Source organism: Alligator mississippiensis, chromosome 7 (genome assembly GCF_030867095.1).
Source record: "Alligator mississippiensis isolate rAllMis1 chromosome 7, rAllMis1, whole genome shotgun sequence".
Classification (NCBI taxonomy): Eukaryota; Metazoa; Chordata; order Crocodylia; family Alligatoridae; genus Alligator; species Alligator mississippiensis.
The window spans coordinates 5219011-5285611 of record NC_081830.1 but is presented as its reverse complement, the minus strand read 5'-3'; the positions used below and the strand labels follow the sequence as shown (position 1 = coordinate 5285611).

The following is a 66601-nucleotide window of genomic DNA, read 5'->3' as shown; positions in this document are numbered from 1 at the left end:
GGTCTGTCTTCTTCTGCTCTTGTCTGTGCTGCTCCCAGCACTGTGCCCTGCAGCCTGTGGCTCTGGAGCTCCCCCAGCACAGCAGGCCATGAAGGCTGTGTGACACACCATCGTTTCATTTTGAAGGATTAATGTTTCATTTTGTCATTTCATTTCATTTCAAAGCAATGTCTCGTTTTACCACATTGCCCATAGGCTATCATAGGGAATCATGAACATGCCTAAACATTTTCAGATCTTGCCTGATTCAGATGCATGATGCAGGGGTGGTAGCCCCTTCTGAGGGCATGAAGCCTGCCAAGTTTAAAGGACATAGGTGCAGAAGTTTCTTGGAAAGTGCAGCTCGAAGTATTGAAAGCAGCCTTCTGTCATCTGGCAAGCCGATCTCGGGGGCTTGCACCCCCGGAGGGCTGCGCCGGACTCCTCCCAGGGGTGCGGGCCCCGGATCTGCGCTGGATGACAGAAGGCTGCCACTGCTGCCTAGGAGCGGCACAGAGCGCAGCCTGCTCCCAGCACCGGGCAGGACAGATGGTGCCGCTGGCCCCAGGCAGCAGCAGCCTCCTGCCATCCAGGCATAGATTTGGGGGCCCGCACACCTGGGAGGAGTCTCGCACAACCTCACAGCCGTCTCAGGGCTGTGGGGCCCTGGATCGGTGCCGGATGACAGGAGGCTGCTGCTGCCAGCTCGGACTGGCGCTGGGTGAAGCCTGCATCCAGCACGGCTCCATGGAGCTCAGCCCAGTGGTGGGAGGTGGAGTGCAGGGCCAGGGCTGTGCTCTGCCTCCTACGCCGAGGCTGATCTCCCAGCCATGTGAACTCCTGAGCCGTGTCTCTAGTCCTATAACAGCACGGCAGGCTGGTGGCAGCCTGAGTCCTGGGTGCCAGGCTGGGCAGGACACATAGGTTCAATTCTCATACTAGTGGTCACTTCTGAGCTATCCCTGGATTGAATCCCTGGCTAGTTAAAGTGATCTAACAGGCCTGATGTGTCCGACCCAGCAGGGAGAGCACGAGGCTGGCAGCTGCTGCCTCTGCTGCTCACACAGCCAGGTCAGTCCTGCAGGGCTGGTTTTTGTGCAGGCTCGCATGCATTTTCATTCACTGTGTGTCTCTGGCACAGTAATACTGGGCCGTGTCTGCAGGCTGGACCCCGGTCAGGCGCAGGTAAACTTGGCTGCTGGAGGTGTCTCTGGTGATGGTGAGGCGGCTTTGGAGAGCGCTGTTATAGTTAGTGCTTCCACCACTCCAGATAACTCCTACCCACTGCAGCCCTTCTCCTGCTGCCTGCCGAACCCAGTGCACACCATAGCTAGTGAGAGAGAATCCAGACACGGCGCAGGTCAGGCTGAGGGTCTCTCCGGGCTTCACCACCCCTGGGCCAGACTCCTTCAGTGTGATCTGGGACAGGACTCCTAATGGAAAAACAAATAGGGAATTAGCTAATGGATCCTCTCCCTCTGCATCTTCCTCCCCCTGCCCCACATCCCAGCAGACACTTACCCAGGGGGGCTGCTAGCAAGATTAACAAAGCCAGTGCTGGTGTCATGGTGCTTCTGACTAATGCCCGGTGTCCCCAAGGGAAAGGAGGTGGCAGGTCTGAGGAGACACTGAAGCACCCAGAGCCAGGGCTGGTGCTTAATGAGGACACGTCCAGGTGTCAAGCAGGAAATTGGGTCGCACAATTTGCATGTGCTTGTTTTATAAGGGCCTTGCTGTAGATCTCTTTGAACACAATGTAAATCTGTCTATTTACTATTGGCTTTTTGAATGCCAAGGGGTTTAGGAACGTGGAGAAGCTGATCGAGACCTAGAGGCATTATGGAAAGTGTGCATGAGCCAGGAGTTGTCGAAGTGAATCCTTTCTAGCTCGGGACCTTCCCTTCTGTCCCAGGGAACAAACCCTTCCCTGCTTTTGTCTTATGATGGTCTCAGGGAGGGACGTGTCCATGCTGTTTTATGTTACAATCAATAGACTGAGCCCCAGGATCTCGGGGAGGGGGAGGGGAGGGAAACGGGGGTCTTGCTTTATTCCGAAGGTGACTTTTCTGGGCTAGAAGTCTCAATTTACTCCATAGGAGCAGAGGGAGTGATACCCCCAGAACAGATATTTGCTATACAGGTGTTTGAGTGAGGGAAAAGGATCTCAGGGGGTGACCCTTAATTCGATCACATTGGCTTATTGTCTACAAAACAGTTATCATGGTGATAAGCATTTAATTTTGACCTGGTAAAATTATGGAGACAGATAGACCATGCTGTGTGTAAGGTGCTGCGCCCAATGTGTGAGGGACAGGCCCCGGGTCTGAGTCCCAGCTGCCTCCCTCTGCAGCAACCAAGGGGCTTATTTAGGGGCTGACTTCCCTTGTGACTTGCTCAATGATTCCCAATTCTGTCCTGTGGCCCAGCAGGACCAGCTGGTTTCTGGGCACAGGCAGTGCCCAGCGATTCTCAGCAAATAGCGACATTTCTTCCTGCAGGGCAGTTTCCCCAGTTTGGCCCTTTTTGCTTCTTGTCCCTATCAATTGTTTCCCCTCACAGGGATATTTGCCACTGCTATCTAGTCTGAACCCACTTCCCCTTCTTGTGCAGCCCCTGCCCTGCTCTGTGTCACTGTGCATCTGGCACAGTAATACGTGGCGGTGTCTGCGGCTGTCAGGGAGCGCAGGTTCAGGGAGAACTGGTTCTTGGAGGTGTCTCTGGAGATGGAGATGCGGCTCTGCATGGATGGGCTGTAGCCGGTGCTACCACGGTAGCTAATATACCCCGTGGACTCTAACTCTGGTTGAGGCTTCCGTATCCAGTGCCACCATGTGTTGCTTGTAGCGATAGCTTGTCCAGAGACAGTGCAGGTCAGGGTGAGGGTCTCTCCAGGCGTCACCACCCCTGGGCCAGACTGGAGCAGCTGTACCTGGGACCAAGCACCTGGGAACAGGGGGAAACATTAGCATGAAATCTGCTGTGACTCATCTTGTATGTTGGTGTGAGGGCACCTGAATCCCTGGCTCTTCAGCAACTAGCTATCAGGATGGGCTGTGGGGAATAGCCCCACTGAGGCACTGACCTAGGGTGAGGAGGAAGAGGAAGGAAAGAAACAGGAATCGTGATGCCATCGTGTGCTGACAGGGACAATTCCTCCTCAGCATCCCAGTTCCCTGTGCTGGGCTGGTGTCAGAGCTCTGCAGATTTTAGCAAGGGAGCTGGGCTAGGATTTGCATCAGTGCTGCCCTCAGTGCCTGGAGCCCTGCCCAGGGCTTCCCAGGAGACCTGTGCCTCCGAGCTGGACTCTGGCTTGAACCCTGCACACCACGCAGGGCCATGCAGGCTCAGGGGAGTGCAGTGACCAGAGAGATGTCTCCTGGAAGCATATTTCATATTTTGGCAACCCTCACTGTAAAGAGGGTTTTTTTTCTCATGCCCAGTCTAAATTTGCTCTCCTTCAGCTTGTGGCCATTGTTTCTAGTTACCCCGATGGGGCCTGGTAAACATCGTATCCCCTATTTCCTACTCTCCTCCCCCGCACCCCGGATGAGTTGATAGATGGCCAGAAGACCACCTCTCAGCCTTCTCTTGTGGAGGCGGAAGAGATTCAGGTCCAATGTTCTCTGTAAGGTGTAGTGATCTGTAGGTGCGCCGCTTTGGTCCTCGAGCGCGTCACTTCAGTCCTTGAGCACGCTGCTTCGGTCCGTGAGCACGCTGCTTCGGTCCTGCCTCCCCCTTTTGGCAAGTGTGGGGGGGAAGGGGAGAAGGGGGGACCAACTTATCAACTGCAGTTGATTAGTTATCTTATCAACTGTAAGATAAGCAGGATTCTGGTCTCAGTTTTTTTCACGCTGATTTGAGTTCTCAAATGCCATACACCCTGGTGTTAAACCTGCAGAAATTAACAACTGATCCTGCTGCTACTATGCTCACCCAATTATTTAAAAACCTTGAAATATGCACTCTTGGCAATTCTGCAAAACTGAATCATTTGGGAGAAAAGAGTCTTGAGACACTGGCACCAGTTTCTCATTCTTCAGTGTCTTGATGACAAATATGCATATGAGTCTAATATGAAAATGTCATCAAACACTGAATAAAATTATATATCCTTGTAAAGAAAGAACCTGACTTTTTTTCCATTTTAAATTAAATCTATACAGTAAATTTTCATGGTGTGGACTGATGCGGTCACATAGCTGCATTGACAGAACAGTCTGTTGCCACAAACCCATCTGTATGCAGAAGGATATAGTCCGAAGCAGCTCATAAGCAGCCAGCATGTGGCTCCCAATCTTTGCATGGGGCAAGGGTGGGCAGGAGCTGCGCTCTGCCTGCTCCCTGCCTCCGTGCCTCACTGCAGCCTTTGAAAGCAGCATGGCACCATGTGCATCCCACTGATGGGCTGGCCAGGCAGCAAAGAGGCATATGGCGTTGGGACTCAGGGTGAAGCTCGCCCAAAGGGGCAGGCTCTGCCCTGAGGCGCTTTGGGGAGTCGTGAGGTCTTCTGATTGTGGGGCTGTGTTGTCAGGTGCCCTGGGAGATGTGGGGATGCGGAGCAGGGCAGGAGGAGGGGCTGGACGGGAGTGGAGGAGACAGGGTGGACAGGGCAGGAGATGGCCAAGATGGATCTCAACACAGCACTGCAACTGGTGTGAAATCCAGAGAGAAGACTGATGAAGACAGATGTTTCCAGGCCCCTGCCCTGTCCTTTCTCCTGCTGCAAATCATGTACTGTCATCACCACCTGCTGGAACAGGCTGGGAAATGGCCCTGGCAGGTTTTTGCCTGTGCTCAGAGGGGCTTTCTCTTGCTCTGTACCAAGCACAGTAATACGGGGCTGGGTCGGTGGGGTTCAGGCTGCTCATCTGCAGGCACAGCAGGTTCTGGGCATTGACTTTGGAGATGGTGAATCTCCCTTTCACTTCTGGCATGTATCCAGTACTATTTGAATTCCCATTGATTCCCCCAACCCACTGAAGCCCCTTCACAGGGGCTGCCAGGTCCAAGTCATCCAAGTGTCCCTGAAGGTGAACTCACAGGCTTTGCAGGAGAGGCACACAGAATCTCCACACTTTTTCGTGACCCCCACAGACTCCAGAAGCTGGATCTGGGATAGGACGCTTGCAACGAAAGAAACAATGACATCCTGCTGGCAGCCGGTGACACTGAGACGCACGGGGCTGCAGGTTCTCAAGCCGGGAGCGGCCACAGCAGGTGGGGGCCCTCAGACTTTTAGCAACACAGGTTCTGCTCCATATAGACAGGGTGTAAACTCATCTGTGAAGTGGTTTGTGCTCCTCTGGGTCCCATTGGATTAGCCAGAGACTGACTCTCTCTGTTAGTGGTGCAGATGCTCCCTGGAGACGTGGGCTCCAGCCCTTCCTCCTGCCCCTTTACCCAAATTTAAACATCTTCAATCAGAGAGATTCCCACCCCCTAATACCCCAGAGCCAGGTTGGGTCCCTAAGGCAAGAGGGATTGTTTCTCATGGTCTGATGTGCGGATCTGAGACTGCAGCCTGTTGTAGTGATGCTGTTCACCACAGTCTGTCCCCTACGCCTTCAGCCCTGGCCTGTTCCTGGCAGGGGGTGGCAGAGCTGCTGCATCTCTTGCCCACCCCCGCACCCCCCCGGGCTCCCAGGGGACTGAGGCTGGATCATAGTCAGGGGCTTTGCAGGGAGTTTGGCTCTGAGCTGAAGGGGGCTCCGGGCAGACCCTGCATGAGCAGCTGGAGCCTTGTGTCCCAAGGATGATGGTGCCCTTGCTCCTCTGCTGCCTGAATCCAGATCCCCTCTGCACCCTGGCCTTGGCCCTTAGACCATTAAACCTGCATCCTAGCTGTTTATCTGCACCTACGCATTTCAAAGTTTCTTAACGTGATATATTTGTTGTGAGCTCTTACACGTCTTGTCTCAATTCCATTGACCTTTTCCTTGGATCTACTTCTATCCCATAGCAGGCTTGCAGTGTGGCTAAGGTTGTGATGGTCCAAGAAATGTATGTACAGCAGATATCTGGTGATAGTTTATATGGACCAAGTGTGTATTTCAGAGAGTTTTTGGACAAACTCACAGGCCCAAGGTCCTTCATAATGTCTGGGGAGGAATGAAGTGCAGCCAGAGGTAAGTAGCAAGAAGAGCAAGGATTTGTGATCAGTTCTGTTTGCTGAGGGCGTTTTGTGGATTCTCTTTGAGCAGAAGTCAAGCCTGGAGACTTGTTGCTGGGAAGGTTCAGGGGAAGTATGAGGCAAGGATTCGGTGGTGGTTGTTGTTGCTGTTGTTGTTGTTGTAAGATGTTGTATTGCAACCAAAATCACACTTGGGAAACGATTTACACACGGTTTCTAGCCCAAAGGGCCATTTCTCTGTTCTGGGCATGTTTCTCTCCCAGTTTCATTCCCTCTGAGCACAGGTGGTGAGTGTTGCTGCTGGGTGGGAGAATGGATGACAGCTACATGGAATGGGAAAGGGGATTTCTTTCCACTTTCTAGTTGGTCACTGCAATGTGTTGAGTCTGATTCCCAACTCGTCTCTGGTGGCATTTTCTTGGTGGGCACAGGCTGGTGTTGGGGATGTGGTGGGTCTCTTGTGCTCTTCTCAGTGCAGCTGTAGTGTCGAGGGAGGAGCTCTGGGGGCCAGCTGTACCCCAAAGCAGCTGCCTTTGTGTGCCTGGGCTGGTGGCTTTTGCTGCAGCCCTGAGATCAGAGCACAGTGGGTGTGTGTTGGGGCTGTCCCGGGCTCTGTTCACAGTATGGAGGAAGTTACTGTAAGTGTGCAGTGCTCTGTCTTCTGTGTGTGCAAGGTCCTGGGTGCCATCTCTGGGAGACTCCCCCCTCCCAGCCCTTCCCCACATGGGTTGAACTAATAGGGGCTGACCTCATGGAAATCACCCAGGAGGGTTTATGGGCAGTGCAGAGCGGCAAGCAGGGCTCTGGGGGTTGGGGCCTGGACTGGGCTCAGCTCCTGCACTTGGTTGCTGCTGAGCAGGGAGCCAGTACGGGGCAGGAGGCAGGGTGGGCCCAAGGGAGCAGGGCTGAGCCTACTTCCCCCTTGGTTGCAGCCCCTACCCTTCTCTGTGCCACCATGTCTCTCCTGGCACAGTGATAATGTGGTGTCTGCAGCTGTCAGGGAGCAGCCCTGGGCTGCACTCAATGAGCTGGATTTCAGAAAACACTCATATAGAAAGGGACAGAGAGAGGGGATCATTACCCCTTGTGCCAAGCCACCTGTTTGGCTTCCTGGCCTAAGTGGTGATGTGTTGAGCCTGAGAAGAGCTCTTATTTGAGAGCATGCCCAGTTAAGATGAGAAGATGTTGGAAGAGAGTGCCTAGCACAAAGGTGTGCCATGTGCAGAGCCCTGGCACGCAGGGCGCACTGCCACATAAAGACTTTTGTTGATTGACCCTTAGCACGTGAGTGCGTGATAGCATGCCTGGGTGTGAGTGGTACGTGTGTGGTCTGGCTGGCGGGTTTCATGGTTTGCTGGTTGGTTTTGTTGATTGATACCTGTGAGAGAGAGAGAGAGACTGATAGAAACATGGGGAATGAACTAGGTGGAAGTGGCTTTCTGGTGTATTGGTGCGCTGGTGTGGGTGATGGTTATGCGGTGTTGTGCCTTGGGCTGTGCCGTGGGGGTTGGATGAGGCAAGCACACCCTTGACAGCGAGGCTGCCATAGAGCTAGCATTCATCCCCAATGACCTCGAATCCTGAGACTCCCAGTAAGATTGCTTAGGGTGGGCTCCCCAGTTTCTCTCTGCAGGGGTGCATAGCACTTAAGTAGCTGCCCTCCGCCCTCTGGGGTAAGTACCACCCACCCATCACTTGTTCCTTTCTCCTCCCTTCTTTCAAGCAGAATATAAGCTGCCATCAGCTCATCCCTTTCAGTGTGGTATGCGTTCCCTGTGTTGGAACGGCAGAGATCCAGAGTTGAATAAGGATGGTGATTGATATGCCTGTGGTCACTTGGAACCAGACTATTGTCAGCTGTTAATTGGAGAGTGCTAATCAAGTCCAGGACCAACATCAGGACTACAGAGCTGTGTCCCTAGTCCTGTAACAGCGCAGCAGTCTGCTGGCCAATGCCTGAGTCCTGGGTGCCAGCCTAGGGAGTCTTTGGCTTGTATTCCTGCCAGAAGGACAGGCAGAGCAGGGGCACAATGCAGCAGAACTCCTCCTAAATACCAGATTCTGACCGATTGGTCACTTTTGAGCCTCCTTGCCTGGATTTAATCCCTGGCTGGTTCAAGTGATCTAAACGGCCTGATGTGTCCGACCCAGCAGGCAGCAGAGCACGGAGCTGGCAGCTGCTGCCTCTGCTGCTCACACAGGCAGGCAGGTGCTGCAGGCTGGTTTTTGTGCAGGCTCTCATGCATTTTCATTCACTGTGTTCCTGGCACAGTAATACCAGGCCGTGTCTGCAGGTTGGACCCCGGTCAGACGCAGGTAAACTTGGCTGCTGGACGTGTCTCTTATGATGGTGAGGCGGCTTTGGAGAGCGCTGTTATAGTAGCTGCTTCCACCACCCCAGATAACTCCAACCCACTCCAGCCCTTTCCCTGCTGCCTGCCGAACCCAGCTCACATCACTGCTAGTGAGAGAGACTCCAGACACGGTGCAGGTCAGGCTGAGGGTCTCTCCGGGCTTCACCACCCCAGGGCCAGACTCCTTCAGTGTGACCTGGGCCAGGACACCTAACGGAGAAAAATACATCATTAGCAAATGAACAAACTTCTAACCGTCTCTCTCTCATCCTGCCGCTGCTTCCCCCTGTCCCACAGGACAGGAGGCGCTTACCCAGTGGAGCTGCCAGAAGGATGAGCAAAGCCAGTGCTGCTGTCATGGTCATTGTGGCTGATGCCCGGTGTCCCCAGCAGACAGGAGGCGGCAGCTCTGGGGAGACACTGAGGTGCACAGAGCCAGGGCTGGTGTTTAAGGAGGAACCTTGCATGCGTTAAGCAGGAAATTGGGGAACAACATTTGCATGTGCTTCTTTTATAAGGGCCTTTCACAGATCACACAGATTTAGCTGTTGACTACAGGGGTTTTGAGCGCCATGGAGAAACCTGGAAATGGGGAGTCGGGTTTTGTTACTGAACCAGACAAATTGTACAGTAAACCAGGAGCCTGGGGGAACAAATAAAGATCTAGAGGAGTTCCAGATTGTGTCTATGCCTGGATTTTATCAAGGCAAAACCTCCTATGGTCTGGGACTTCCCCTCTCTGCCAAGGAAATATCCCCGTGTCCTGCCAGGGAAAAATCTCCGAGGGAAAAGTCAAGTTTCTCAGTGAAGGATAGATCCATACTACTCCAATGTACAATGAGAGAACCGAGCCCCAGCAGCTTGGAGATGCATTACTTTATTGAGAGGGTCCCTGACCTTTGGTAGAAGCGACAACTTGTTTCATAGCAGCTGAGGGAGTGATACCATTAGAAAAGAGAAACCTAATGAAACTGGATTTTTTTTTATTTCAGCCGGAGGGATCCCAGGTTGTGAGGGTTAAATGCTGTGAATTTGCTTCGTGTCTGGGAAACTGGCTATCATTACAACAGGGCAAATCAGGGAAACGAGAAAAAAAACAGAGCGTAAAAATCCTCCCTTTCCTAAGAGGACAGTTGGTCCTTCATAATTGCTTTGTGCTTATCTCTGTCCATGCACATGAGCTGGGTGTCTCTGCCCTCTGGTTCCTATGTGGGCAGGGGAATACTGCTTGCATGGATCTGGTGTGTCCGACTGCATCACAGGATGTGGATGTGCATTTGTCTGGTCTCTGGGATAGGAGACGGACCAGATTCACCGGACATCCTACCATGCACAGATGCTGAGCTGGAGGAGGGCACCAAACCCTGGGTGCTTAAGTATTTTGGCTCTTGTCAAAAACCTGAGTGGCCCAGGGTGGTTAACCCCTTGAAGTTTAGTCCTACACAGCTGCATGAAGCCCCAGTCCCTGGGTGTCTGTAGGCCTACTGGAGTAGTCCAGGCTTCCCCAGGACCTTTCCCCTCTACCTGCAGGGTATGGGTCATGGCCCAGCTGCCCTTGAGTGCTGCATGCTGGGGAGAGCCCAGGGCTGGGGAGCCCCATCCTGCCCTGTGTGTGTACAAGCCACAGGAGACTGGGGCTGGGTCCAGTCCTATCAGCATCCTCTTGTTGTGCTGGGGTCTCCTGCAGCTCCTCCCAGAAGTCCCTGGGTTGGTCTCTGCAGGTATGCTCAGGACTGGCCCTGCTGCTGCATGGCATGGAGATATGGCCCATGGGCTTGGTCATGTCAGAGCAGGAGGCAGTGAGTTTTCAGGGTGGGGGGTCATGGGTTACCCCCAAGTAGCCATGTCCCTCCCTGGCCCCAGGACCTGCTTAGGGCAGACTGGACATGACCCCTGAGGAGAGGCAGCTGTCTCATCACCCTTTTGTGTTAGAAGCCGGGGCTGCACAAGGATGCCAGACACCCCCCGGCATCCCCCACCATGGACCGCAAGGGTCTGGGAGGGCCTGGCTTTGCCTGCCTCAGTGTCTCCAGCTCTACTCTGTTTCTTGTGGGACCATGGGTTGCATAGCAGGACAGACTCCTCTGTATGGACCAAGGTGACAACCCTGGATCTTCTGACTACTCTGTGCCCCCTTGCTTCCTGCTGTGGCTTGCTCCTGACTCCTGGATCCATCCCCCTGCAGCACCAAGCCCTGACTGCCCACAGCCCCACTGGGTCCTTTATGCTCTGGGCCAGGATAGGGCTGTTCTCTGCTTGCTCCCCATGAAGGGAGGGGGCACGCAGCTGAGGCACAGGGCTCTGTCCCCGGCAGCGGCTGCAGCTGTGCACAGGCTGCATTACCCAGGATTGGCTGAGCGGCAGAGGTGGCGGAGGGAACTGGGAGCCTGGTGCCCAGGCCTGCATGGTGGGTTTTGCAGGACAGAGTCACTGAGACTGCCTGGAGCACCCACTTCAAGCATGGCCAGTGTCTTCTCTAGCATCCTGTCCTCCCCGGTCACACTTGGCCCCAGCTGTTGGGATGTGGGACTGTCCTGGTCTGACTACAAGCACCCACCAGCCAAAGGCTGCAGCCCAGCACTGCCCCTCCCTGGGCCACAGCTTGGGGGTGTTTCCCAGGGTGTGAGTGCTGCGCCTGCCTGGGGACGGTGCAAGCAGGCCTGGCCCTGGCTGTGTGAGGTGCTGGGCAGTTCCCCAGAGCTGGCGTCTTCCGGCTGGCTCCATCTGAGCCGGCTGCTGCAAGGAGCTGGGTGGGTGCTCTGGCCAGGTCCCTGCTGCCCAGATGGGCAGGGACCGGGTGCTCTGTGTTTCCCACTGTGCATTATTTTTTGTGCCCATGGAAGGGGCTGGAGCCCAGAGGGAGAAATGTGCCTGGGCTGGGTGTCCAGCTCCGCTTCAGCTGTTTGTTCAGGCTGTGGCTGCTTCTCGCTGCTGGCCGTGAGCTGACAAGAGATTTGTTTAGAAGTTTTTGTATTGGGCACAGCAGGCTTCTGATCACTGTGGGCTTCACACCGTGATACCGGGCCCTGTCCTCAGCTCTCAGATTGTTTTTCTGCAGGTACAAGGTGTTGCTGGAGTCATCTCTGGAGATGTTCAATCGCCCCTTCACCACAGAACTGCTGTACTGGTGAGGTTACTGGTAGCAGCATTTATACTTGTGACCCATTTCAGCCCCTTCCCAGGAGCCTGGCAAGCCCAGATCACAAAGAAGTTGCTGAAGGTGGACCCAGAGACTTTACAGGAGAGGCACAGAGACTCTCCAGGCTTCCTCTTGTCCCCTTCAGACTCCAGCAGCTGCACCTGGGACTGGACACCTGGGAAGAAAAGAGCATGATTCAAGATCCTTTTCATGGCAGCCTGTGCAAAAGCCCACAGAGCCAAGGGGCCACTCGCTGCCGATCAGAGCTCAACCGAGCAGCGTGCTGGGCCTGTGGGAAATCAGCCCATGTGGGGCCGTGCCTCCACTCTGATCCCATGGGCCCCGGATCGTAAGAAGCGGCGTTGGGGGTGGCGGGTAGCAGGTAACTGGACGTGGAGCTGCTGCACTGCGCAGCTTGGCACCACCGCTGCTTCATCCAGCTCCGCGGGGGCCCCCAAAGTGCACGGCCTGGGACGGTCACCCGAATTGACTTGCCCCCCGACCAGGGACAGACCTACTGCCTATTTCCATTAGGCTTTGTATCTGGTGAGTATTGCATGTTGCTTCCTGGGTCTGTACACAGAACTGTAGGAGGTTTCATAGATTTCATACATTTCATAGACATTAGGGTTGGAAGGGTCCTCAGAAAATCATTGGGTCCAGCCCCCTGGCCCAGGGGAAGGAAGTCACCTATGAGCAAAGTTTCCCAGCTAGATAAGCATCCGAACATTTCTTAAAAGGGTCCAGGGTAGGTGCTTGCCTGTGGGTGAAGTCTGTTTCAAGCTCTCGGATGGTAAAGACATGTTTTCTGATGTCTAGCCTAAAATGCTCTTCCAGGAGTTTGTGACGGTTAGACCTTGTCTTCCCTTGGGGTGCCCTGGTGAACAGATGGTCTCCAGCTTCCTGACGCAAAACCCCTTATGTATTTACAAGCAATTTGCTTGTCAAGAATGACAGGAGCGGAGGCTGCAGGCAGAGAGGGAGGCCTGCATCTGGCCTCCTCCCCCCTCCTCCTTGCCTCAATCCAGGGTCGCTCCTCGCCTCCACTCTGCCACTTCGGGCTGGGGCGGAGGCTGTTCTCCCCCCTCCCACCTGCCAATTTCAGTGGGGGTTGGGGCCTTTCCCCCCCTCCACTTCAGTCTGGGGTCGGAGCCTGTGGCAGAAAGCCACCTTTATTTTACTCCCCAAAAAACTGCTCTGTGACCATTTTGATTAGTCTGGGCCCAGCAGAGAGAGGACACACACCTTTACCCTATCTCTTTAGGTAACCTGAGCTGGATACACTCCTGAGGGAGGGGGAAACCTGCTCCCTCTGCCTACGTGACTGGCATCACATACCTGGGTGAGGGGCTTCCTTCCTGGTGGGCTAGAGTCTGCCCGGCAACTAGTGATGTATTTCAAATTGGTTGGCTGACAGCCAACAGGTGCTGGCCTCCATTGGACCAGGTGAATGAGGTCACAAGGGCTATATAATTTAAGGACTACCCAGGAGGAGTGGGTCAGCAGCCATGAGGGATACTGAGGAACAAAGAAGAGCTGGACCATCTGAAACTGGCTCTCTCTCTCAAAACTCATGATCAAGGAACCGCCTGCCTCCAGAGGGATTCTCCAAAAGCCTCTGGATGATACTTGTGAGTAAGCTACCTGAGATCCAACTAGATATATAGCTCACAGTAACACAGATGTGAGATCAAAGGCTCCCCCAGCCATAGGAGTTTGCTCTATGGGATTTCTCTGATATTGCTCTACTCTGGACCCTTTTCTAACCCTACCCTCTGCAACCTATAAAGTTCTCCTTTGTGTCTGGTGTAGGAGACTTATTGAGGGGTGGGTTTAATTATGCCTAGGAGGCTCCTTGGGTCTGCGGTCTAGGGGAGACTATCCTTTTTGGCGCCCAGCTTGAGAAAGTGCCGCAAATTCTTGTATTGGGTCGAGTACCCATAGGACTATTAGGCCTGTGTTTCCCCAAGGACACAGGCCCTAGACAGTCCCTTCTCAGGGTGGTGGCAGCACACGTTACCCCCGGGCTCAGCAGTGGGGCTTGAGAGGGGGTCTGCCAGGGCTTAGGTGTCCCTGGGGAGACGCATGGTGTCTGGAAGGTGGGCAGGCATAGTGAGGTGGGAGGCTCAATGCAGGAGCTCCCCCCTACTGGTCCACCACAGAGCTGGACCTGCACTTATGGCAGTGGTTGCAGCAGTGGTCACAGCTGCAATGGTGGTCGTAGCGAGACAGAGCCACCGGTCACACCCCTCCCCTTCCTGCTCTCCTCCCCTCCCCTCTTCCCCACTGCCTCCCTCTCCCCGCTGGCTGTTGTTTGAGGTGGAGGGTGCTCCACCCCTGGAGAGCTGATAGAGTTGATAAGTTGCTAGACTGGACCCCAGGGACCAAGAGTGTAGTCTATAGCGGTGCCCTAGCCTGCCAGTCTGATCTCAGGCCGGTCATAGAGTTCATAGATTTCTAGGCTCAGAAGGAATCTGGTAGATCATCCCGTCTGACCCCCTGCTCCAGGCAGGAAAGAGCGCTGGGGTTAAGTAACCCCAGCCAGATGCCTGTCTTGTCTTTTCTTTAACACATCCAAGGTAGGGGAAAGCACCACCTCCCTTGGAAGCCCATCCCATATTTTGGCAACCTTTACCATAAATAATTTCTTCCTTATGTCCAATCTAAATCTATTCTCCTTCTGTCTGTGGCCATTGTTTCTGGTAACTCCAAGGGGCGCCCTGGTAAACAGAGTGTCTTCTATGCCTTGCTGACCCCGCTTGATGAGTTTGTAGGCAGATGCAAGATTACCTCTCATCCTTCTCTTGCAGAGGTTGAAGAGTTTGTCTTCATAGGGTCTTACCTGCAGGCTCTCAATCATACAAGTAACCCTCCGCTGAACCCTCTCAAGGGTATCTACATCTCTCTTGAAAGTCAGCACCTGAAACTGCATGCAGTACTCTATCTCTGTGACACTAATGTCACATAGAGGAGAATTATCACTTCCCTAGAGCTGCTCGTGATGCACCTACTGATGCAAGAAAGAGTGCGTTTAGCTTTGCTTATCACCACATCACACTGGTGGCTCACGTTCATTTTTGCATCAACCAGAACTCCGAGATCTCTTTCTACTGTTGTGGTGCTGAGAATGGGACCCCCCCGTCAATAAGTGTGTTGGAGAGTTCCCAGGTGCAGCACCTTGCATTTATCCTTGTTAAATTGCATCCTGTTCTGATCCACCCACTTCCCCAGTTCATGCTATAATCAGTAAATGTGTAGCCTGAGGCTTTACAGCTCAGCTTCACTGACTCCCCAGGCTTCCTAACCTCCGGTCTGGACTGTGTCAGCTGGATCTGGGAACTGGCTCCTGAAGAGAAAGGAGAATGGAAGAAATGTAGTCAGGTTCATTACTACCTTTTTTAAAAAAACCCTTTCCTAGTTCTGTCTAGGTCTGCCCTTTGTTTCCCCACACAGAAATATTTCAACTACTCGTATCTATTAACTGTTTTATTCCCACTGCCACCCCATCAGTATGGATAAACTGATATCCTTATTCCCCTTCAAAAAAAAAAATCAAGCCTCACAGACTCAGCCTCAGATTCTCATCTTTGCTAAGGGATATGAAATCGGAGCCCTCACAGACCCTGACAGTGGCATTGCCGAGTCTCCAGGGTGGGAATGAAACTCCAATAGTCCTGCATCCCTGTCTGGAGCCTAGACACTTATTCCCTCCTCTCCTCATGGTCCTGTGCTAACCAGGTGCCTGCCTCTTCTGCACTCACCTGAGCAAACTGCCAGGAAGAGGAGCACGCCCAAGCCTTCCATGCTACTTTGCATCAAAGCCCGTGGGGGCTGCCAGATCCAGAAGTGTCTGTGCTGCTGGCTGCTTTCCCATGTGGGTCAGTCTCTCCTTTATTAGGGGAGTTCCTCTGCCTCATTTGCATGTGATCACTACTAAAGCATTTAAATGATGCTCCTCGGTACTGGCATTATCCCATAAATGTCTCAAGCCCCATGGGGTGCAGACAGGATGGCTGTAGCAGTGGCTGGTTCAAGACAGCACAGGAGTCAGGTGACTTTATTGGGAGAGGAGTGTGAGTCAGGGTAGCCAAATATTGTGTGCAGGTGTCTAGTACTAGGGCATGAGAAGGTAAAAACTCAGGGATATGAATGTAGAAGTGAGGGCATAAAATCTAGCACTCAGGACATGAAAATACTTTTCACAGGCAAGCTGTGCAGGGGACACTGGAGTTATCTTCACCTGTTGCAGCCTCCTTGGCTGGTTACTGATGCTCACACCTAGATGCTAATTGCTGATGGCTGCCGCTGCCCTTCTATTGTTCCTCTTGGATGTGGTAATTGTTGTGGCCTCTTCCCTGTGTTTCCTGGTAGAGCACAAGCAATGGAGTGATTTCTGGCCTGCAGATCCTCAAGGGTCTTGTGTAACAAAAGGGCTTTTGGTGGGGAATGGATGCCCACATGAAATGGTCTAGCAGATCTGTGTTCATACAGTGTCTGTTGCTAGCTCTAGGCTCAAGGCTGCTGGTTTGTGGATGCCGCCCCTGCAGCAGAAGGGACACATGCAGCTGGGGTTTTCGATATACACTGAACAGACCCATTCACATGTTTCTGCATAGTAACAGCAGGCCTTGCCCACGGGGCTTCGTCTGCTGAAACAGGAGTTTGCCCATAGACACCTAGAATTGCCCTTCCCTTGAATCTTGAAGCAACAGAAGTGTGGGACGCTCTTGCCTCTTTCCATGCCCATAGGTTGTATTAGGTTTGATTCAGCAAGAAGGACGGGACCAGGTTCCCAATTGCTTTCAGGACTGAAGAGAAAATAAGTGTCCTGCCTGTGGCTGTCACAGATAGAGAGTCATCCAGGGCTTCATGGGGATGGGGAAAAGGAGAGACAGAGGTTAGATGTGTCTGTAAGAGGATGGAGTCATGCTCTACTTCAAGCGTTATCTGTGTTTCCAGTGAGTCCGTCTCTTCTAGCTACCCTTCAACATCTTCATGTTACTTTAATAACAGATTTAGTTTTCATAGTGAAGGCTGTGGGGCCTGCACTGCTGTCTTTAGCTCTGTTCCCAGATGCTCTGTTAATGTCTACAAGAGTTCTGTATATTTTAGGGAATCACCTGTGCATTTATCCCTGTGTTGCTGAGAACAGGACTTGGCTATGGAGAGCAATCCTTTTCATCCTCTTTGGAGAGCTCAGATGGCTGGGGAGGAGAGGAGGAGTGGGGGGTCGGGGCACGCACGTCTGTGTCTGACCACTATTGTTTTGTTGTGTACCTGAGGTTTTATGTTAAGGAAGCAGGGAGTTTGAGGACAGGCCTCCCAAGTGGCCAGGGGCAGAAACATTACAAGACAGAAGCAGACTGCAGAGATCACTGTGAGCAATCAGAGGAAACTTTTCTTAAGAGGTGCCTCTGTCCTTGTGTCTGCTGAAGGGCCCCAGACCAGCAGGTGGATTCTGGCTGCAGTTTGGGGTACAAGCTCTGCCCTGGCTTCCTCTTCCCTGTGCCCCGGGGCATTATGCTGCCCCCTGCTCCACCTTCCAGGGGTTTGGATTAGCCACCGAGATGCTGAGAGGTCGAACGTGCCCATCACAAGGCTGTGATCTTTTTGTCTTCATTGCCCTGTTGGTTGATACTATCCCTCCCATCCCAGTTTGATTCTGTGCAAGGAGAATTTCTTTGGCAGAATCCGGTCCCCTTCCTGCCCTGGTCAGGATGCCCCTGTCCCAGCCCTGGCTGCCCCTGCCCTGCCCTGCCCTGCCCTGCCCTGCCCTGCCCTGCCCTGCACTGGGGGTCCCCAGCCTTTCTGGCATTTCCAAGCACTTGAAGCTGCAGCAAACCCCTATGTCCATCATAGGCTGGGGCAGAGCCTCCATAGAGGGCCAAGGGCAGCTCCTGGGACATGGGGCCAGACCGAGTCAGCGCTCTGAGGGCCTGGCCCCAGATGTGCACAGAGATCATGCTGAGGGGGAGGAGCTGGCAGGGCCAGGTGCTCTAACAGGCTCCATCCCTGCAGTGCGGGTATTTGTACAGGGTCCCCATGGCAGTGTGTCACTGTGCTCCAGCACAGTAGTAGGTGCCGCTGTCTCTGGCTTCCAGGCCTGTCAGCTCCAAATACACCTCGCTTTTGGACGTGTCCCTGGAGATGGTCAGGCGGGACTTCATGGAGTCCTGGTAGCGCTTGTCATCATCCCCGTAGATGATGCATAGCCACTCCAGGCCTTTCCCTGGGGGCTGTCGGATCCAGATCAAAGAACTCCCATATTCAGTGAGGGAGAATCCAGACACGGCACAAGTGAGTCTCAAGGTCCCTGCAGGCTTTTCCTGGGCCGCAGTGGCCTGGAGCAGCTGAACCTGGGAGCAGACCCCTGCAGAGAGCACAGAGACGAGCTGTCAGGGAGGTGGCAGAGGTTGGGGGCAGGCAGTCCTGGGGAGACTCTGCAGACAGGGACTTACCTGGTGCACCGGCCAAGAGCAGGAGGGACAGGAGCAAAAGGCCCATGTTTCCTGTGGGCCAGAAAGTTGGCACAGGCCGAGATGAAACGGGTCACAGGGGCTGGGACTGGCCAGATATTGCCCAGAACGAGGGGAACGCTCTGCTCTTAAATGAAACGTGGAGGATCATTTGCATACCTGGCCCCAGGGCCTTATACCCAATGCAAAACCCTGCAAAAACGTCCAAAGAGTTAGATCCACAGTTATCTCAGAGGGAAGGGACACTTTGCTCTGAGCTCTGACATCCCTTGAACCCTGACCTGGAGCAGTCTGGATCAGCTCTGTCCCCTCACTGGTCCCCTTTGAGACGAGACCTATTTGTGGGGCCTGTCATTCATCAGCAAGAACCAAGGATAGTCTCTCAGGTGCTGCAACTGGTGTGAGCTCTCACAGCCCTCGTCTCCTTGCCAGTGTCCCTGGTGCTTGTATCTGCTGCTCTTTCAGAGGCCCCAAACCAGCAGCCGGGTTCTGGTTGTAACCCCAGGACAGGGGACATCTTCCCTCTTCTGCCTCCCTCGAAAACTTATCTCCACCTGGGGGCTGGATCCTTCCTAGAGGGGTCAGAGGACAGGCTGAAATGAGGCCCAGATAGTGTGCGCACGTGCGTGCGTGCGCGCGCATGTAAGTACGGAGAGGGAGTTCGCTCATTCATGCAATGGCTCCTGCTGAGTGCTGCAGTTTGTAGAGGAAGGGGAAGAGGGATGAAGCCTTCTTCCCTTCCCCTCCTTGAGCAGCCCCAGGGCTCTGTGTCCTGTCAGCTCCTGCAGCACATGACTTTCAAGGCCCCAGCCTGTCTTCCTGAAAACTGCTCCTTGCCCCGCGCTGTATCACTGTGTGTATCCAGCACAGACAGGACTTGGTGCTGGAGGACTGCAGACAAATGGTGATCCACAGCGAGCAAGACTTGGGTTTGCATAGAGGGAGTATGCCTGGGCTTCGCTTTGGGGCTGGGGCAGATGGGGAAGTGTGCTCATGTGTGTGCATGTGTGTGCCCATGGGGGGTTTTCTTCTCCCTGTCGCTGCCTGGGCCCAGATGCCAACTGGCTGCTTCAGAGCAAACTGCATGGCCCCATTACTGGTGGGTCAAAGCTGAGCCCGGCATTGGACTGGAGTCCATCCTGCTGCTGTCTTCAGGGCCTGGGGGAGCTGACTTTTAGCCCTCAAAGCCTCAGTTCCTTGGTCCTTTTCCCTTCTGCCCTGTCCAGCTCCCTTGCACTGCTGTCACTGAGCTCAGTGACAGCAATGGGGACATAGGGGACAGACTGGGACATTACAGAGACCAGGCCACCTTCTTGCATGGCCACTGTGACCCTGCCTCCCCCTCCACCTTCCACTCCTGTATCTTGAACTAGGAGCTCTCTAGAACAGAGACTCAAGCTGGCACGAGCAAGAGCCTGTGCCCTTCCCCGGACCCTAGAAAAAAGTGTGACAACCTGAGGGGAGGGGAGCAGAGCAGGGCTGGAGTTGGGGCCAGCTGCAAGCTGCAACCCAGGGGCCAGGCCAGACTTGGGAGAGGGAATAGGGTGCTTTGGGGTAGGGGCTCCAGGGTGTGTCCCTGGGGCTCAGGCTGCTCATCTGCAGGTGCAGCAGGTTCTGGGAACTGTCCCTGGAGGTGGTGAATTGCCCTTTCACAGCCAAGGAGTACTACTAGCTGCGTCCTTCACAAGTAGTTGCAGGCAGCCACCCCCTCCAGCCCCTTCCCAGGGCCTGTTGCACCCAGTCCATGTCGTTGTCACTGAAGGTGAACCCAGAGCCTTTGCAGGATTGGTGCAGAGGGTCTCCAGGCTTCCTCATATCCCCTCTAAACTTCACCAGCTGCACCTGGAAACTGAGGTCGGATACAAAAGTAACTAATATCAGGGCAGCATCAATGTAGTGCTGCTCCCTTGCCTCTCCCTCCTCTTTAGGAGGATGAAATACCTTGCAGAGCTGCTCCCAGGACAAGGAGGGGAAACCAAAGGTTCTATTCCCTAGCGATGGGGAAAGCTCTGCGGTGTTGGCTGGTCACTGTGCAAACCTGAGAGGCTGTGGATTGTCTGTGCAGGGGCCTCTTGGCCAGATGCACCAGTTCCAGGCAGGGCTAGATAGGGAAGATGCAGGTCAGAGAGCAGCAGCTTAGGAAGGGTTAATGAGGGCTGTAATCATCTCCCCCAGCCAGTATCAGCCTTGCCTGAGTTAGCTGCCCTAAGAGACCTGGGGGCTGGATCGGGAAGCTGTTTGCTGCTCTGAGCAGGCTGTAGGGAAGGTCCCCAGCAGGGAGGGGAGAAGCAGCAAGTGGGAGAGGGCCAGGGGCTGGAGACCACAGGGAAGACTGGCCTGGGCTTTCCTCTCTGCCCTCAGCAGAAGTAGTTCTGGGCCTGGGGATTCAGGGTGAAAGGCAGGGAGCCCCAGGCTGGGGGGAGGCCCAGTGCTGGCCTCAACGTTTTGGTGTGGCTTATACCGTCTTTCACCGGGGTCGGTGGGCATGGGTGGGGCAGAGGAGATATCTCCAGGACCCGGGTGGGAGGAGTGGTGATGCCAGGCTGCAGGCTCATGCCTGGGTGAAGAGCAGCGGTGGGCTGGAGCCCCTAGCCAGTCTGGTCTTGTGAGGCAGTTTGCTTTCTGTGCAAGGAGAATTTCTTTGGCAGAATCCGGTCCCCTTCCTGCCCTGGTCAGGATGCCCCTGTCCCAGCCCTGGCTGCCCCTGCCCTGCCCTGCCCTGCCCTGCCCTGCCCTGCCCTGCACTGGGGGTCCCCAGCCTTTCTGGCATTTCCAGGCAGGCACTTGAGCTGCAGCAAAGCCTGGTGTCCATCGCAGCCTGGGGCAGAGACTCCATAGAGGGCCAAGGGCAGTTCCTGGGACATGGGGCCAGACCGAGTCAGCGCTCTGAGGGCCTGGCCCCAGATGTGCACAGAGATCATGCTGAGGGGGAGGAGCTGGCAGGGCCAGGTGCTCTAACAGGCTCCATCCCTGCAGTGCGGGTATTTGTACAGGGTCCCCATGGCAGTGTGTCACTGTGCTCCAGCACAGTAGTAGGTGCCGCTGTCTCTGGCTTCCAGTCCTGTCAGCTCCAAATACACCTCGCTTTTGGACGTGTCCCTGGAGATGGTCAGGCGGGACTTCATGGAGTCCTGGTAGCGCTTGTCATCATCCCAGTAGATGAGGCACAGCCACTCCAGGCCCTTCCCTGGGGGCTGTCGGATCCAGCTCACTGTGTTCCCACTGGCAGTGAGGGAGAATCCAGACACGGCACAAGTGAGTCTCAAGGTCCCTGCAGGCTTTTCCTGGGCCGCAGTGGCCTGGAGCAGCTGAACCTGGGAGCAGACCCCTGCAGAGAGCACAGAGACGAGCTGTCAGGGAGGTGGCAGAGGTTGGGGGCAGGCAGTCCTGGGGAGACTCTGCAGACAGGGACTTACCTGGTGCACCGGCCAAGAGCAGGAGGGACAGGAGCAAAAGGCCCATGTTTCCTGTGGGCCAGAAAGTTGGCGCAGGCCGAGATGAAACGGGTCACAGGAGCTGGGACTGGCCAGATATTGCCCAGAACGAGGGGAAGGCTCTGCTCTTAAATACAATGTGGAGGATCATTTGCATACCTGGCCCCAGGGCCTTATGCCCAATGCAAAACCCTGCAAAAACATCCAAAGAGTTAGATCCACCGTTATCTCAGAGGGAAGGGACACTTGGCCCTGAGCTCTAATATTCCTTTAACCCTGACCTGGAGCAGTCTGGATCAGCTCTGTCCCCTGCACTGGTCCCCTTTGAGACAAGACCTATATGTGGGGCCTGTCATTTGTCAGCCAGAACCAAGGATAGTCTCTCAGGTGCTGTAACTGGTGTGAGCTCTCACAGCCCTTGTCTCCTTGGCAGTGTCCCCGGTGTTTGTATCTGCTGCTCTTTCAGAGGCCCCAAACCAGCAGCCGGGTTCTGGCTGTAACCCCAGGACAGGGGACATCTGCCCTCTTCTGCCTCCCTCGAAAACTTATCTCCACCTGGGGGCTGGATCCTTCCTAGAGGGGTCAGAGAGGAGAACAGGCTGAGCTGAGGCCCAGATGGTGGGTGTGTGTGGGGGGGGGGGGGGGGCGTGCGCATGTTCATGTGCACATGTAGGTAGGGAGAGAGAGGGGCCTCTTTGTTCACTCATTCATGCAATGGCTCCTGCTGAGTGCTGCAGTTTGTAGAGGAAGGGGAAGAGGGATGAAGCCTTCTTCCCTTCCCCTCCCCTGAGCAGCCCCAGGGCTCTGTGTCCTGTCAGCTCCTGCAGCACATGACTTTCAAGGCCCCAGCCTGTCTTCCAGGAAACTGCTTCTTGCCCCGCGCTGTATCACTGTGTGTATCCAGCACAGGCAGGACTTGGTGCTGGAGGACTGCAGACAGATGGTGATCCACAGGGAGCGAGACTTGGGTTTGCATAGAGGGAGTATGCCTGAGCTTCGCTTTGGGGCTGGGGCAGATGGGGAAGTGTGCTCGTGTGTGTACATGTGTGTGCCCATGGGGGGTGTTCTTCTCCCTGTTGCTGCCTGGGCCCAGATGCCAACTGGCTGCTTCAGAGCAAACTGCATGGCCCCATTACTGGTGGGTCCATGCTGAGCCCGGCATTGGACTGGAGTCCATTCTGCTGCTGCGTTCAGGGCCTGGGGGAGCTGACTTTTAGCCCTCAAAGCCTCAGTTCCTTGGTCCTTTTCCCTTCTACCCTGTCCAGCTCCCTTGCACTGCTGTCACTGAGCTCAGTGATAGCAATGGGGACATGGGGACAAACTGGAACATTACAGAGACCAGGCCACCTTCTTGCATGGCCACTGTGACCCTGCCTCCCCCTCCACCTCCCACTCCTGTATCTTGAACTAGGAGCTCTCTAGAACAGAGACTCAAGCTGGCAGGAGCAAGACCCTGTGCCCCTCCCCGGACCCTAGAAAAAAGTGTGACAACCTGAGGGGAGCAGAGCAGGGCTGGAGTTGGGGCCAGCTGCAAACTGAAACCCAGGGGCAAGACCAGACTAGGGAGGGGGAATAGGGCGCTTTGGGCTAGGGGCTCCAGGCTGTGTCCCTGGGGCTCAGGCTGCTCATCTGCAGGTGTAGCAGGTTCTGGGAACTGTCCCTGGAGGTGGTGAATTGCCCTTTCATAGCCAAGGAGTACTACTAGCTGCGTCCTTCACAAGTAGTTGCAGGCAGCCACCCACTCCAGCCCCTTCCCAGGGCCTGTTGCACCCAGTCCATGTCGTTGTCACTGAAGGTGAACCCAGAGCCTTTGCAGGATTGGTGCAGAGGGTCTTCAGGCTTCCTCATATCCCCACCAAACTTCATGGAGATGGCCATGGGATGAAGGCCACAGGGAAGCCTGGCCTGGGCTTGCCTCTTTGCCCTCAGCAGAAATAGTTCTGGACCTTGGGATTCAGGGTGAAAGGCAGGGAGCCCCAGGCTGGGAGGAGGCAGAGTGCTGGCCTCAACTTTTTGGTGTGGCTTATACCGTCTTTCACCGGGGTCAGTGGGCATGGGTGGGGCAGAGGAGATATCTCCAGGACCCAGGTGGGAGGAGTGGTGAGCCTGGGTGAAGAGCAGCGGTGGGCTGGAGCCCCTAGCCAGTCTGGTCTTGTGAGGAGGTTGCCCCAGTGCCCAGTGCAGCTGCTGGCAGGGAGGGGCCAGGGGAGAGGCAGGGTCTCGCTACCCTTCACTGCCCCTAGGCTGCATGTGAGGGCACAAAATCTGGGGGGACCAGTGCAAGGACAGCCAGGGAGGGGCTTGGCACCAGGACCCCTGGGCTGGGGCTGGCCCAGCTGGTCCCCAGGTGGGTGTTGGGGCTCCAGGCTGGGAGTGCTTGGAGCAAGGGGGTGTCCCCATCCCAGCATGGGCACAGCTCACTGGGTTCCTCCTCCCCACACTGCAGGAGGGGGCTGCTGGCTCAGGGCAGGCAGCGGAGATGGGGACCTTGGCTCTGGTGTGAGGACCAGAGATACCCCAAGCCTGGGTCTGGGTATAAGTCTCTCCGTGGGGCTGAGCTGCCAGGTAGTCCCTGCCCGGGTTGGTCTTTTCATTGTATTTTGGGTGTAAGAGACATGATGAGAGGCCTGGATACATGGGCCCTCAGTGCCAAGACCCAAACCTAGGGATCCCTGCTGAGCACTGGGAAAGCCCAATCTGTGAGAGCTGAAGGCAGAGTGCAATGGGTCTGTGCTGGGGGAGCTCTCTTGGGGGCAGGCTCAGTATGCAGGGAGCCTAACTTTGTGGCTTCCCCACACAGAGCTGCAGGTGCAGGGCAGGTGCCAGTTTTGAGCATGACTTGGGCTGAGGATTTGCATGAAGGGGGAAGGAAACATGGTCCCCTTGGGAACTGCAGGGTCAAAGCCCTGGGATGGGACAGGAGAATGGGGAGCCACGGGCTGGGCAGGAGCTGAGGTTCAACCTGGTGTGGTTTTTCCCAACACACAAGCACAGATAGGCCCACAGGCATGTGCCCCCTGCCCGTTGTCTTGGACTCATGCCCATCATGTTGGAGAAGCGTTGACAACTGTGGCTGTGCTGGAGGTAGGGAGGCACTTGGTAGGCGCTGGGCGCATAGGGATTAGGGCTTTGCGAAGCTTCTGATGCTGACTCCATTCAGAGGAGATTAGATTTGTTTTGGCATCCAATCTCTGAATCTGGATCTAATCAGGAGACCAATAAAAACGTCCAAAATTGATCTGGAAAACATTCAGAGAGCTTTGGTGATTTGGGCAGTCCCCGCTCGCTGCAACACGGAGCCAGACCCGGACTCTGTGCTGGTAAGTAGGACGCGGGGGATGAAGCAAGGGACCTTGGGGGGACCCCGCCAGGCCCCATCCCCTGCCTGTTCCCCCAGCTGCCCTGAGTGCTCCCTGACCCCGCCTGCTCTCCCACCCCACCCCGCCATGGCTGCCTACCGGCCCCAGCTCCTGGTTGTTAATTTTTCTTTTCTTTTTTTTTTTTTTTTAAGGCCCCTCTCACCAGGTGCTGCAGTGGCATTGGGGTTTCTATTGTATATCTCACTTCTTTTAAATGACTCAGACTGCTTCCCCTGCCGCTGCTCTGGTCCTTGTTCCATTTGGGCTGGAACAAGCCCTGGCCTCCAGTTGAAGAAGCCACAGCGTGGTGGGGGAACCACTCCATTTCTTGGCATCTCCACTGACTGCGGTGATCTTTCCATCTCCAGAAGGTGAACGTTTCCAAAGTACAGGGGCCTGATCCACTTGGCTTCAAGCTGGAGCAGACCATGTCTCCCTGGAAGGCCATGGCTCCTGGGTTCCTACATTCCTGAGCTACTTCTGTCAAGGGTATTTTGGGATTCATATCTGCTTGACCTGTTTGCAAATAGTTGTCTTAGTTGGGAGAGACAGAGAGAGAGAAACATAGACTCTGGGGTGTGAATTTAAGCTTCCCAGAGGAGCTCTCTCCCCACACGGCCCCTCCTGCTTGCTTGCTTTCAGGGCCACCAGGAGTTTCTGATCTTTGGTCCTCTCTGAGTCTTGCAGTGGGACCTGGGGTTGAGGGATGCCTGGCTGGGGGGCCCTTCGTCTTGGTCTGGAGAGGGAAGGGAAGGCAGAAAATAGGAGGCAGGCAAGAGCAAAAATGGTACCAGTTTCTGGGCACCTGAGTGAGTCTGGTTTTCACTGTGATGTAGCTTCTGTTGTTGTGTTGAATTGTGGTATGAACTGGTGTCTGGGACACTCCCCGGGAATCTGCCTAGGAGGGACATCTCCTGCAGCTCATATGGGGGAGCGAGCCCCAGTCATGGATGACTTGCCTAGAGCGGCAGGGGTGAAACCCCCCTGGAACAGGACAGCAGGCGCCCTGCCGAGCACCAGACCCACACAGCGGTATCCGAGGTGAGATGCCAAGGAGGATGTGATCAGGTCCCATAGGAGAGCCTGGCTAAGAACGTGGACTGATTGTCTCTGCTTTCACCTCATCACCTGATTTTAAGCTGCTCTGTGTAGGTAAGAAAGGCATCAGCCTCAAGACAAGAGAGCAAGTGGTGGGTACAGCCGGCAGTGAAGTATCTTGAGGGTTAATCACTTTCCTGGGTCACCGCATGCCTCTTCCCTTGACTCCATTCATTCTGCTTCCAGCTGCTGGACCCTCCCTGCTTGCTCACCCATGAGATACCCCGCAACCAGATTGCTCCTTGGTGCCCACATCTTGGGCATTCAGGGCACTATTTAGGATTCAAGCACTATTTAACACTGCCCAGCCTGTCGCTGCTTGAGGGAAGCTCTCACTAGATGGCTCAGGGAATGGGAAGCTGGCACTGGGCATCTGTCTCACTAGGTCCAGGTCTTTCTGTACCTTCTCTCTAGGTCAGGCCCTGGCTGCGGGGATTTCAGGGGCTGGATCATGTGGAGGCAGCTGGGGCTGAAGATGCACATTTCCTATAGATCTGAATGCCCAGCCTCTTGTGGGGACACACAATGGTGACCCTGTGTGAGCAGGCTGAGACCTACAGAGGCACCTGGGGAGGATACTGATGTGTGGACATCTCCATCGCTCAGGGATAGGGGATGTATCCCCGGGCTGTTGCTGCAGGCTCTGCCCTGAGGCACTTTGGGGAGTTGTGAGGTCTTCTGATCATGAGGCTGTGTTGTCACGTGCCCTGGGAGATGTGGGGATGCGGAGGAGGGCTGGACAGGAGTGCAGGAGACAGGTTGGATGGGGCAGGAGATGCCCAAGATGGATCACAACACAGCACTGCAGCTGGTGTGCAATCCAGAGAGGAGACGGATGAAGACAGTGGTTTCCAGCCCCTTGCCCTGTCCTTTCTCCCGCTGCAAAGCATGTACTGTCAGTACCACCTGCTGGACCAGGCTGTGAAATGGCCCTGGCAGGTTTTTGCCTGGGCTCAGAGGGGCTTTCTCTCTCTCTGTACCTGCACAGTAATACCGGGCCGAGTGTGTGGGGTTCAGGCTGCTCATTCTCAGGAACAGCAGGTTCTGGGCATTGACTCTGGAGACGGTGAATCTCCCTCTCACTTCTGGAGCATATCCCATTTGAGTTCCCATTGACTTCCCCAAACTACTGCAGCCCCTTCACAGGGTCTGCCGGGCCCAATTCATCCAGGTGTCCTTAAGGTGAACCCAAAGGCTTTGCAAGAGAGGCACAGAGAGCCTCCAGGCTTCTCATGACCCTCTCAGACTCCAGCAGCTGGATCTGGGATTGGATGCCTGCAAAGAAAAACCAACGACATCCTGCTGGCAGCCTGTGAGACTGAGATGCACGGGGCTGCAGGTTCTCAAGCTGGGATCTGTCGCAGCAGGTGGGGGCCCTCAAACTTTTTGCAACACAGGTTAGGATCAATTTGCAAGTTCTGCTCCATATAAGCAGGGCGCACACTCCTCTGTGAAGTGGTTTGTGCTCCTCTAGGTCCCATTGGATTAGCCAGAGACTGACTCTCTCTGTTAGTGGTGCAGATGCTCCCTGGAGATGTGGGCTCCAGCCCCTCCTCCTGCCTCTGTCCCTTTACCCAAATGTAAAGGTCTCCAGTCAGAGAGGTTCCCACTTCCTTGTACTCCAGCGCCAGGTTGGGACCCTAAGACAAGAGGGATGGTTTCTCCTGGTCTGATGTGTGGATCAGCCTCTTCTAGTGATGCTTCTCAACAAAGTGTGCCCCTACGCCTTCAGCCCTGGCCTGTTCCTGGCAGGAGGTGGCAGAGCTGCTGTTTCTCTTGCCCACCCCCGCACCCCCCCGGGCTCCCAGGGGACTGAGGCTGGATCACAGCCAGGAGCCTTCCAAGGTGTTTGGCTCTGGGCTGAAGGGGGCTCTGGGCAGGCCCTGCATGAGCAGCTGGAGCCTTGTGGCTCAAGGATGATGGTGCCCTTGATCCTCTGTTGCCTGAGTCCAGATCCCCTCTGTGCCCTGGCCTTGGCCCTTAGATCATTAAACCTGCAGCATAGCTGTTTATCTTCTTCTACACATTTGAGAAGTTTCTTGACATGATGCATTCGCTGTGAGCTCTTACACATCTTGTCTCCATTTCATTGGCCTTTTCCTTGGATCTATTTCTATCCCATAGCAGGCTTGGAGTGTGGCTGAGGTTGTGATGGTCCAAGAAATGTATGTACAGCAGATATCTGGTGATAGTTTATACTGGACCAAGTCTGTATTTCAGAGAGTTTTTGGAGAAACTCGCAGGCCCCAAGGTGCTCCATAATGTCTGGGAAGGAATGAAGTGCAGCCAGAGCTAAGTAGCAAGAAAAGCAAGGATTTGTGATTAGTTGTGTTTGCTGTGGTTTTTTTGTGGGTATTCTTTGAGCAGAAGTCAAGCCTGGAGACATGTAGCCAGGAAGGTCCAGGGAAAGTATGAGGCAAGGATTTTGTTGTTGTTGGAAGATGTATTGGACTGTTGCCCGGAGGGGTCAGGCCAACTCTCAGGATCTCAATATTGCGCTGTTAGACAGAAGGGTGTGACACAATTGCACATATACAAACACACAAATCAATTAGATACGCATATATGTGCACACATGCGCAGACACACACACTGCCAACTCAGGCACATACACATCCAAACCAGCCTAGGCACATGCATACCTATCACCAGTTCAAGCACATACACTCTACACCCCAAAAGTTAGACAAAAATCAATTGTCTATACCTGCACACGCAGTATACATACACAGATCACTAATCTGTATATCATGCACACAATGACATATATATATACATACACACTCACCAGTTCACACACATACAACCCACCTACACATACACACAGGTAAGTTCCTACCTTGCATGGTACGGTATGTATGTGTGTGCTTGGGATACCTGGGATACTTGGGGGAAGGTTAAGATGAGAGAGAGAGTTAAAGTGTACAGAGTGAAAGCTGCCAGAACCAGGATTAGAACCAGTGGACTAGAGAGAAGCTGGCTGAGGAACTGGGGTTTGGGGTTACTTAAGGTCAAGTGGCCCAAGGGTTACTTGAGGTCACTGGTGCAAGGGGAAAAGCCTGGTGGCAAGGAGGAGACAGCCAGGAAAGAATCTGAGGCAGAAACTTGGGAGCTCAGGGGAAACGGCAGTGGGGATAAGACGGTGGCAAAGAAACAGGGAGTTTGGAGGCAGAGAGGAACTCAGGACAGGTGTTGGAGGTGGCGGTGAACCAGAAGCAGGAGATGGAGAAATGAGACAGAAGTTAGAGGGGCGAGAAGGAGAGATTGGAACAGGGCCGGAACAACAGTAAAGCAAAACCCGACTCAGGGGTCCAACTAACAGTTTTATTGAACAGACTACACACTACACATGCACACACGCATGAGTACTCACACTGGCAGCAAGAAAAAGAGACTCAATGGAAGGGTTGGAGTCCAGGTAGGGAAGAGAAGCAGAGTCCAAGTCCTTGGTTGAAAATGGGGTGGGGTGATAGCTACCTATCCATGCTGGAAAAAGGTCGTTGTCCAGAGGGGGGTCGCTGGCAGGGCCTCTGGGTGGATAGGTGGTGTGTCATGGTGCTGGTCCAGATGGAGAGGACATCCTAAAGAGTCAGTCTTCACTACCCCTTTTTATGGGGCAGACTAACTCTGATCTCCTATGGGGAGGGCCTGTCTGAGCAATGTCAGTCCTGTTCCAGAGGGTTCCAGGTGTTCTTACTGAGCATGTGCAGCCTTGGCACAATGGTGAGTTGCCTCATCTTTTGTTTCTTGAATGCTGAGGCTGGTTCCAATGGCTGGGTCGTTGGTCCAGGTATTGGTGTTGATGGTTTGGTCATTCAGAAGGAGCTATTATTAGACCTACTGCCATTGTTTCTCAAGCACCCTCATTCATCCCCATTCATTCAGGAACCAAGTTACAGAGGAGGGGTAGGTATGAGTCATAGGTTACACAACAGAGCATGGGGGAAAAGATGGAGACTTGACAAAAAAAATGGAAACTTGACGTGACTTACGCTAACTTACATATGTAGGCCTAAATCATTTAGTATCGGTAAAACAGTAATATAGAACAGTACACATCAATATAAACATCATAATTATCCAACATAAACAAAACAAATACAACTTGCTACCAAAATAAAATGCTGAAACTTAGCTCACTTATACTTATCTATATGGAATAGAGAGGGAGAGGAAAAAGTCAGAAATGGTTCAGGAAGGGGAGGGAATGCATTTTAAAATAAATTAATAAAAAAAAAACAAAAAAGGGTGGGGGGGTTTCCTACAGTGCCAAAAGCAATCTTGAGAGACCTGTTAGATACAGTTTCTGGCACAAAGAGCCCTTCTTCTGGTCTGGACATTTGTGTCTCCCAGTTGAACACTCTCTGAGCACAGGTGGTGAGTGTTTCTGCCCCTTGTTCTTGGTGCTGGATGGGACAATGTATGACAGCTACAAGGAATGGGAAAGGGGATTTCTTTCCACTTTCTAGTTGATCACTGCAATGTACTGAATCTGGTTTCCAACTACTCTCTGTTGGAATTTCTCTTGTGGGCACAGGCATGTGTTGGGGATGTGGTGGGTCTGTTGTGCTCTTCTCCATACAGCTGCAGGGGGTGGTGGGTAGCCAGCAGCTGCCTTTGTGCGTCTGGGCTGGTGGCTTTTGCTGCAGCCCTGAAATCAGAGCACAGCGGGTGTGTGTAGGGGCTGTCCCCTGTGCTGTTTGTGCTCTGGAGTAATTAATTGTCACCGTGCAGTGCTCTGCCTTCTGGGTGTGCAAGGTTGTGGGTGCTGTCTCTGGGAGACTCCCCGCTCCCAGCCCTTCCCCAGATGGGATGGTGTTATGGGGGTTGGCCTCAGGCGAATCAACCAGGAGCAGGAGGGGCAAGCAGGGCTCTGGAGGTTGGGGCCTGGACTGGGCTCAGCTGTTAATTGGAGAGTGCTAATTAAAGTCCAGGACCAACATCAGGACTACAGAGCTGTGTCCCTAGTCCTGTAACAGCACAGCAGTCTGTGTCCTGAGTGCCATGCTAGGGAATCTTTGCTTTGTATTCCTGCAAGGGCAAGCAGAGCAGGGGGCACAATGAAGCGGGACTCCTGGGTCCTTTCTAAATAGCAGCTGCTGACCCAGTGGTCACCTTTGAACCTTCCCTGGATTTAGTTCCTGGCTGGTTCAAGTGATCTAAAAGGCCTGATGTCCCCAACCCGTCACCCAGCAGGCAGCGGAGCACAGGCCTGGCATCTGCTGCCTCCAGTGCTCACACAGGCAGGCAGGTCTTGCAGGGCTGGTTTTTGTGCAGGCTCTCATGCATTTTCATTCACTGTGTGAGTCTCTGGCACAGTAATACAGGGCTGTGTCTCCAGGTTGGACCCCGGTCAGGCGCAGGTGCACTTGGCTTCTGGAAGTGTCTCTGCTGATGTTGAGGCGGCTTTGGAGAGCGCTGTTATAGTTAGTGCCTCCAGCACTCCAGATACCTCCAACACACTCCAGCCCTTTCCCTGCTGCCTGTCGAACCCACTGCATATGATAGCTAGTGAGAGAGAATCCAGACACGGTGCAGGTCAGGCTGAGGGTCTCTCCGGGCTTCACCACCCCTGGGCCAGACTCCTTCAGCGTGACCTGGGTCAGGATACCTAACGGAAAAAAAATACATCATTAGCAAATGGTCAATCTTCTGCCCGTCTCACTCTCATCCTGCCGCTGTATCCCCCTGTCCTACAAGACAGGAGGCACTTACCTGGTGGAGCTGCCAGAAGGATGAGCAAAGCCAGTGCTGGTGTCATGGTCATTGTGGCTCATGCCCGGTGTCCCCAGCAGACAGGAGGTGGCAGCTCTGGGGCAACACTGAGATGCACAGAGCCAGGGCTGGTTTTTAAGGAGGAACCTTCCATGAGTTAAACAGGAAATTAGGGAACAACATTTGCATGTACTTCTTCGATAAGTTTTCACAGGTCTCACACAAGGCAGTTTTGGCTGTTGACTAACGGGGTTTTGAGAGCCATGGAGAAACCTGGAAATGGGGAGTCGGCTTTGTTACTGTACCAGGCAAATGGTACAATAAACCAGGAGCCTGGGGAGCAAATAAAGACCTAGGGGAGTTCCAGATTGTGTCTCTGGATGGATCTTATCAAGGCAAAACCTCCCATTGTGTGGGACTTCCCCTCTCTCCCAGGGAAATATCCAGGAGTCCTGCCAGGGGAAAAATCCAGTGTTTCAGTGAAGGATGGGTCCATGCTACTTCAATGCGCAAACAGTGGACTGAGCCCCAACAGCTTGGAGTGCTTTACTTTATTCAGATGATCCCTGACCTAGGCTAAAAGTGACAACTTGTTTCATAGTGTGACAGCTGAAAATTATGGCTAACGCTCCATGAAGATTAGACTAAGTGTTTTTCTGTCATTTGTTTAGGTATTAACCTGTATGTTGTTGCTAAGAGCTTAATTAAAGTTTATGATGCAGTAAGGCCGTGTATAAAGTAAGGCCAGGTAAATTTACCAAAGCATTGAAGTAGTAAGGCCCTGTGGTATCGTTTAAATTAACCTTATCAAAGGAATGCAAGGCCTGTACTGCTATAGGTCCATCTAAGGACAGTTGAAGTAAGAAGAATCTGAATGGCTGTAACTTATCAGCACAGCTCAGAAGTTATAAATTGGCTGGCACACCCAGAAATCATTCATTAGGAAGATAGAGGGACTAATTAGCGATTGACCTGGATCAGTGGGCCCGTGGATCTCAAGGAGCCCAAGGACTGAATACCAGGGCCCTGCCCAGTACCTTTCGGACAGCGCTGATCAGAGGTGCCTGACTTGGCTGAGCTTTGTGGACAGAGAAACTTGTCGTACATCAGGCATCAGAAGGGACTGCCGATAAGTTGCCGATGCAAATTATTATCGTCTGTCATTATTTGTCTTAACGTACTATGCTTAGTTGTGTTTTTGTTAAGTCAACAAACCTTTCATACCTTTCTACCCTCAACCACACTCTCAATCCTGAAACCTCCGCTGGCAGCTGGGACACACAGGAGCTGAGGGGGTGATAACCAGAATACAAAAATCTAATCAAATTGGATCCTTTTTTTGCAGATGCAAGGAATCCCAGTGTGTGAGGGTTAAAAGCTGTGAATTTGCTTCATGTCTGGGAAACTGGCTATCATTTGAACAGGGCAAATGAGGGAAAAGGGGGGGAAAGAGAGCATAAAAATACTTCCTTTCCTAAGAGGGCAAGTGGTCCTTCATGGTTGCTTTGTGCTTATCTCTGCCCATGCACGTGTGCTGGGTGTCTCTGCCCTCTGGTGTCTATGTGTGCGGGGGGATGCTGCATGCATGGATCTGGTGTGTCCGTCTGCATCACACCATGTAGATGTGCACTCATCTGGTCTCTGGGATAGGAGAAGGGCCAGGTCCATCAGGGATACATCCTACCATGAACAGATCCTGAACTGGGGAGGACACCAACTCCTGGATGCCTAAATATTTTGCCTCCTGTGAAAAACCTGAGTGGCCCAGGATAGTTGACCATTTGGAGCATAGTCCTACACAGCTGCATAAAGCCCCAGCCCCTGGTTGTCTGGAGGCCTACTGGAGTAGTTCAGGCTTCCCCAGGACTTTCCCTTTCTACCTGCAGGGTATGGGCAGTGGCAAAGCTGCCCTTGAGTGCTGCATGATGGGGAGCCCCATTCTGCCCTGTGTATGTGCAGGCAGCTGGAGGCAGGAGCTGGGCCCAGTCGTATCAGCATCCTCTTGTTCTGCTGTGGTCTCCTGCTGCTACTCCCAGACGTCCCTGGGTCATTCTCTGCAGGCATGCTCAGGACTGGCCCTGCTGCTGTCTGGCAGTGAAATGGGTCTGCCCCATATGGGAACTTACCCCGTGCCTCTGTCCACCACACATGTGAGCAGGGCGCGGGCCATGCTGCAGCTCCCCCAGCCACGTGACGGGGGCAAGGGGCAGAGCCCGTCCCCAGTTCGTCCAATCAGGCACGGCTGGAGCAACCCCACTCCGCGCAGCCCTCAGGGCAGCTGCAGCAGGACCTGGCTCGCTGATGAGCTGGGCCTCGTGGGGGTAAGCAGCTCCCCTCCCCTCGCTGCCGGCTGGGGTCCACGGGCCAGCCCTGTCCGCCACACCACAGAGCCCAAGAGGGCAGCTCAACTCCTGGAGCAGTGGCTCTGAGTTCCCAGGAGCAGCTACATGAGTAGGGGATTGGGCTAGGTTTGCACAGCCATGGTTTGTCATAGACAGGTAGGAGTGATATGGATGGGCATATATGTGTGTGCATATGTTGCTTCTCTATGTGCGTGTGCATGTGCCCATAGGCAGTGCCTGTTGCTCCATGTCTCTGCCCTTGGCTCAGGGCACACACAGAGTGACCCTGCCACTTCTCCCTGTGCAGGGACCTCACTCTGAGCAGGAAAAGCTGATGATGTTGGTGCTGGCGATCTCCCTGGGTCATCAGCTGCCTTTGAGTGCTGGGAAATGGGGCATCTCCAAGAGCAGAGTCCAGGGCTGGGAAATCCTGTCCTTCCCTGTCCTATCAGGGTTGTTCTGGCTCTCCTAAGTGTATATGAACATCCCCTGCACTGGAGGGATATTGCCAGCCCTTTTCTCTTGACTACTTGGGGTAATTTTGGGTGTTCCTGGTGTTTGGAGGCAACGGGCCTTGTAGTTTTGTGACAGGGCTTTTGTGAACTTTTAGCCAGGTAGTTGTCTGACCTGGTTCAGATATGGCTCATGCTGTCTTGAGAAGGGGGTTGGTCTAGATGTGACCTCCTGCCAGCCCAGCTGCTCTATGATTAATTGCCTTTACTTTTGGGCAGGGCCTGGTATGGGAAGCTGGTTGTGGGTGAATGTGGCTCCTTGTAGGTCAGAAGTTACAGCTGGTATTTCCAGAACTGCTTCCTGGAGCCTTTAAGCATCAATACATCTCCTTGTGACTCCTCATTCCTTCCCACCTGTCCACATGCCCCCTGTATCCATCCAGCCCCCTCAGTCTGTCTCCTTTATTGCTCCTCTCTTTTCCAGTGTCTTCCCCTCTTATCTGTCACATTGGGGGAAACGAAAAGTTTAGCCTCTACAGGTCACGTCTCCTCCTCCCCTCCTACCTCCTCATACACTTCTTACAATTTTCTCTCCGTTTATACAGGTTTCTGTCAGTGAGGGCTTGTTTCTGAGTTGCATCACTCCCTCTATGGTGTTCACTGCCTGTTTCCCCTTTTTGCACAGCCCTGCTCTGCTCTGTATTACTGTGTCCTTGGCACAGTAATATGTAGCTGTATCGGCGGCTGTCAGGAAACTCAGATGCAGGGAGAACTGGTTCCTGGAGGAATCCACTGTGAGGGAGATCCTGCTTTGCAGGGCTGGGGCATAGCTTGTGCTTCCACTTGTAACTATATACCCCATCCACTCCAGGCCTTTTCTAGGGCTCTGGATCCAGTTCCACCCACAGCAGTCACTGGAGATGATCTTGTCCGAATCACTAGTCACGGCGCAGGTCAGGGTGAGGGTCTCTCCAGGCTTCACCACCCCTGGGCCTGATGGCACCAGCTGCACCTGGCAAAGGGCACCTGGGAAAAGGGAACATGGTTACAGGCTGTGCTCTCTCCACATGCTTCCTCCTTTGGATTCAGGCTGAGGACACAACCCTGGTGTTTTCTTTTAACAATCCCCAAACTTTTTTTACCAGGCAGGGCAGAAAGCAGGAACCCAAAGGTCACCAGGAGCTTCATGGTGTGCGGGGCAGGAGTTAGCCAGATCCCACTGCCAGCCCTGGGCCTGAGAGTGGGGCAGTCCATAGGCTGGTATTTAACAAGGGACCCCCGAGCAGGATTTGCATGGGGTGTCTCGGGGTAGGTACCAGAGGTTGGTGAGCGGTGCTGGCAGGGAGGAGTCGACCTATTGAACGAACTTCCCCTTGGGATCCAGATGCATCGTGAAGCAGGGAGGAAATGCCCAGTGCTCTGCTCATGACAGCTCAAACGGAGCTGCCCTGGGGGCTGCTCTGAGCTGACACAGCACAGAGCAGAGACCCGGGGACTCTGGGTCATATCAACTACTCTCAGCTGCTCTTGACCTGTGTAGCCTCCTCCTTCCCTCCTTCTGCCTTGTGTCTCCCTTCCTTCTCAGTTTCCTTGTTCTTTCATAGCTCTTTCCATCATTAGGCATCCTTCCCTTTCTTGCCATTACAGTCAGGTCCATGGATGCTTTACTCTTCACTATTATCATTATCATTAATAATGATAAGAGATCCAGGGAACTCTTCCGTCCAACCAGACCTTTCCCAGGATGGTTGGGGGGATGGGGCCTGAGATTTGGATATTCCCCTGGAGTTGGAGCTGTGCAGTGCTGGAGGAACAGGCAGGCCTTGCAGGTTGGCCTGGGCTGAGCTCCTGTCCTTAGTGAATCCTGAGCAAAGACAAAGTGCAGGGCAGGAGCATGAGATGCTTGTTTCATATCCATTCAGACTTTGTTTCCAGTTTTTGTTCAGTCCCTGCTCTGCTCCATGTCCCCAGTACAATAATATGTGGTGGTGTTATTCTGTGTTACAGAATAATGATACAGAGCAGGTGTGGGGGTGTGAGTTCTTGTCTCCCCTACACAAGCAGCCCCATCGGGCTTTGTTCAGCAGCAAGGACTATGGCTTGTTCTTGCCTGGGGACAGGTTTGAAGGAGGAAGGGTAGAGTTGCCCCTTATAGACTAATTACTTTAGAGATGCTGTGGCACTGCGGTTGTCCCAGTGGAGAGGGGATAGCAGCGCAGTGAAGCCCGAGGGGATAGAGTGAGGGGCTAGAGACCCAGCCCGAAGGGGAGAGTACCCTCGACTGGCCCAAGCTGGGGCCAGGACTAGGAGAGTCAAAAGGGCCAGGGGCCCACCACGAGGGACGCCCAAGAGCCGGGGGCCTGGGGTCCCGACTGGCCTGGAGGTGGGCCAGGGCTAGGTGCCGAAGGTCCCGGGGGGACCGCCAGAGAGAGGAAGATGGCTGTGGGGGGGGGGCAGCGACGTAGAGCCCCAAGTGATGTAGAACCCCAGTGTGAGCGGGCAGAGCCCCAGTGTGAGGGGCCCAGGACCAGGGACTGCAGAGCATGGCTGGAGTCAGCTTTGCCCCCAATCCTTTTTTGGGGAGTGGAGCCCCAGGTCCCCACAGCCCTGCTATTCCCAGGCTGGAGTCCCCACTCTGCCTGCAGCCCCTGGGCGCATGAAGAGTCCCAGCTGGGTTGAGACTGGGTTTGTGTGTGTGTCCAGCAGCTGAAACACCTCCTTTATCAAAGGCTCAGCCCCTTGTACTTGGACGTGGTTGAAATGTCTGCCCAAAGGATTCGGACACCCTGATTCCATCAGAAACTGAGAGGGCACCAGGCACCTAGCTGAGGCCCAGACACTCCTTCCCCTTGCTATGTCATGGACAGGGGCTGTGGGGGTCTTATCCTAGTAGGGACCCTAGGGGATCCTGTGGGGGAGGCTTGTGCAGGAGATTCCCAAAGGGAGGGAACTAGGAGGGCAGCTGTGCCTCTGGACACTGGCTAGTATGGGAGAGCCCTACCTCCTCTCCCAGGTGCTGGTGAGTGTGTGTGTGTGTGGGAGGTGCTGGTGCTGGGGGATGACCCCCAGGGGTGCTGCCTGCAGGGAAACTGGTATGATCTGATGGACAGTCCCTGGTGACTGGTTAGTCACATTAGATACAGGAGTGGGGACAGGGAGGACCCAGGGAAACAACAGCTTCTGCCAAGCTCTGTTGGTGGACCTTTGATGTCCCCATGCTCACAGGATACTCTGTGTCTCCTGGTTCGGTGTGTGTACCAGGGTTCACAACACAATGGGCAGCAGCTGCATTGTCCAGCCAGCGTCTGACATCCAGCACCCTGCCCTGGAGCTGGGTCACACACTGCTCTGGTGTGAGCCCCAGTCCTGTGGCCTGAGGTGCCTTGAGAGCTGGAATGTGTGCCAGTTTGCTCAGGTGGGTTTCTTGTGGTGAGCAAGGTGTGGGCTGGGCCCGGAGAGGCTCTGCTGGTGAAGCAGGTATGTATTTTTGGGGACTGGAAGGAGATGGAAGAAGGGGAGAGTGGAGGCTGCTGTGTCACGGATGGACTCTGGAAATTGGAGCCCTGCTTCCAGCTGGGAGTCGCAACTTGATTTTCCATGGCCAGCAGTGAGAGTGGGGCTTTGTGCAGCCAAGACCTGGGCAGCAGTGGGTGATGTGGCCAAGGCTCTTCCAATTCAACCCTCCTTCTTCCCCTCCAAAGCCTGGTGCACCCACCTCTGCCCAGGATGATGCTTCTTGTGAAGTTGCTACCTGCTGGGACATGCACTGAGAAGGACCTGCCTGGGATTTCCTGTGGCCTGGAGCCATGTCTGCAGAGTTGGGTCTGGGGGTGGCTTTTGTCAGGGCTCCTGGAACTGAAAAAAAGGCTTGAGGCTGGAGTTTGTTCTCCCCTGTCCCTTGCATACCCTCCTGCCTCTGTGCAGGGCTGTGCTGTGCAGCGTGGCTGCCCCCTCCTGGCATCTTTGAAGGGAGGATCTGAGCTGGGATTTTGTATTGCCATGAATAGGGTTTGAGTCTCTGTGTCTCTGGCACAGTAATACAGGGCTGTGTCCTCATGTTCGAGGCTGCTCATCTGCAGGTACGCCATGTTCTGGGAGTTGTCTCTGGAGACGGTGAATCGCTCCTCAACAGCCGCGGAGTACCACTCGGTGGAGCCAACACTGTTCACTCCAGCCACCCACTCCAGCCCCTTCCCAGGAGCTTGGCGGACCCAGTCCATATGCTCGTCACTGAAGGTGAACCCAGAGGCTTTGCAGGAGAGGCGCAGAAAGCCTCCAGGTTTCCTCACATCTCCTCCAGACTCCAGCAGCTGCACCTGGGACCAGGCACCTGAAAAGCAAAGCAGCATCCAGGAGTAACTACTATCAGGGCAGCATCAGTGCAACGCTGCCCTCCGTGTTCCTCCCATATAGGAGGATGAAATACCTTTCAGAGCTGTGACCAGGACAAGCAGCTGGAGCCCAAGTCCCATCTTCCCTGGTGCTGGGGGAAGCTCTTGGATGTTGGTGGCCATTGCCCAGATTCAAGGGGCTGTGGGTTGTCTGTGGAGCTACTGCCTGAGCAGTGGGACAGAGCAATTTATGTATCACAGCTTGTCCTTGATTTGCATCTTGTCTGACTTATACCAGCCCCTGCTGCATTCCCTGCAATGAGGATCAGGTGTGCTGGGCATAGGCAGCTGCTGCTGGACCTTCCCATCCTGCATGTCTGGGCAATTCCCATACCGGGCTCTGGGGCCATACTCCCCCTTTGCTGAAAGGACCTGCCCCCACCTGACCACACCACTGTGGAGCCCCCAGGCAGGGATATGCAGGCAGAATCCCCTGGGGGGGTAAGAGCAGGGAGCTGCTGATTCCTGCCTGCACTGGGGTCATCTGTGTGAAGGAGACCCTTCCCCTTATGCAGGGTAGGGAGCTAAGCAGTGAGTGGGGATTGCTGAGGGAGCCCAAACTGGGTAGAAACCAGGGGCAGAAGAAGCCCAAGTGTTTCCATCCTTATTGTCCTGGGATGAAGGAGATTCCCCAGCAGGCAGGAGGGAGCAAGGCTGGTGCTGGGCAGGGACTGAGGCTCCAGGTCCAAGGTGGATCTCTGCTTCTTGTTTAAGGTGTGATTCACATGAGCTCTAACTCTGGTGGCCTTTCAAAATGACAGCAAAGCTTTAGGCTTCAAGGAAATCCCAGGCCTTGTTGCATTTTCTGGGGAGCCACAAGCCTCACTTAGGTCTGCAGAGAACTGAAGGTGGCTTTGGCAGGTCCTCACAAAGATCTCTTGCTGCACAGTGAGATAAGTACTCTGCTCTTCCCCCTCTCCCACCAGCCCCACGCTTCCCAAGTGGAGGCTGCTGTTGGGAATGGTGAGAGCTTATAGTTTCCCCAGGGCAGTGGCTGCCTCTATCCTGTTCACTTCCATGGCAGAGCAAGGCAGGTGGCTCTAGAAAGTGTGAAGGTCTGTGGCCTTGGTAAGAGGGGCTGTCCTGCTTCACAGCACACGGTGGTTACTCTGAGGTTGAAAAGGGTCTTTCTCTGCGGGCACATCCTTTCTAGGAGCCTGGTCTGCGCCCCTCCCAGTGAAATGGCTGGACTTGGCTGCCAAGAAAATGGGTTGACTGGGTCATGGTCTGTGCCGTTGTCTGGGGATGCATTCACTTATCCCCACATTCACTTGCACTTGGAGAGAGCAGGGGGCTGCAGCATTACTGAGGGCAAGAGCAGAGGCACTGAGAGCTGAACCTGTGCTGGTACATCCTCATCTTCTGGGTCTCAGTGACTCCATTAGCACTGGACTCCTAGGGCCTCACAAGCAAAACTCAGGGGCACTTGAACCCCAAGCCTCCAGGCTTTGGCCTCCAAGTAGGATGCCTACCAGAGGATTTGGGAACATCTGAAGCCCCAGATGGTAGGGCTACTTATGGCTCTAGACTGACTCACAGATTTGGAACTGATTTGGCTAATTTGGCTTGGAATATGGAAAATTAAAATATATATAAATTAGACTCCATTAGCACTGGGCAGAGTTTCCTGTCCTGTTGGAGACCCTGGGAACTGTCCATGCACAGAGTGTCTCTGTGGGGACAAGTGGAGGTCTTGATCAGGTGATGGCCTGAGTCCTGGGTGCCAGGGTGAGGAGTCTTCCCCTTGTATTCCTGCAAGAAGGGCAGGCAGAGCAGGGACACGATGGAGACCAGGGAAGGACACCTGGGTTCTCTTCTCAGTATCAGAGACTCTGACCCACTGGTCACTTTTGACCCTTCCCTGGATTTAATCCTTGGCTGGTTCAAGTGATCTAACAGGCCTGATGTCTCAGATCCAGGAAGCAGAGCACAGGGCTGGCAGCTGCTGACTCTGCTGCTCACACAGGCAGGTGGGTGCCGCAGGGTTGGTTTTTGTGCAAGTTCTCATGGGTTTTCATTCCCTGTGTATTTCTGGCACAGTAGTACCGGGCAGTGTCTGATGGCTGGAGCCTGGTCAGGCACAGGTGCCCTTGGCTGTTGGAGGTGTCTCTGCTGATGCTGACGTCTCTTTGGAGAGCGCTGTTATAGTTGGTGCTTCCATCACTCCAGATAACTCCAACCCGCTCCAGCCCTTCTCCTGCTGCTGGGTGCTGGGAGTGAGGGGCATGCAAGAGCCAGTGCCAGTGGGTCCCAGAGCAGGATGGCTCTCCTCTCTCCCTGCTGGGGCAGCCCAGCCCAACTCCATAGAGCCCAGCCAGTTGCACCCCGGGCTCCTGCCAACCTGCTCTGGTCCCGACCGGCACTGGCCCCGGGGCACCGCCTGGCTTTCACTGGCTCCCAATCCCCCTGTCCAGCCCGTCACTGTGTGGAGCACTGGATCCTTTCTTTCTACCTCTCCCATGACTGAGGGGGCTAGGGTCTGCTTGCCAGGCCTGTACCTGCCCCAGACAGGTACAGGCCTGGGGGCTTCAGTAGAACCAGGGGCGGGTGGGACTGGGGGCCTCCTGCCTCGAGCCAGTGCAAGTCTGGGGACAGAGGGATGAAGCACTGAATGCTTCAGTAGTAGAGGGGAAGCAGAAACATCTCCATGTCTCTAAATCATGAGCTCCCCACCATATATGTTGGTGGTGAATAGGAGTGTTTGTCCCCAAATAGTAGCACCATATTTTACAAAAATTAGAGAGAATTAGGAGGAAAGTGGGGGTCTCAAACAGACCCTTTGATGCGGCAGCCCAGGAACAGGGCAGTGGAGAATGCTAGAGATGGGGAAGAGCTACGGAGGCTCCATGATACCCAAATCCCCCAGAAGTCAGAGCAGGTGGAGTCCTGGCCCTCCTGAAACCTCTCCTATCTCCCACCTGCATCCTCAGGAGCCTGGGCCGGGGAGTCACTTGCATCCAGACCCCCAGATCCAAGGGATAGGGAGTGTGCTCAGATGTGCAGAAGTAGAGTAGGTGCTTGATGTGGTGGACCCAGACGGGGGCTGTATCAGTTGTTGCTGCTGACTTGGTGCAGATTTGGTCCCTGAAGGAGCAGAGCCTTTGGCCAGTGCTTAAATTTAAAGTAACTCAATGTGAACTGCTGCCAATTTCCAGGAAAGCTCCCTGTACTGATTTGCAGAGACACTGCATGCAGTCTCTTCAGATGCACTCCCAGAGCTCTTGGCTGTGGATGCCAGGCAGCCTTATAGATTCATAGATGTTAGGGTGGGAAGGGACCTCAATAGATCATCGAGTCCAACCCCCTGCATACGCAGGAAAGAGTGCTGGGTCTAGATGACCCCAGCTAGATGGTTATCTAACCTCCTCTTGAAGACCCCCAGGGTAGGGGAGAGCACCACCTCCCTTGGGAGCCTGTTCCAGACCTTGTCAAGCCTGGGGTGCATTACAGGGACAAGGCTGGGGGTATTAGGGATCCCTCCATCTCAAGTCACCTGGGAAAAGGACATGTCCAGTGGAAATAAGAGATTGCTTCACCCCTGATGAAGAACATGTTGTCTTAGGGAACTGAGTGCCTAGATAAAGCCAGCCTTTCCTTTGTGTGGAGCCCCTGCACTGCCAGGGCATCCAAGGTCTGCACAGCTGGTCTGGGAGCCTACAACCCCACTCTGCAAAGCACCATGAAGCTCCCCGACTCCCCAGTGGGTATCTCAGCAGTGGCCTCCCTTTCTTGCCTCCTTCCTTCTCTCCCTTTGACCATCTATTACCTTGGTCTTTTTTGCACAGTGACCTGCAGCTGTGACTGTAACTACTGTATGGTGGATACATAACTGGTTGGATCATTGTGCTCAGTTAGAAGTCATCAATGGCTCAATATCTTGTGAGGAGGGGGTAACAAATGGGGGTCCTCAGCGGTCTGTTCTGGGACCCATATTACACTTATTTCTTCCCTGATGAGGCTTCCCCTGGAGCACTGGTTCCTGTTTTGGTTAGTGCACATCAGTAGAAGAGTGGCCATACCAGGAACCCAGCAGTGAATGAGGGAATGTGTCATTGGAGAAATAGCTGGTGGTACGGGAAGGACTTACTCAGAAGACAAGACGGAGGGGATTTGATGAGGCTTCAAATATCTGAAAAGCAGTTTTAAGATAAGCAGTGGTAGACAATTCTTTGTGGCCATGGGGGCAAGACAAGGAGTCATGGTCTTCAACTGCAGCAAAGGAAACAGGCTGCAGACCAGGGAGAACAGTCTGGCTCTGAGGGTGGTTCAGCATAGAAATGGATTATCTAGAAAGGATGGGGAATCTTCATCCTGGAAGTTTCTTAAAAGCAGGTTTGGCAGACAACGGATGGATGGTTGAGACATGGCGAATCCCACCTTGAGCAATGGGCTGGACTAGATGGGACCTCTTTTTTTTTTTTTTTCTTTTTTTTTCCCCCCATTTAGTTTTGCATTGCTATGATTGTGTGGAAGTGAGATGAGGCCAGTACTGATTGCCTCTAGTCATGGTGAGGCTGTCCTGGTCTGTGAAGGGCCAACCTAGTATCTTCCATCTGTCCTTCAAACAACCACACATCTGCCATTATGAAGATTCCTCTCCCCATAGGGTCACCCGAAGCTCTGGATCTGCCTGATGCCAGGCTCGGTGTGAGGGGGCTATCTCTTGGACATAGACATCCAGTAGGCTGGAAACATGATTGTTTGGGTTTGTTTTTTTTTTCCAATTAGAAGGGAAAGGATAATTTGCCTGAGCTGATATGGGAGACCTGTGGCAGAAGATGGAGCAGGTGTTCTTACCTCCTGTAACAGCCCACCCTCTTTGCTTTGCTTCCATTCACCCGCTGGCTCATCCGTGTTTTTACTCCTGTGCATTTGTTCAGGGACTGGTAGTGAATGCGCTCTCTGCGCTGTTCAGCCTGAACTTCCTTCCCCGTTTTGTGCAGCCCCGGCCCTGCTCTGTGTCACTGTGTCCCTGGCACAGTAATACATGGCGGTGTCTGCGGCTGTCAGGGACTGCAGCTTCAGGGAGACCTGGTTCTTGGATGTGTCTGCAGACAGGGTCGCTCGGCTCTGGAGTGTCGGGCTGTAGTATGTGCGCCACCTGGAGCAAGCCCAGTCAATCTCGCCCACCCACTCGAGCCCTTTCCCTGGAGCTTGTCGGACCCACTCCCAGTAACAGCTGGTGACAGCATCTCCAGAAATGGTGCAGGTGAGGGTCTCTCCAGGCCTCACCACCCCAGGGCCAGACTCCTTCAGTGTGACCTGGGACAGGATGCCTAAAGGGAAACGGACATAGCATTAGCTAATGCACCCTCCTTCCCTTCCCGAGCACCTGACCCTGCTCTTCCACCCCCAGCAGGAGACACTCACCCAGGGGTGCAGCCAGCAGGGACAGCAAAACCAGTGCAGGTGTCATGGTCCTTCTGGCTGATGCCCAGTGTCCACAGCAGGCAGGGATGGGCAGGTTCCTCTCTGGAGGGACACTGAGGTGCTCAGAGCTGGGTCTGGTATTTAACCAGGGGGCCCTGGGGACAGGGATTTGCATGTGACTTCCTGCAGGGAGGATAAGAGGGGCAGCAGCGGAGGGGCTTCCTGGAGGGTGGCCTCCTTTCCCTGCCTTTTAGTCAAAGATTTCAGCTGCCTGCCAGAGTTGCACAGTGAGGGACAAAGAGAGTCCTGCCCCAGGTCTGTCTCCACCAGGGCCTGGGCTGTAAGTGGAGCTGGCACCAGATGTTTCATAGATTCATAGATTCATAGACATTAGGGCTGGAAGGGACCTCGGAAGATCATTGAGTCCAGCCCCCCACCCAAAGGGCAGGACGTCAGCTGGGGTCATAGGATCCCAGCAAGATAAGCATCCAGTTTCATCTTGAAGGTGTTCAATGAAGGCGCTTGAACAACCTCCGGCAGCAGGCTGTTCCAGACCTTGGGGGCTCGGACAGTAAAGAAATTCTTCCTTATGTCCAGCCTGAAACGATCCTGTAGTAGTTTGTGACCATTCGTCCTCGTCATCCCTTGGGGTGCTCTGGTGAACAAACGTTCCCCCAGATACTGGTGATCACCCCTGATAAACTTGTAGGTGGCCATCAGTTCACCCCTGAGCCTGAGCTTTTCCAGGCTAAAGAGCCCCAGGGCTCTCAGCCTGTCATCGTAGGGTCTGCTTCCCTGACCTCTGATCATGCGCGTGGCTCTTCTCTGGACTCTCTCAAGCTTCTCCACATCCTTTTTGAATTGTGGAGCCCAAAACTGGACGCAGTACTCCAGCTGCGGCCTCACTAAGGCCGAGTACAGGGGGAGAACGACGTCCCGGGATTTGCTTGAGAAGCATCTATGGATGCAAGCCAGCGTTTTGGTCGCTTTACTAGCCGCAGCATCGCATTGCAGGCTCATGTTCATCTTGTGGTCAATGATGACCCCCAAGTCTCTTTCTTCCATAGTGCTAACCAACATAGCACTGCCGAGCCTATAAGGATGCTGCAGGTTTTTCTTCCCAAGGTGGAGAACCTTGCATTTATCGGCGTTGAACACCATCAGATTCTCGTCCGCCCACTTGCTGAGCCTGTCCAGGTCAGCCTGGATCACCCGCCTGTCTTCTGGCGTGGATGCTTTGCCCCAAAGTTTGGTGTCATCGGCGAACTTGGCCAGTCCGCTTCTGACTCCAGTGTCCACATCGTTAATGAAGATGTTGAACAGTATGGGTCCAAGGACAGAGCCTTGGGGGACCCCACTGGTCACAGGACACCACGATGAGTGACTTCCATCAATTACTACCCTCTGGGTCTGACCCCGGAGCCAATTTTCCAGCCAGTGGATCGTGGGGGACCCAAGGCGACAATTGGCCAGTTTCTCCAAGAGACGATCATGGGACACCAGATCGAAGGCTTTTTTGAAGTCAAGATATATGACATCAATCTCATCTCCCTTGTCCAGGTGATAGGTCACCTGGTCGTAGAAGGAAATGAGATTGGTCAAGCAAGACCTACTCGCAACAAACTCGTGCTGCTATCCCTTAAGATGTTGGCGTCGGCCAGTCCATTAAGGATGGCCTCCTTGATAAACTTTTCTAAGATCTTCCCCGGGATAGAAGTCAGGCTGATGGGCCTATAGTTAGCCAGATCCACTTTCCTCCCTTTCTTGAAGATAGGCACCACGTTGGCCTTCTGCCAGTCTTCGGGCACTACACCAGAGCGCCAAGAGTTTTCAAAGATCCGTGCCAGGGGCTGGGCTATGATGCTCGCCAGCTCCTTGAGTACCCTGGGGTGAAGATTGTCAGGGCCGGCTGACTTGAAGGTATCCAGCTTCTCAAGATGTTCCTTCACAAAGTCAGCATTAATGGAGGGCAGGGGATCACCCTCCCCCGGACTTCCCTGTCCCGTAGTGGGCACGGGCGTCCCATGGGGCTGATGAAAGACCGACGCAAAGTACCTATTTAATAGGTTGGCTTTTTCCTGGGCGTCAGTTGTCAGTTGCCCGATCTGGTTCAGCAGGGGTCCAACGTTGCCCCTGCTTTTCCTCCGGCTCCCCACATATCTGAAAAAGGACTTTTTATTGTCCTTGATGCTCAAAGCTAGCTGGAGTTCAGTTGCAGCCTTGGCTTTCCTGGTCTGCTCCCTACAGGACCGGGCCAGTGTTGCTGCCCCTTGTTCTTGGTGCCGGGTGGGAGAATGGATGACAGCTACGAGGAATGGGAAAGGGATTTCTTTCAACTTTCTAGTTGGTCACTGCAACGTGTTGAATCTGGTTCCCAACTAGTCTCTGGTAGAATTTCCTTGGTGGGCATAGGCAGGTGTTGGGGATGTGGTGAGTCACTTTTGCTCTTCCCAGTACAGCTGTAGTGTCGAGGGAGGAGCTCTGGGGGCCAGCTGTACCCCAAAGCAGCTGCTTTTGTGTGTCTGGGCTGGTGGCTTTTGCTGCAGCCCTGAGATCAGAGCACAGTGGGTGTGTGTTGGGGCTGTCCCCTGTGCTGTTTCTGGTATAGAGGAAGTTATTGTAAGTGTGCAGTGCTGTGCCTTCTGTGTGTGCAAGCTCCGGGGTGCCATCTCTGGGAGACTCCCCCCTCCCAGCCTTTCCCCACATGGGTTGGACTAATGAGGGCTGTGACCTCACAGAAATCACCCAGGAGGGTTTATGGGCAGTGCAGGAGGGGCAAGCGGAGCTCTGGGTTTTGGGGCCTGGACTGGGCTCAGCTCCTGCACTTGGTCACTACTGTGCAGGAAGTCAGTGCAGGGCAGGAGCCTGGGATGGGCCCAAGGGAGCAGTGCTCAGCCTGCTTCCCCTTTGGGTGAGCCCCTCCCCTGCTCTGTGCCACCATGTCTCTCCTGGCACAGTAATAATGTGCTGGTGTCTGCAGCTGTCAGGGAGCATCCCTGGGCTGCACTCCAATGAGCTGTATTTCATAAAAGACTTGTGTGGAAAGGGACAGAGAGAAAGGGGATCATTACCCCTTGTGCCAAGCCATGGCTCTGGCCCCCAGGACACCCATAGGTGGGGGCAAAACTGAGGAGCAGAAGAAGCTGAAGCAATTGCACCCTTATTATCCTGGGATGGGGAAGAGTCCCCAGCGGGCAGGAGGGACCAAGGATGGTGCTGGGCAGAGACTGAAGGTTCAGGACTAAGGAGGATCTCCTCTCCTTGTGTAAGGTGGAATCTGCATGAGATCTAACTTTGGTACCTCCTCATCCTCTGAGTCCCTCAGTGCCTCCATTAGCACTGGAGAGAGTTTCCTTTCCTGTTGGAGACCCTGGGAACCACCCATATAAAGTGTGTTTCTCTTGGGATGAGGGGAGGCCTTGGTCAGGATCAGCTCTTGGGAAAGTCCGGTCCAGCTGCTATCTCCAGCTGTGTCAGGCTGAGCAGAGAGGGCCGTAGTGTCTGGAGCAGGACAGGGGTGTCAGTGTTGGAGACAAAGTCGGCATTGTGTTACCAAATTTGCCCATTACTTTGGGGAGTGCTCATTTATTAGGGATGGTTTCTAAGGTCTTGGTGATTCTGTTAATGTGCTGTTTGTGTTACTATATGGAGCTGTATTTCTCCCTTCTGCAAGCCCTCACCCCCAGTGGAGCTATCTTGCAGGACTCAGTCTCAATGGGACTGGGTTCCTCCAGTCACCAAATCAGTCATACACACAAACACACACCAATTAACGTGACACGCCTGACCTGGCCGGGCTGATCAGCATGGACAGGCTGACACCCTCATATGCCAAGAATCAGTTCATAAGAGCAACAATACAATGCAGTCAGACACAAGCACACAGGTAAACAGAATCCCTCTGAATCCGGCTGGGTGTCCAGCTGACACCCTCATGGGCCAGCATTCAGTTCATAAGGGCACGTCTGAGTCAAACTGGGTCAATCAGCCTGTACAAGCTGATCCCCTGATGTGTTTCAAACTCAGCACGTCCCAATCTTTGGCCTCTTGATGAGCAGACCCCACAATAATTTGGGCTTCACAGGGATCTTTAGCATAGGTAAAAGAAGCGTTGCTGCAGAGCACGCGAGGAAAGAGAAGCAGAGAAGGAAAAATATACCCAATTACTACCAGTTTGACTATAAAAGTTATTTATTGTTAAGCATATGAAATATATAATGGTACTAGTAGCAATAGACATGCAAAAGAAGAACAAACACAAACAATGACAATACTACCCTGGTTTCACTAAGTATTTGAGGAAACTTAGCTCAAGTTTAACTGATACAGTTCAGGTTCAGAAGTTTATGCCTGGAGAGAAGAGATAGAGAGAGCGAGCGCTGGGGTCTCACCTAGTCCACGGTACTCAGGCTGCAAAGCTGACAGGCACAGTCCGTAGCACAATCCTTGAAGAGAGAGACGATCTGCTCTTCCAGCGTCCCAAGAACGACAGGGGGTGGTGTCAGCACAGGAGTTTTCTTCTTCTTTCCTTTTCCTCTCCTTCTCTCCTCCTTCTTCTTTTCTTCTCTCTTGCAGCACACACACTTACAGATTTTTATACCCTCAGTTCAGCTGCTTTGAAGCACCCTCAGTAGTGTAAATCTTTGTCTTTTCTATTGACAAGGGGTTATCTGGTTTGGACCATCTCAGGAAACATTGATAATCAGGAAACACTTAAGATTAGGGAGTAACCAAATACTTGGGAGCCAGCTTGAAATTCCTATGGATGGCAGATATACTGATGGGATATCTCATGGTTTCTTCAGGAACAATAGATAGCTTGCAGCATCAGGATTTTGGATTTTTACTTGTTGTGCACAAGCCTCAGCTTAGCATGACTTTTCCAGATTTTACTATAGTCTTTTAACAGACTTAAGACAATTATTGGGGTGCTCATAACCTTTTGTGGAGAGGACTCCCACCAGTCGTCTCGGGAAAGATACGACAACACCTGGGATTAGGGCTCCAGCAGGCTGGATGCTGAGATGAACCCTTAATCGTTGTTCCAATGTTGCCCATACCCCCTCGGACTCGGTCTCTTGCCTCAGCAGTCCCTAACCCAGCAACCGAGTTTTAGTCAATCAAGTTTAAATAGGCCTCCCATAGTGGGACCGGGGAATGTACAGCCCGAGGTGCCTATTAAACTTAGAGCTGTGTGTGTGTGTCTGGGGGGGGAAAAGTCCTTAGCAAATCCAGATTAGAACTGGTCTGATAAATGCTGAGCTGGGTGTGTGTGAACATGGGTTGATTAACATTTGAAGCACAGATTCCCCATCATGCAGCGCTCTTCTGCTTCTCTGGTCCCAGAATTCACTGCAGCCTCTGCTTCAGGCTTTCTGTTCTCCATCTCTCATGTAAATGAATGGTCATCTGGTTCCATCTCAGATGCAAATGAGATTTATGGCAGTTGTTTCACTCTTGTCACCCTTATCTGGAGGGTTTTAGGTGCGTCTCTCACTGCATCTTAATTAGTTTCGTTTAGGTAGAGGAGGGGAGGGAGGGGGGGTGAGTCCTTTGTGAGTCAGACAGACTGCACCCTGTGCCAGGGTGGCCCAAGAACACAGAGCTGAGGCGTAACACCACCTCCGCTCGGAGATGAAGTACCTTGCATATATTAGTATTGAACATGATCAGGTTCATGTCCGCCCGCTTAGTGAGTTTATCCAAGTCATCCTGGATCACTAGCCTGTCCTCAGGTGTGGATGCTGTGCCTCAAAGTTTAGTGTCCTTGTCAAATTTAGCGAGTGCGCTTCTGACACCAATGTCCACATCGCTGAGAAAGGTGTTGAAGAGAACCGGGCCAAGGACAGAGCCTTGGGGGATGCCACTGGCTACGGCGTGCTGACAAGGCCCCAAATACTCTGTGGTGAAGCCTTCATGAGACTTGTACTGCTTGATAACCTCTGTCTTGTCAAGTGCCCAGCGAAGCTCTCAGGCCTTTGCTGTCTGGAATGATATAAGTCCAAATATAACAACCCTCAGATGGCCAAGGATGATCCTATCAGAGTTTCCCTCCATGTGTGTGAGGTTTTAAGGTGGAAACTTCCTTGTCTGGGCTGTTGTAATTTTGCCACATTAAGAAGAACAGGCTTCCCCTTTTTGTGCAGCCCCTGCTCTGCTCTGTGTCACTGTGTCTCTGGCACAGTAATACGTGGCGGTGTCTGCGGCTGTCAGAGAGCGCAGCTGCAGGGAGAGCTGGTTCTTCGAGTTGTCCGTGGAAATGGTGATGCGGCTCTTGAGGGATGGGTTGTAGCTTGCGCTACTACCGCTTCCATATATGTACCCCATCCACTCCAGCCCTTTCCCAGGAGGCTGCCGGATCCAGCTCCAATAGTAATTGCTGAAGGAGGAACCTGTGACAGTACAGGTGAGGGTGAGGGTCTCTGCAGGCTTCACCACCCCTGGGCCAGACTCAACCAGCTGCACAGCAGAGAGCACACCTAAAGAAAAGAGAAAGTAGGTGAAGAAGCAGGTCCAGGGAGGAAGCCCCAGTGCTCTGGCTTCCCACCACCCTTCCCCACAACCTACATGGGAGAGAAGAGAGAAGAAAGAGGAAGAGAAATAAGGAGCTCATTTCTGTTGCCCTAAAACAAGGGGGACTCCTAGAAGGCAAGAAGGGGCTGAGCATGGACTGAGGCTTCACGGCCCAGAAGCTGTATTTAAGCAGGAGCCCCTGGCCAGGGATTTGCATGCAGGTCCCAGGAGGGTGTGAGCAGCCCTGGGCTGGGAGTGCTCAGCACAGGGCCCTCCTCTCTCTGCACAGGGCTCTGAGTCTCTGCACAGAAGAAGGGGGTGGGATGAGCACAGACAGAGGGGAAGGGCCGGTGCTTGGATCCATGGCTGAACCAGGTTGTGGGCAGGACTCTGGCTTCAGTTCCCTGCTCTTCTCCACCCTCCTGATGACAGGGCACGAGTATCTCAGGGGCCCTTGATCCTCAGCCTTGGTCCATTTGGGCCTTCTCTCCTTAGTTGGGATAAGACATCCCCATTTGCCGGTGAACAGGAGACGATGGCACCTGGCAGGGATGAGGCCAGATCCCAGCAGGTCATGGTGCGTGCCCGGGTGGCAGTAACCTGAGTTAGGGTATGGGTACTGGGTTTTGTAGGGATTTGGGCCCTAGCGATGTTCCCTGAGGTGCCAGTGCTAGCTGGGGGAGCCTGGGAGCCTGAAGGGCTTAGGACTGAGGCCCCCAGTGCAGAGGTTTGTCCCTGATAGTCAGCCCCCTCTGGGCTTCACCGACCCCTGAGACCTGCTCAGAGCCCCACCTTACCCCACTCCTGGTCTGCCCTGGGGGCACCAGGTCCCCTCACTCCTGCCCCCCTGCAGCTACTTACTTGTTACCAGCTCAGGTCTTCAGAGGGCTGGGCTGGGAGTGGAGGAGAGGTCCCCCCACCCTGGTCCTGCTTCATGTCATGGTGCCCCACGCTTCTGCTTGCTCAGGATTAGGCTGGCAGCTCAAGCCCTGAACCCCATCGTGACACCCCTTCTTGGGTCTGGGGATGGGGGACGGATCAGGAGAAGCTGTAAATCAGTGTGCATGCACATGCATGTGCGCCTGTTTGTGTGCATTTTGTTCCCCGGGTGCAGTGCAATGGCTGCTGCTGATCCCTGCTCTCGGGGGATGTCTGTGGCTTTCCCCTTGCTCATGCCAGGTCCTCCCTTGTCCTCACAGCTCTGACTGGCTACAGCTCTGGTCCAGCCTCTGTTGTGCTCGTGCTGCACCGGCCCAGAGCAGACATCAGGGCCCTGCCCCAAGGAGCTCCTGCTCTTGCAGGAGATGCAAAGGCAGCAGGTGGGGTGGGTGTGGGGCAGCACAAGCTGATGGGGAGGCCATTTTGGAGTGGGAGATGGAGCTTGGAGGATACAGGTCCAGGATGGGGCTTCCCCGTACTCCTGGGAATCACCTAGGGTAGGGCAAGTATTACAGTGAATGGCAGGGGCCAGAGGTAGAGCAGGGGGTGCATTGCTTTGCCTACTGTCTTACTGAGCACAGCCAGTGGAAATGCTGGCCAAGACACTAGCTGCCTGTAAGGGACCTGCTTCCCTTTGGCCCAGCGCCTGCCCTTCTCTGTGCCTGTGCTGCCTGTGTCCTGTGCAATATGTGGAGATGTCTGCAGCCCCCAACCCTCACCTGGGATTAGGGCCTGGAGGAGCAGGGGGCAGAGCAGGGCACTGCAGGAGCAGAGACCACAGCCGGAGAGGGAAGCTCAGCTCCTGGGTGCAGTGGCACTGAGTTTCCAGAGGCAGCTACATGGGCAGGTTTGCTAGGCTGAGCTTAGCTTACACAGACAGAGGTTGCCAGGGTCTGAACTAGGAATAATATGGAGGGGCTTATATGTGTATGCATGAGTGTGTGTGTGTGTTGCTTCTCTATGTGTGTGTACATGTTCTCCTCTGCTATAGGCAGTGCCTGTTGGTCCATGTCTGTACCCTTTGCCAAGGCGCACACACAGTGACCCTGCTGCTTGTCTCTGTGCTCTGGCTGGGGGTTTCACTCCCAGCAGAAAAGTTGATGGCATCAGCGCAGCAGGCCTGTGCTGCAAGGAGCGCTCAGGCTGGGTAGGACTGAGAGACAGGGACTAGGTGTTGGGGAGATGCAGGGGAGCAGCTTGTATGCGGAAACATGCCCTGTGCAGGCCAGGCTGGAGGAGGGAAGGGGCAGGCCAGGGGGAGCAGCACAGGCAGGGCTAACCTCCCAGCTTGGTCCAGCCCAGCTGCTCCAGCAGGCTGCAGGGAGGCTGTTGGCTGCTCCTGGCAGGCTCCTGCCCTGCAGCTGGGAGAGGAACATGAGGAGAGGTGTCTGCACTCCCTGCCCTGGGATCCAGGTTAAAGTCTCAGTGCCGAAGCCCTAAAGTAAAACCACTCTTGAGAGCCCAATGCCTGGGGTTGGGGTTCTCGCTGTGTCCCTCTCTGACACTGGGGGATTTGGTTGCCTCCCAGGGTAGTGAGAGCCCCTGGTAGCTGAGCCCTGCCTGGCTGCAGGCTGTGGGCAGGGGCTGTGTCTGCATCCCCAGTGAGGAATGCTTAGGGGAAGGGGCAGGAGGCTGTTTAGGGACCTAGCACACACAGTGCAGGGTGTGTGGTGCCGTCCCTTGCTGGTGGGAAGGAGCCGGGGTCCCCGTGTGCTGGTGCAGTGGGACAGGAGCTGCGTGGGGGGGTGGGGGGGTGACAGGTGGGTGGGGGAGGTGCTGCCCCCTGGTGGAGGAATCAGCCTGGTTCAGCCTGAGTCTCTGCAGGGTCGGGGTAAGGGCACAGGAATGTCCCTGGTTCGGGCTGTCTCTGCCCCGAGGGCCCTTGTCCCACATGCTGCAGAAAGCTTTGACATGGCAGGCACTGAGTCTCTCTGGACATCTTTGCCTCTCTACCTAGGCTGTGCTGAGCTAGAGGATGCCCTCTCACTGCAAAGCAATTAGAGGCTGGTGGGAGGGTGTCTCCATTTTTTGGAGCTGCAAGGGCCTAGTCCCTGGAAGTGTGTGAGGAGGTGGGACCTGGTCCTGCAGAGGCCAAGGGGACAACTTTCACCATCCTGTGCATAAACACACACCTTGTCTGTGCTCTGATGGAGACCCGACTGCTGGAAGAGCAGTAGGCTGGAAAGGGTTAATGAGGCCCTAATTACCTCTCAGCTGCAGTCATTACCTGCCTATCAGGTCCAGCGGGTCCATCAGACTCATCCCAGGGAGGCTGGTTCTTGCTTTGGGCTGGCTCCTGTCCTGTAGCTTAGAGGAACCGAGGGAAGAGGAGTTTGGAGAGGAAGGTGTCCATCTGGGAGGTGAGAGTGCTGCACAAATTACCAATTAGCTCTTATGATGAGCGAGTCTTTATGAGGGAGATAAGGCAATATGCTTCATTTATTGATTATAATATGCTAAAGAGCACTCATACATACACACACACTCACTCAAATCACTGTGCAGATGTTATAGTTACCAAAGTTTGTTGCTCAAATACTATAGGTGGGCAGCCTAGTTAGCATGAGATCAGGAATGGGGGAGACAGACTGCTCCAGTGAAGGTCACAGAGTGTTACCCCACCTCTTACTGCTAAGTCTCTCTCCTTTATAGGGATTATCAAGTTGGTGTTGGGTGACTGGTCCACCTTTCCTGACTCTGTAACTTCTTTGTCTAAAATCTCAGTACTTTTCCATGCTGACAAGCGGTTCGGCTCATGCGTCGTTGTCTTGAAGTGTTGCTGTTCAATCACTCTGTTTTACAACATCCTTCCATTATCGCTGGTGTGTGCTGTGTCCAGAGCCTCTAGCTTTGAGATGTTGCAAACCTTGTCTTAAAGATGAACAGAAAAGATAAGATTAATCTTCTCCTGGTACGGTCTGAGTTCTTTAGCCACTTCAGCATGATTCACCATTTGGTAACTTCTTTGCTGACATATAGCTTACTCTGCTTTTACAATTCACTCCTCATTAATTCATTCATACATCCGAATATATTTTGACGCTGTTTCGACATTTCACCCATAGGCTATAAAGGGGAAGGTTGAAACAGCTTATAACTTTGTCATGTATAACCAGATTTGGACAAAACCAGCAGAAATAATTCCCTCTTCTGAGAGAATAAAGCATGCCAACTTTCAAGAATATAGTTTCAGGGGCTTCCAAGAAATGGCACCCCTTGCCTTGAGATCCACACTTGTGTGGTGTATGTGTTCAGCCACAGCAGGGTCAAAATTTCACACATGCCACGCCATCTGAGGCCATGAAGCCTGCCCGCTGTCGAGGAGATGGATGCAGGTGTCTGGGATCTGGGTCCCTGCACCTCTGGCTGCTGACTGGCAAAACTCTTGTCATGGGTGCTTGTGCTACTGTGTCTGTCTTGAGGCGGAGGGGAGGGAAACTACTGCCGGCCTGGCTGCTAGGCCCTGCTGTGGCCACGAAGCCTGCCAGCTGTTAAGGAGATCGGTGCAGGGGGGTTCAGGGGCCCTGCACCCCTAGCTGCTGACAGACAAAACTCGTGACATGGGTGCTTGTGGAACTGGTGCCTCTCATCAGACAGCAGGACTAAAGATCCCCCATCACTTGCCACCACAGACCTGGGGGTAATAATTGAGCTCATTATGAACATGAGCCAGTAGTGCGATGCTGTAGCCAGCAGGGCCAACACTGCGCTGGCATGCATCAATTGATGTGTCTGCAGCAAAACCATTGCAAAGAAGTGAATCTCCTGCTCTATTCGGCTCTTCTCAGCATCGGTGAGACCGCAGCTGGAGTACTGCGTCCAGTCTGGGCTCCGCACCTTAGCAAGGACATGGTAAAGCTGGAGAGAGCTCAGAGCAGGGCTGCCCATATGATCAGAGACTTGCACGGCAAGGCATACAAGGAAAGGCTGAGGGACCTGGGACTCTTCAGCCTGAAAAAGAGGCGGCTGAGAGTGGACTTGGTAGCAGCTTACCGCTACATCAGAAGAGTTCATTTAGGGCTCGGTGAGCAACTGCTCACCAGGGCACCTTGGGGAAAACTACGAGTAATGGTCACAGTCCGGACACCCTAGCTGTGAACTAGTTTTTCCTAATGGTGAGCCTGAAATGAGCCTAAAAAGATCTTTCCGGAGTTTGGGACCATTACTGCAGGAAACAAGTTTCATCCAAATGAGGAGTCTGGAGAAACAAATAAAGACCTAGAGGAGTTTTCGAACATGTCTTTTGCCAATTTTATGAAGGCAAAGCCCTCCATGGTCTGGGTCTTCCTTTCTCTCCCAGGAAGAAATCCATTCCCACCCCCACCATGGGCCGCAAGGGCTGGGGAGACCCTGGCTGTGGCTGCCTCCGTGTCCCTGGCCAGTCCCTGTTACCTGCACTAGTGTGGGCTGCCGAGCAGGACAGACTCCAGTCTGGTTCAAGGTGGCAGCTACGCTCTCCTGACATCTCCATGGGCCCTTGCTACCTGCCCTGGCCTGCTCTTGACTCCTGGGTCCATCCCCCTGCAGCACTGAGCTATGAGTGCCCACAGCCTGGCCAGGTCCCTGATCTCTGCCCTACTTCCCATGAAGCGGGGGCCATGCAGCTGAGGCACAGGGCTCTGCCCCAGGCAGGGGCTGCCGTTCTGCTGGGGCTGTGCACTCCAGCATTGGCTCAATGTGAGGTGGCCGCATGAGGCTGAGGGAGCTGGGAGCCTGGTGCCTGCCTCTGCAGGGCAGAGTCACTGAGGGTCCCTGGAGCACCCCCTGCAAGCATGCATGGTTCCTTCTCTACAGCCATGTCCTCCATGGTCAAGCTTTGCCCCAGCCATGGACATGTGGGACTGTGCTGGTCTGACTAAGTACCCACCAGCCAGAGGCTTCAGGCCAGAGCTGCCCTTCCCTGTGTCACGGCTTGTGGGTGTTTGCCAGGAGTGCCAGTGCTGGAGAAGCTCCATCCAGCCTGGCTGTGCGAGGTGCTGGGGCAGTTGTCCAGGCCCTGGGGTCTCCTGGCTGGCTGTGTCTGAGCCAGCTGCTGCAGGGAGGAGGGAGGATGCTGTGGCCAGGACCCTGCTGCCCAAGTGGGCAGGGGCTGCGTGCTCTGTGCTCCCACTGTGTGTCACACTACCTGGGCACGGCGTGTGCCTGGGCCCGGTGTCCCCCTCTGCCTAAGCTACTGTGCTCAGGCCCTGGCTGCTGCTCTGTGCTGGCTTGAGCTGGCAGGAGGTTTGCACAGAGGTTTTTGTATTGGGCACAGCAGGCTTCTGATCACTGTGGGCTTCACACAGTGATACCGGGCCGTGTCCTCAGCTCTCAGGCTGGTCATCTGCAGGTACAATGTGCTGCTGGAGTCGTCTCTGGAGATGGTGAATCGCCCCTTCACCGCAGCACTGTAGTATGTGGTGAGGTTAGCAGTAGCAGCATTTATACTTGCGACCCACTCCAGCCCCTTCTCAGGAGCCTGTTGGACCCAGCGCATGGAGAAGCTGCTCAAGGTGAACCCGGAGGCTTTGCAGGAGAGGCGCAGACAGTCTCCAGGCTTCCTCACATCCCCTCCCGACTCCAGCAGCTGCACCTGGGACTGGGCACCTGGGGAGAAAAAAGCATGTTTCAGGATCCTGTCTCTGCCAGCCTCTGCCAAAGCCCACGGAGCCAGGGGGCCACTCACTGCAGATTTTCCATTGGCCTTTGAATCAGGTGAGGATTATTAGTTCTTGTTCCCTAGGGGTGTGCGGGGACGTGTGGGGTGTGGCAGGGGGCTGGGGACTCACCTGACAGGGCTATGAGGAGAAAGAGGAGAGATCCCCAGGATAGCATGGTGCTGAGCTGCAGGGATGGCACAGACCTCTGCTCACCCCCTGCTCCCCCCAACCTTGCAGGACCAGAGGGTGTCAGCATTTATGAGGCCTCTGCAGCACTGGATTTGCATCTCTCTGCTCTCATAGAGCCCCGCTCTACTCCAGCCCTCCAGCCCCCTCCCTGGGAGGAGGAGGGTCCAGTGCAATGGAGGGCTGGGCCACAGGGGCTGAATGCGAGGTCTGCGTGTGGGGTCCTGTCTGTGCGGTCTCCACAAAAATACAGACTGCTTTTTAGATGAATCCTTCCTGCTCCCTTCCCTTCCTCTCAGCCCACTCTGTGTCACTGTTCAACGTGTTTGGGAGCTTTGGGGCTGAGGGTTGTCCCTCACTTGGGTGTGTGCAGGAGCAGTGAATTAAGCCAGGCCTTGCATTGCTGCCCCAGGAGTGCAGGTTTAGGCAGTGGGGACCATGCTCCCAGGTACCCTGAGCCCCCTGCCCTGCGTTGATGGTCCCTGCGCTATGAGTGTTGTCCTGGGTTTGGTGTTAGCTATGCTGGAGACGACCAGTGGCCCACCTAACACAGGCTCCATCTCTGACCCCAGCCAGTCCCAGACGCTTCCACCAGTGCTGTGGGGACGATTCTTCAAGTCTCACCATTGTGGGAGAGGTTTGGTGAGGAAGGCACTGGACAGGCCCCAGACAGCACTGGTTTGGGTCTTTGCTTCTCCCCTTTTGGGGCACCCAGTACTATGTGCTGGAGCCCAGCCTGTGCCTCTTGGCATTCACCCATCACTCCCCCCAGACCCACTTTCCTGTTCTCCCACTTGGCAGTTTTCTCCCTGGCCTCCCCCAGGCTTGTGACATGCTGAGATGCTGCAGTGATGGGCTCAGGTGTGGCCCTAGATAACCCTGTCCCAATCCATGGACGTACAGAGCAGTGCTGGGGAGAAAAGCGGTTTCTTACTAGGAGAGTCTCGCGTTTTGGTGTGTGCCCAGAGACGTGATGTGCAGGCCGGTGCACAGAGCAGGATCTTTGGAGCCGCTTGGGAGGCTCAGGTCTCCAACCTCTTCATGAGGCTGGGAGCTCGGTGCAGGAGGAGCTGCATGGAGGGTGAGAGATCCTTGGAGCTGCTTGAAATGGCTCCGGACTACAGCAGCTGGCACGGGGAAGCAGCTCAGTGCAGGTGATGCTGCCCAGAGGGTCCAGGAGGAGACCTAGTACCAGTGCTGAACAACACTGCCCGTTTGTCCAGGCTGGGCTGGACATTCCCGAAGGGCCCAAGGGACTGAGGAGCCCCACTGCCATGGCCGTTCACAGGGATGAGGATCCCAAACACCCTATGATGGGGCTTCTGTGAGGTATGTACTGTTTTATCCCGACTGTCTGACACATGCCCGGTGAAGCTCTCAGGCCTTTGCTCTCTGCAATGTGACAGGTCCAAATATAGCAAGCCCTCAGGTGGCCAATGCTGATCCTGTCTGAATTTCCCCCATGTGTCTGGGGTTTCTATCTTAAAAGTTCCCTGTCTGAGTTGCAATTAGGCTGCATTATAAAGAACAGGCTTCCCCTTTTTGCACACCTGCTGCTCTGCTCTGAGTCACTGTGTCACTGGCACAGTAATACATGGCCGTGTCTGTGGCTGTCAGGGAACTTAGCTGTAGGGAGAACTGGTTCTTGGAAGTGTCCCTGGAAATGGTGATGCGGCTCTGGAGGGATGGGTTGTAGCTTGTGCTACCATCGTAGGTAATGTACCCCATCAATTCCAGCCCTTTCCCAGGAGCCTGTCGGATCCAGCTCCAATAGGAATAAGTGGTGCTGATGGAGTAGCCTGTGACAGTGCAGGTCAGGGTGAGGGTCTCTGCAGGCTTCACCACCCCTGGGCCAGACTCAACCAGCTGCACATCAGAGAGCACACCTAAAAGAAAAAGAAAGTAGGTAAAAAAGAAGGTCCATGGAGAAACCCCAGAGCCCTGGATTCCCCTGAGCCTTCCTCATAACCTACGTGGGGGAGTAGAGAGAAGCAACAGGAATAGGAATAAGGAGTTCATTGCTGCTGCCCTATAACAAGGGAGACTCAGCAGGCAGCAAGGGGCTGGGTACAGACTGAGGCTCCTGGATACAGGATCTCTATTTAACCAGTAGCCCTGGCCAGGGATTTGCATGCTGCTCCCAGGAGGGTATAAGCAGCCCCAGGCTGGGAGCGCTCAGCACAGGGCCCTGCTCTCTCTGCATGGGGCTCAGTGTCTGGCACGGGGGAGACACTGGGGTCAACAACAGCAGAGGGAACGTGCTAATAGACACTTGGTATTAAACTGGACAAATGATGGAAATGGGGGGAAAATGCAGCATAAAAATGCTTCCTGTCCTTACATTCACAACTGGTCCTTTATGGTTCATTCTTTATCACCATCTGTGCCAGTGGTGCCCAGCATTTTTAGCATCTAGGCTGGATGAACAGTGCAGTGGACCTGGTTGTGTGCCCAGGGCAGGGGAAGTGAGCCCCATCCAGCTGCGTAGCACAGGGCAGTGGCTAACCTGGCTCCAATCCTGCCATGTAAGGGAAGGGGTCTTGGCCCAGCCCCAGCCCACACCTGCAAGGGGTGGAGGGAGAGCATGGCTGAACCAGCTACTTATTTTTTTCTTTCAAAAATATTTATTTCTATATATATAGAAATATATATCCAGTGGAAAGGGGTACGGCATAGACATTTTTAGGATTAGGCCCTCTGAGGAGGGCAGTGGGTGGGGGTATGGGTATAGGGATAGGTGTGCGGTTGCATGATGTAAACTGTGTAATGGGTTTCTAGTCGGCCTGTGCGGGTCAGCAGTGATCTGATCCGGCTTTGGATCCGGCCACTTCAGATGGCCACGATCCGATCCGATGCACATTTCCCCCAAACCACTGCACTGATCTTCTTGAAACTTGGCAAACTTTGTGGCCTCAGTAAGAGTTACCAGCCCTGCAGTTTTCACCCCCCTGTGTTATAACACATAGACGTGACAGGAGTTTTGCTTTCAAGAATTTGGGGTGATGTTACCCCCAAACCACTGCACTGATCTTCTTGAAACTTGTCAGGCTTCATCCATTCTGCAGAGTCATCCCTCAAAATTTCATCCAAATTGGAGAAACAACAACAAAGTTATGAGTATTTTATTGCTTCCCCATTATACCCCATGGGCAGATCTCCGAGGAGTTTCCGAAGCTCTTTGGGAAGCCGAACGAGGCCAGCGCTTCGACCTGGATGTGCTGCTTCAGACCCTAAACCGTGGGAAGCTTCTCCAGATCCGAAGCTCTGTCTGAAGTCTCGCACAGCCCCAGTTTTTAGTGTGCTTTCAGCTGCCAAGTGAACCACAAGGGCCGCTTGGCAGAGTGTTAGAGGTGGAGATTATATATCTATATCGATATGATACAGTACAGTCGTGCCATATGCACATTTAACTTGCACAAATTCAACTATACGCAGGGGGGCAGGGCTTGAGTTTGCAGCGCCGGTGGGAGGTTTTGGGAGCTGGTGGTGGCCTGGCGTCATGCAGCCATCCTCCCACCGCCCTGCGCTGTGCCACTGCCGCCGGCCGCACAGCTCCCAGCATGGCTCTGCAGCGGCGGCGGGAGGTTTTGGAGGCAGAGGCAGTTGCCGCTTCTCAAGTCACTGGCGATTTGACTCTACGCGATTTTCCCCTTATGCGCTGACCTCAGAACCTCACCACTGCTTAAGATGTGACATGCCTGTAGATATCAATATAACTATATATCTATATCTCTATGTCTGAGCAGACATAGGAGGTGACAGGGTCTGAGCACTCAGTACATGGTGATGTCCCTTTGGGGTAGCCAAGCACTTTGCTGTATCAACTCCAGACACAGAGGAAACAGTCTCTGATAGGAGTGGGGGCAGCTGTGATGTAGGAGCAGAGAGGAGGGACCAGAAGTAGCCACAGAGCTGGAGCAGTTTGGGTGATCAGAGGACCTGAGAGTGTCCCAAAACAACCCCGTGCACGGGGGATCAGGGGCCTTGTTCCCTGTGCAGCTCTGGGAGCAGGGAAGAGAGCACAGGCGGGTCAGGCAGAGCCTGGGTCTCTGCTGTGCATTGTTTACATGAGATTTGGGGTTGAGCACAGCAATGGGGGTGTTTTCCCCTGCCCGTGTGCTGCGGGGTTTGTCTCCTCGGAGTGCAGAGCCGGGAGCTCAGCAGTGCAGCGCTGCAGTGACTAGCGCTCTGCTCTGGGTGCTCAGGGGTCTCTGCCCCTCATCCCTGCCTCGGGGAGTTCGTGCTAGAGTGACTGTCCAGGCCTGGTAGGTCATGGTTTTTGTGCAGGCTCCCATGGGTTTTCATTCACTGCGTCTGTGGCACAGTAATACCGGGCTGTGTCTGCAGGCTGGAGCCCGGTCAGACGCAGGTGCACTTGGCTGTTGGAGGTGCCTCTGCTGATGGTGAGGCGGCTTTGGAGAACACTGTTATAACCAGTGCTTCCATCATACCCGATAGCTCCAACCCACTGTAGCCCTTTTCCATCTGCCTGGCGAACCCAGTGCACAGGATAGCTAGTGAGAGATAATCCAGACACGGTGCAAGTCAGAATGAGGGTCTAACCAGGCTTCACCACCCCAGGGCCAGACTCCTTCAATGTGACCTGGGACAGGACACCTAATAGAGAAATGAACACGGTGTGAGATAATGTACCCTCTCTCTCTACCTCTGTATCCCTCTGCCCCCCTATGGTAGCGGACACTCACCGAGGGGGGCTGCCAGCAGGGACAGCAAAGCCAGTGCTGGCATCATGGTTGTTCTGGCTAATGCCTGGTGTCCTCAGCAGGTAGGAAGGGTCCCTGGACTCAGCCCCATCAGCCTGGGGGTGCCTTGATTTGTTCAGCAGGTCCCTGCTCTGGGGAGCAGTGACAGGTTGTTCCCAGCCCCAGTCACTGCCCTGACGTGCCCTGACTCCACAGGGCAGTGATCAGACAGGGCCTGAGGTCCTGGCACCAGGGGCTGCTGTTTAACCAGGTCCTCCTGAACCAGGGATAGTCCTGTTGTTAAATGCCAGGCGGGTGGGGGAGCAGCTGGTCCTGGAAGGGCGCGAGAGCCATGGAGACAAGTAGGAGCCCAGACCATGCCCTGCATATGGACAGCAGGACCTGCCTGCCTGAAGCTGAAGCGCTTCCCCAGAGCCTGAGAGCAAGGCCAGGGTGTCCCAGGAAAGACACAAAGTGCCTTGCAGCAGGGAGCAGCAGCCCTATCCTGGCAGCACAGTGTTTCTGCACAGGGATTCAGCATCAGGGGCTGGGGCAGGACCCTAAATACCAGTGGAGCTGGTCTTCCTTGCATCTGACGTACTGGTGCATGACAGCACGATTGCGGAGCCTTCCACAAGGAGAATAAAGGAGGACACGACCAAAGAGTTCAGGGGCTAAGGTTGTCCCAGGCTGGTACCACTCCCAGGCCAGGCCAGACCAGAGGCTCCCACAGCCCCAGCACTCAGCACCTTGCCCTGTGGGAGGGAAACCCCTGGTTGCTGTGGCAACAGTGCTGCTCCCTGCAGTGACATCACAATGCCAAGCCCCAGCGTCAGCTGCTGACGTTCCCGATGCTGATGCCGATGTCTTCCTGGCCGAGCGCAGACGGCAGGGAGTCACAATACGGCGCGTTGCAGAGGCAGCACATCAACGAGCCGTCATACCCGCTGTTCAGTGATGCCTATTGCAACAGGAGGATGAAGAGACAGGTGATGACCACTCCCACATGCAAGCCCTTCATCACCTTCATCCATGCAGATTCATCAACAGTAGGAGCCGTCTGCACATGGGCTGGGAGTAAGAGGCCTAAAAACATGTATTACAGCAATGACAATTTCTATGTCACCTGGGAGCTGAGCCCTGCTTGGTTCTTGGCAGAAGGGAGAGTGGGGCATGCATGTCTGCAGGCCAGAGTGTCACCCTCTGTGGAGACCCTCAGCTGCAGGGTCCTGGCCTCTGGGAGTGTCTGCAGAGGAAGAAGTGTCTGACCCTGGAGAGAATGAGGGGACAACGTCCATCCCACTATGCATAAACCTGATGGACCCTTTCCAGGCTGTAATGGGGACTGACAGAGAGCAGCAGGCTGGAAAGGGTTAATGAGGGAGAGAAATACCTCCCAGGCCTGCAATCCTTTGCCCAGCTGCTCCAGCAGGCTCAGCCCAGCTGCCCCTGGGTTGCAGCAGGGAGGCTGTTTGCTGCCGTGGGTGTGCTCCTGCCTTGCACCTGGGAGAAGCTGTGGGAGGAGCAGCCTGGAGCGGAAGCTGAAGGGAGAGGTGTCTGTCCTCCTGCCCTGGGCTCCAGGTTGGGGTGTCAGAGCTGGAGTCCTGCAGAGAGGCTGGGGTTTGTCTTCATGCATCCTTCTTTGATCCTGGGGATTTTGTTCTCCTGGATGGAGCTGGCAGCTCCCTTGGGTGCTGTGCTCAGTGTGTTGCCCTTGCTGCACTCATTTTAATCCTGTGACCTCCTTCCTATTCCTGTTGTACTTTCAGTTGTGGCCAGAAATCAGGTGATGTCGACCCAGTGGCCTACCTTGGTAAGGAGAGCTGATAGTGTGTTGCAGTGGGCCGTGGCCCATGTTCCTTTGGCAACAACTAGGCCTTGCTGTGTCTGGGCTGGTGGCTGCTGCTTGGGCCATTGCTGTGGTGCTCATGGGATTTGCATGTAGGAATAATCCTATGTCCTGGTGTGAATGGGTGCTAGTGTGAGAGGGCTATATGTGGGCAGTCACCTACACGCCCAGAGGCTGTGACAGGCCCCGAGCTGTCCCTGGTGCAATGGGTAACCCCAGCTTTCCCTTCAGATCCCAGAGCTCTCAGCCAGAGCAGCTGTAGGGAAGCTCAGCCCCTGGGAGCAGTGGTCCTGAGTGTCCCGGGATGGCTACTTGAACAGGGATTGACAGGGGGGATTTGCATAAAAGGAAGAGCCAGGGGCCTGGCCTGGGGGAGATGGTTAAAAAGCATTTCTATGTGCATGCACGTGCACGTGTGTGAGTATGTGTTTCTGGCCTGTGATGTGCCTCCCTCCATCTCCTCCTGGCCCCTTTCCTCTTGAGACCGCACACTGGCAGGAGGTGGCAGAGCTGCTGCAGCTTCTTCCTCCCTGTCTGCCCTCTCAAGGACATGGGGGGGATCCCAGCCAGGGGCTTTCTGGAGGAGTTTGGCCCTGGGCTCCAGGGGGCTCTGGGGCAGGCCCTGCCTGAGCAGCTGGAGCCCTGTGGCCTGAGGGGTCTCCTCACTCCTCTGCTGGTTGTGACCAAGTCCACTCTGAGCCCTGGTCTGGATCCTGGGGGACGCTCGCTGTTGCTTATAGATGATATGCTGTAGCGCTCTATTTAAGGGATAGAGATCTGGGGGGAGGAGGCGTCACTAATGGGTCATAAGAGCAAGTAGTGGAGCCTAGCTGGACTCTTCAGACCCCTTGCAGGTGCTTCCCGCTCTGCCCACTCAGGCAGGCTGGGCCTGGCAGGGCCCCTCCTTGTGCCCTTTGGGCTCCCCAGACAGACACCTTGGTGGGGCAGAACGGACGCTGGGGCAGGACTCCTGGGCTCCAGTGCAAGGCCTGGGAAGTCTCCCCTCTGCTTGCTTGCTAACCATGCTTAGGATTTAACCCCCCAGGCATGTAAGTGGCCTTGAACAGGGGTACCCATGGGGGTAATTGCTGCCCTTTGCAGCTCCTGCCTGAACCAGCCTGCCATCCAAGGGAGTGTATGTGCTGGCCCCAGGATGTGTCCCTGATCAGCGTGTGTCTGGTACAGTGATACGGGGCCATGTCTCAGGGTTGTAGGCCTGTCCCTCGCAGGTGCACATGGCCTCTGGCGGTGTCTGTGGTGATTGTGGTGGAGGCTGCTGGAGCCAGCTCCAATCGCAAGCACTGCTGGTGGAGTCACCTGGGACAGCGCAAGTCAGGGTGAGGGTCTCTCCAGTCCTCACCACCTCTGGGCTGCACTCAGCTAGCCAAGAAGACCCTAAAGTGAGGAAAAAGTAGGTAAAGAATAATTATGGTCCAGGGAGGACGCCCCAGAGCCCTGGATTCCTGTGATCCTTTCTACAGAAAGGGAGTTGAGAGCCCAGGAGGGAATCTCAACTCCTAGGAGCTGTGGTCCTGAGCACCCCAGGGTGACTATTTGACTGGGATTTACCACAGGATTTGCATAAAGGGGTGAGCCCAGAGCCTGGCCTAGGGGAGGTGGTGAAAAGAGCAGCTGTGTGTGTGTACATGTGTGTGTGTTTCTGGTCTGTGATTTGCCTCCCTCGATCTCCTGCTGGGACCCCTGTCTGAAACCCCACACTGGCAGGAGGATGCAGAGCTACTGCAGCTCAGCCCTCCCTGTCTGCACTCTCAGGGGATGGTGGATGGATCCGTCAGGGGGATTCCCAGGGAGTTTGGCCCTAGACGGGAGCAGCTGGAGCCTTGTGGCCTGAGGAAGATGGTTTCTGTTGGCAAATCTCCTTGCTCCTCTGCTGCCCGGGGCTGGATCAGCTCTGGCTCCTGGCCTGGGCCCCAGGAAGATACTCCCTCTGCCATTTACACAGTACCTCTGAGTCCCTTTTTCATATTTGAGGGGGATGAGGGATCAGTAATGGCTGATTGTAGCATGGAGTGGAGCCTGGCTGAAGCACACAGACCGCAAGCAGACTGCCAAAGGGCTTGCAGCAGCTGCCCTCAGCCCACCCAGGCACCACACGTGGCAGCCCAGACCTCCAGCCCCCAGCACAAGGCAGAGCCCTCGGTGCACGCGATGGTGCATGACGGCACCATGAGCCGCAGCCCAAGGGGAGCCAGTGGCCTGGGAGGCCATGCCCATGAGGAGCAACTCAGCCAAGAGGATGAGGACCACCCATCCAGGCCCTGGAGTAATGAGTTGTTGGGGAAGGGATTGCCACAGGGGAGGGGAGCTGCCCTAGCTGTGGGGCAGCTTATCCCTGGGAAAGCTTGAGCTGATTGGCTGTTGTGGTGCCTTACATTTTGTGGGAGAGTGCCTCCTAGTCTGTGACACTGCGCCTTATATTGTGTGGACATTTTAACTTTGTATGTTCGTAGATTATTTCCTACGTTTCATAGACATTAGGGGCTGGAAGGGACCTCGTTAAATCATCGAATAC

General features: G+C 54.4%; 1 gene segment (V, D, J or C); it reads right to left on the bottom strand.

The window, feature by feature from the left end:
- Window positions 1–8287: 8287 nt before the first annotated feature.
- On the bottom strand, window positions 8288–18106 carry LOC106737827 (immunoglobulin heavy variable 2-5-like). The segment is given in 3 exon segments: window positions 8288–8673; window positions 17673–17972; window positions 18061–18106. Coding segments are annotated over 3 exon segments (672 nt in total).
- Between the last annotated feature and the right edge of the window lie 48495 nt (window positions 18107–66601).